The sequence below is a fragment of the Benincasa hispida genome, chromosome 7 (assembly GCF_027475165.1).
Source record: "Benincasa hispida cultivar pf3 chromosome 7, pf3_genome.v1.1, whole genome shotgun sequence".
Classification (NCBI taxonomy): Eukaryota; Viridiplantae; Streptophyta; class Magnoliopsida; order Cucurbitales; family Cucurbitaceae; genus Benincasa; species Benincasa hispida.
Window position 1 is genome coordinate 55600990 of NC_143484.1, and position 72089 is coordinate 55673078.

The 72089-nt window shown below is 35.6% G+C and overlaps 4 protein-coding genes across 5 annotated transcripts; 3 read left to right on the top strand and 1 right to left on the bottom strand.

Annotated features, from left to right (window-relative positions):
• The first annotated feature begins 24087 nt into the window (after positions 1-24087).
• Positions 24088-32568, top strand: LOC120082167 (glycine-rich protein). 2 transcript variants are annotated; one of them, XM_039037421.2, is made up of 5 exons: positions 24088-25169; positions 25266-25438; positions 30177-30260; positions 31717-31791; positions 31899-32568. In XM_039037421.2, the coding sequence occupies exons 1-5, from the start codon at positions 24488-24490 to the stop codon at positions 32283-32285; spliced, it is 1401 nt and encodes a 466-aa protein (XP_038893349.1). In that variant the 5' UTR covers positions 24088-24487; the 3' UTR covers positions 32286-32568. The 2 variants fall into 2 exon arrangements, with proteins under 2 accessions (XP_038893349.1, XP_038893350.1); XM_039037422.2 differs by lacking the exon at positions 30177-30260.
• A 6563-nt stretch (positions 32569-39131) lies between these two features.
• On the top strand, positions 39132-40757 carry LOC150035262 (uncharacterized). Its single transcript, XM_090315291.1, is given in 3 exon segments — positions 39132-39143; positions 40108-40200; positions 40278-40757. Coding segments are annotated over 3 exon segments (585 nt in total).
• Positions 40758-42132: 1375 nt separating this feature from the next.
• LOC120081699 (uncharacterized) lies at positions 42133-45653 on the bottom strand. The gene is made up of 3 exons (XM_039036790.2): positions 44896-45653; positions 43598-44112; positions 42133-43011 (listed from the first exon to the last, which is right to left on the bottom strand). The coding sequence occupies exons 1-2, from the start codon at positions 45399-45401 to the stop codon at positions 43671-43673; spliced, it is 948 nt and encodes a 315-aa protein (XP_038892718.1). The 5' UTR covers positions 45402-45653; the 3' UTR covers positions 42133-43011; positions 43598-43670.
• On the top strand, positions 42459-43199 carry LOC120081700 (thioredoxin H4-like). Its single transcript, XM_039036791.2, has 3 exons — positions 42459-42596; positions 42708-42830; positions 42913-43199. The coding sequence occupies exons 1-3, from the start codon at positions 42459-42461 to the stop codon at positions 43045-43047; spliced, it is 396 nt and encodes a 131-aa protein (XP_038892719.1). The 3' UTR covers positions 43048-43199.
• Positions 45654-72089: the final 26436 nt, after the last annotated feature.

A 72089-nucleotide genomic window follows, 5' to 3' on the forward strand; every position in this document is an offset into this window, starting at 1 on the left:
TCTTTATAACGACCGTTTACTGTTAAAACTGACTATTTCAATTCGATGGCCTAAGGTAACTCAATCTCAATCCTGAGCTAACTATGAACTCTTGTTTATTTGAGATTATCCTTTAATCTGCATGGGTGAGAGTGACTCAACATTGCCGCTCAATAAGCCCCCCATTTTAGGGGTTAGACCGGATAGATAGTTGAGGACATAATCCTGTAAGACGGAATTCACTCCTACCCGTTTTAAGGTTAGTAGATAGGTTGTTCCCTTAAGTATTGATTCCTACTAGTCTTGAACAAATGGGCCTCACCCTCTCTATGACCGAGAGGGACTCGGTTTATTGGTGAGACTATAAACTAATTGTTCATTAGAGGATCAGTGGAGACTTAAGGAGTAAGATGTATTATAGAGGTAAAACAGTAATTTTGACCTAGCTGTAAATACGAATAACTTGCGAAGGATCGTCTTACTGATTATGGTTAAATCAAGAGGACAGAAATAATATTTACAGTGATGAGAGTGCAACTACTGAGCTATAGTGGAGTGTCTCGGTAGTTAACGAATATTGATTAATTCGGTTTAAAGAGTTTAGCCAATTAATCTCAAATTGTTGATGTTCATGATCTGTAGGTCAATTAGATCCCTCTACTAGCTCGTAAAAGGATTAAACCTTAGAATAGCGTGTTGAGAGAATTTAAAATGTTCAAATTCGATTTAGGGATTGGATTATTATATTCGATATAATAAACGTTTAATTAAATGATATTGGAAAGTTAAAAATATTTAAATGAGATTTAAATATTAAGAACATGAATAAGGATTAATGTTTTAGATTAGGTATTTAATTAATTTAATATTTGATATTAAATTAATTAATTAATTTTGTTTAATTATTTATTTATTTAAAATAAGGAAATATATTTCAAATGGTAAAACTAATGAAAATATTTACAAGATATAACAACATTATAAAACTATCAATGATAGATGTTGATAGACACTAATAGGCTTCTATCAATGTCTATCAATGTCACTGATAGAAGTCATCAGTGTCTTAGTGTCTATTAGCATATATCATTGATAGTTCTAAAATTTTGCTATATTTTTTGAATATTTTGATTCATTTTTCTATATTTAAAAACAACCCTTAAAATAAAGTATTTTAAATAAATTTGAAATTGAAATTATCAAATTATCAAATTATATTATTTTAAATTTTATTAGATAATTAAATTAATTAAAAAGAAATTTGATTAAAAAGTGGAAAGTGGGTTTTTCCCACATTTCCATTTTTACCTACACTTAATCCACTCAATTAGTGGAAGATTGAGTGTCAATCTCCCATATTAACTCATTTGCATGCCTAATTTACTTAAATATTAGCTTAATCAAAAGAAAATTCGTGCATGCAAAACAAAAAATGTTGAAGAAATTTTTCTGAACAATTTTCTCTCCATCTTTCCAAAACCCATCCCAAAACCTTACTCAATTTGGATCCCACACCAATCTAAGGCCTGAGAATAGTAGAGAAGACTCTTATGGTAGTCTATCAAGGATTGAAGAAGAAATTCGTGAAGAATTAGAGGAATTAAGTGGAATCAACAAATGTTTTATTCTTGAAACCCTATTTTTATTATTATCATGAACTTGCATGTTTCTTTATTAAAATTAAAGTAATTAGAGTGCTTAAGATCCTAACAACTTTTGTATGTTGAATATCAACTCCATCATACTATTCTCGTATGAAAGAGGGGACCTTTGTTACAGAACATGTCCTGGACATGATGGTCTACTTCAATATCGTGAAGGCAAACACGGTTGTTATAGATGAGAAGAGCCAAGTCAACTTCATCGTGGAATCTCTTTCGAACTCCTGCAATTTCGCACGAATGCTGTGATGAACAAAATAAAATATAATCTGACTACTCGTCTTAATGAGCTTCAGGCTTATCAATCCCTGATGAAAAATAAAATTCAAGAAGGGGAAGAAAATGTTGTGACCCCTAGAAAATTCCAGAATGGATCGTCATCTGGGACTAAACTCTCTGGCAAGAAGTTTGACTTTCTACTTCTAAAGATAAGAATATCTAGATGAGGAATAAAGGAAAAGGGAAAAAGACAACTCCTGCAAATAAAAGCAAGGCCAAAGTTGCTAAAGGTTCCATTGTAATAAGGACAGACACTGGAAAAGAAATTGCCCAAAGTACCTCGCACAGAGGAAATCTGAGAAAGAGAAACAAGGTAAATGTGATTTACTCGCTGTTGAAACATGTTTAGTGGAAAATTATCATTTGACCTCGATATTAGATTCAAACATCACTAACCATATTTGCACTTTCATTCAAGAAACTAGTTCCTGGAAACAGTTGACAGAGAATGAGATGGCTTTCAAGGTGAGAATAGATGAAGTCGTTTCAGCTCGGGTAGTGGGAGATTTGAAATTATTTTTCAGAGATGCCTACATTTTTTTTAGAAAATGTATATTATATACTTGATATGAAAAGGAACTTAATATTGATCTCTTGTTTATTAGAACATATGTATAAAGTTACTTTTGATATCAATGAAGTGTTCACTAGTTCAAAAGGTGTTCAAATATGTTATGCTAAACTTGAAAATAACTTATATCTATTAAAATCAACTGAGGTAAAAACTATTTTAAATATAGAGATGTTTAAAACAACTAAAACTCAAAATAATTCTACTAATGCCTATCTTTGATATTTGAGACTTGACAAATAAATCTCAATAAGATTGGGAGATTGGTAAAGAGTGGACTCCTAAATTAGTTAGAAAACTACTCTCTACCTTTGTGTGAATCATGTCTTGAAGGTAAAATGATTAAAACATCTTTTACAGGAAAAGGTCTTAAAGCCAAAGAACCTTTAGAGCTTATACATCTAGACCTCTGTAGTCCGATGAATGTTAAAGCACGAGGAAGATCTAAGTATTTCATAAGTTTTATTGATGATTATTCTAGATATGGTTATATTTGCCTAATTCATCATAAGTCTAAAACTCTTGAAAAGTTCAAGAAGAATAAGACAGAGGTTGAGAACCTATTAGGTAAAAAGATCAAAACACTTCGATTAGATCAAAGTGATGAATATATGGACTTGAATTCTAGGACTAATTGATAGAACATGGAATTCAGTCTCAATTCATAGTACCCAATACGCCACAACAAAATGGTGTAGCGGAGAGGAGAAATAGAACCCTGTTAGACATGGTTCGTTCAATGATGAGTTACGCTCATTTGCCTAATTCATTTTGAGGATATGCAGTATAGACAACAGTATATATTTTGAATATGGTTCCCTTGAAAAGTGTTTCAAAATACCGTACGAGTTATGGAGAGGATGAAAAGGTAGTTTGCGTCACTTCAAAATTTGGGGATGTCCAACACATGTATTGGTGAAAAACCCGAGAAAATTGGAACGATATTCAAAAGTATGTCTATTTGTAGGATACCCCAAAGAAACAAAAGGTGGCCTGTTTTATGATCCTCAAGATAATAAAGTGTTTTTATCGACAAATGCTACATTCTTAGAGGAATACCATATAAGAAATCATCAACCTCACAATAAACTAGTATTGAATGAAATGTCAAGAGAAACTACAGATAGATCAATAAAAGTTGTTGATTAGGTTGGTCCATCAACAAGAATTGTTGATGAAACTAGCACATCTGGTCCGACATAACTATCTGAAAAGTTGAAAGTGCCTCGATGTAATGAAGGGGTTGTTCAATGGCCTAACCGTTACATGGGTTTAGCAAAAACTTAGATCATCATACTTGATGATAGCTTGGAGGATCCATCGACCTTTAAATAGACAATGGAGGATGTGGATCGAGATTAGTGGATAAAAGCCATGGACCTTAAAATGGAGTTTATGTACTTCAATTCAGTCTGGGAGCTTGTAGATCAACCAGATGGGGTAAACCTATTGATTGCAAATGGATCTACAAGAGAAAACGAGACCGAAATGGTAAGCTACAGACTTACAAAACGAGACTCGTGGCAAAAAGGTTTACTCAAAAAGAGGGGATTGACTATGAAGAAACCTTCTCTCCGGTTGCCATGATCAAGTCTATTAGAATACTCTTATGCTTTCCTACCTTTTATGATTATGAAATATGGCAAATGGATGTCAAAACAACTTTTCTAAACGACTATCTTGAAAAGAGTATTTATATGTCTCAACCAAAAGGGTTTATTGAACAGGGTCAAGAGCAAAAGGTTTGCGGGCTTAAAAGATCCATTTATGGGTTGAAATATGCATCTCGATCCTGGAATATAAGATTTGACATTGCAATCAAATCTTATGGTTTTGAACAGAACGTTGACGAACCTTGCGTTTACAAGAAAATTGTCAACAAAATTATAGCTTTTTTGGTATTGTATGTTGATGATATCCTACTCATTGGGAATGAGATAGGAATTCTAGCTGATATTAAGGAATAACTAGCATAAAATTCAAATGAAAGATTTAGGAGATGCACAGTATGTTCTTGGAATCTAAATTGTTCGGAATCGCAAAAACACAATGCTAGCCTTATCCCAAGCATCATATATTGACAAGAAGTTGTTAAAATATAAGATGAAAAATTCAAAGAAAGGTTTGTTCCCTTTCATACATGGAATTAATCTGTTTAAGGAACAATGTCCTAAGACACCTCAAGACGTTGAGACTATGGAACGAATTCCATATGCATCAGTAGTTGGGAGTTTGATGTATGCCATGTTGTGTACACGCCCGAACATCTACTATACAATTGGAATAGTCAACAGGTTTCAGTCTAATCCTGGATATGATCATTGGACTGCCATTAAGAACATCTTCAAGTATCTTTGGAGAACGAGAGACTACAAGCTTGTGTTTGGTTCTAAGGATCTGATCCTTACAGGATACACTGGTTCTTATTTTCAAACTAATGTGGATTTTAGAAAATTTACTTCAGGATTAATATTTACTCTTAATGGAGGAGTTGTAGTATGGAGGAGTATAAAGCAAAGTTGTATTGCTGACTCCACAATGGAAGCGAAGTATGTAGCTAAATGTGAAGCAACAAAAGAAGCAGTATGGCAAAGAAAGTTATTGACCCATTTGAAAGTAGTTCCAAATATGCATATCCTTATCACCCTCTATTGTGATAGTAGTGAAACAGTTGCAAATTCCAAAGAACCAATGAGCCATAAGTGCGGGAAGCACATCGAGCACAAATACCATCTCATCAAGGAGATAGTACAACGAGGAGACGTGATCGTCACACAAATAGGCTCAGAAGGCAATCTAGCTGATCCATTTATAGAGGCCCTCATGGCTAAAGTGTTCGAAAGTCACCTAGTTGGACTAGGACTACGAAATTCATAGGGCAAGTGGGAGAATTCATGGGTATCTGATGCCCTTGTTTATTGTATTTGTATTATTCTCTCTTACTCAACATCATATATATGTAAACCCACTGGAGTTTTAGTCCAAGTGGGAGTTTGTTGGGTTGTATGTCATAAAATTCGCAGTTTGTAATCATTAAACTTATTCTATTTTATAATAAAGTTTTATTGAGGTTTATTCAATAAAATTGTTAATGAACATGTAAATTGCACTTGTAATAGCCTAAATCCAATAAACTAATAAACTTCTGGCTCTAACATGAATACTTGAACTTTATATAGAGAAATAAAAGTGGATCAAGTTCGAGTAAAATAGCCTAAACGGTTTATAGTACACGGATAAGGTTAGGTATCTTATTCTGGAAAAATGATAACTGGCAGAAATGCCAGTTATTATAAGACTTTTATTTAGAATTATGAGGGCTAACAAGTAGAAAATGCGGTGATAATACTTAGAATTTGTGAAAAATTGAGTTTTGCGTCGATCAGAACCTAAATCCTCACTAACCTCAATATTATGCGTTATTCCGTGTTAAAATGTCTATTTTTGTAGCTATCGCAGGAATCAAACGCATGTGCTGGAAATAAGCAATCGCAAAATCAAACACATGCACTGAAGCCAGACGATCGCAAAGACAATCGTATTTGGTGAAGCCGAGCTTTCGCATAGACGAACGCATGCGATGATCGCATACGTCTATCGCATGGAAGTTACAGCCATCAACTGCATGCGTTCATCGCATGGAAGTTGTGACTATCGATCGAATGCGTTGATCACTTGGAGATTGCAGCCACATAGTGATAACCTTAAATAGAAGGGTGATCACAAGATGGATGGAATGCGTTGATACTTCAGTTGAATCAAGCTCAAACGCATACTTTGGCAGTATCAACAAGATAAGATGACGTGACATTGCCCATACCGTGACAAAGGTAGCAGTGAGACATAATGCAATCATGATTGCTGCCGGCGTTTAAACTCTATAAATAGCCCTTTGGACCTTCATTTCAAGGCATCTGAACTTCTGCCTTAAGGCAGAGGTTTGCGATCACAGATGAAAGCATGGGCGAGATTTTCTTTGAGGATTATTCACCTCCACAACCCATTCCGAGTGACGACCAGAGCTTTCGCCGGAGTTAGAGGCCCGAGAGAGACGTCTTCACCATCCATCCATGGCATCACCAACAGCCTTGATGCATAGCCTTACATTTCCTTTCTAATCTCTGTACTGTATTACATTTTGGGCTTAAGATACTTACATTCTGTAATCAATGCAGTTCCAAATTCCTTCAACTCCATCTTCTTCATCTTCTTTATCTTTATCATCGTTTACCTTCATCGTTTATTTATCAAGGGCGATTGAATACTCAATCGTGTAGCCTAGAGATAGGACACATGTAGTTGACATGATAAATTTATATCATATATCTTACAGCATGTGAACAAATATGAATGTGAATGAACGTATCATGCAAGCTCATGTTGCCATAAACTTGATGACATAGAAATGGAATGTAGATGGAATGTTATGTTGTGTTATCGCTTATACACACTACGTCTAAATATACGCGTTGTTAATGATATGCTTGTAGTATGCGATGGAGGAATGCATGTCACAAGTTTCCTTGCGCTGAAACCAAGTATAATTCCAACGCAAGTTTCTCAGAATAATTCGAGGTTGAACACAGGGATTGTTTTCGTTAATGTGTTACCCATGTGGTATATGCAACTAGTTTTTATAATTAATAAAGAATAGTTGTTTATACAGTAATCTAAAGTGCGATGAAAATAAAATTGCGTTGATAAAATAAAGTTGCATAAATAAAATAAAATCCTAAACTAATATGATACAAGATACAAGATACATAATATATGATACTGAGGTCGAGACTGACTGTGAAGTTATACAAAGGATTGTGGTATGCGATGACAAGTATTTATGAATGAATCAGAAATAGAAAGATTAATTAGTAAAAACAAAGCAAGTTTGTTAATTGCGTTAAAGATGCAACTAAGATTCCGCTTTCCCTTGGGGTACACCTCTAGGTGATCAGCCGCGTTCCCATATCTCTATGGTGAAATAGAGATGAACGTGATGAACGCAAGGTTGCTTCCATCTCTGGAAGTACTTCTCGCTTTAGTTAACGCATTCTTCCAACCTTCTCTCGATAGGCAGAATAACATCTTCACTTCTGCTCCCACAGGTGAAGATGCCATCAAGCATGCTTTAGCTAAACTTAATTATTTCTTTAACACAAATTAATTTACTTGCTTAATTCTTGCTAATTACCTAGGGAATTGGGAAAACATCATGAAGAAAATGGATTATGGATGAACGGAAATAAACAGAGAGATGATAATGGTAATGATCATAACATTTAATACTAAGATTAAGCATTCGATACATGGTGTGAATGAAAGATTAAGAAGATGAATACAAGTGATGAAATAGAGATTAGAAACAAATACAGAAGGAGTGTCAACGTCTTGACACAGATCCTAAACGGAGGTCTTACTTGCCGGCGTGTGGTAGAAATGGAGAGGAGAGCTTCCCTCTCAGGCTTACTCTTCTGGTAGAAATGATCTTCGCACAGAGCTTCAACGGTGGGGATTGGAGGGATTCCTTGCTCAGAGACTCACCTCTCGGCCTTGTCTCTTGATTATCTCGAATCTACTCTGGACAATCGCATCAGACTAGTCTCTCTCTCAGAATCGATATATGCACGTCTCTATGTATTCAAGTATGTCTCTCAGTGAATTTGCAGAAGCTATTTATAGGTGAAGCTTAGCTCTTTCACTTTGTGGTCCCCACTTTATGGTTATGGTAGTTCCTGAAATGGCGGAGTGAATATTCCTTCTGTTACGCAATCAACCCATCAGAAATGCACAACTGAAAGTTATACATTTGTCAGAATCCTCCACAAATACATTGCTCTTTACATCTTCGATCGATTGCCGCATGCAGTGTTATTTTTTATTACCGCATGCGGTTGAACTTGTGTTGATCGCTAAGCTCTTGATCGATTGTCGCATGCATCGTCATTGCGTTGATCATCTCTTCATTCCTGAATGATGGGCGCAATGCGGCGTAGATGCGTTGTTTATTTTATCCTTGAGCCATTAATGCATGCGGTGACTGATTTCCTGCAAAACAGAAATTGACACATTCTATTCTATCATCACAATGGTGTTAGTGGGTGTATTGACGATATTTTATAATTTTCGCATTTCTTAGCCAATTTCTATACTATCGACGCAACTTTTCTTTCTTTTTGCAGCAATATCTAAATAAGACAACATAAATAACTTGTATTTCAACAAGTTATCAGTAGCAACCCATCGAGAGGTGTGCGTTGTGCGAATATAGTGAGTTAATCCTCTTTGCTTGGTGAGAGGCTGTAGCAACGCTTGTTGATGGGTTGTTGAAATGCTTGTCTATAAGTTAATTAGCGGCATCTAACTACCTGAGAAGGTAAGAGGTGGAATGCACTAAAGCAAAGTATGCATTGTTTCTAGAGATAGGCACGGTCTTACGCTCGACGCAACCATGCACTATAGAGATATAGTCATGCGGCTGACCACCGAGAGGTGTGCGATGCATTAATGTGACAAACTGGGATTACTCGAGCGATTTAAGATAATAAACATTAATATGCGTTAACAGTTGTCAAGTCTTCCATTGCTAAATTTGTTTAGTTAGGAGTAGGAGTAGTGTGTAATTCATTAACTTCTTCTTTTTACTTTTATTCATCGCATCAAACGCATTGCTTCACAAACGTTATTGAGTTACAAGTCCCTGTGTTCGACCTTGGATCACCCGAGAAACTTGCGTTCTCGTTATACTTGGCGAGAAGGCAAGAAAACTTGTGATAGGAACACATGGTCATTGCATACTAGATGAACGCATACTTTCCATTCCAATGCATGACCTCTGACGCATGGGTACAAACGCATAACATAAAGACATGCATCAAATAATAAACTGTGTTCCCCGTTCCCCCTAAAAGTAGTTTTATTTTATTATCACCAAGACACTATGGGATACGAGCCACTTTGTATTTAGTATAAACGATGTGATCCTGAATTGTTCATGTGGAGACATGCGGGTGGGGGCGTCCTACATAAAGAGTTTGTATAAAATCGGACCAAGAAATAAGTCACTCTTACTTTATAACACTGTATACTGTTTAAGACTAACTATTTCAAATATGATGACTTAGGTAACTCGACCTTAATCCTGAGTTAATTATGAACTTCTATTTATTCGGGATTATCCTTAGATCTACATAGGAGAGGGTGGCTCATCAATGCTAACTCAATATGCCCCCCCATTTCAAAGGTAAAATCGAGTAGATAGCTGGGGACGTAGGGTGCAAACGAAATTCACTCATACTCTCTTCTAGGGATAGTAGAGAGGTTGTTCCTTTAAGTGCTGACTTTAGGTCTTGGATGAGGGGCCCCACCCTTTCATTGGCCTAAGAGGGATTTAGTTTAGTGATTGGATCACAAACCAATTATTCACTAGAGAATCAGTATGACTTAAGGCATAAGAGGTAATTATGAGGGTAAAATAGATATTTGACCCAGCCATAATTATGAATGACTTGTGAAGGGTCAACTTATTAATGATGGTTATATCGAGTGGACAGAAATATATCTATAGTGAGGAGAGTGCAACTACTGGGCTATAGTGGAGTATCCCGATAGTTAACGAATGTTAGTTAACTAGGTTAAAGAGTTTAGTTGGTTAATCTTGGAGCTTATGATCTGTAGGTTCATTAGGTCCCTCACTAACTCATATCGGACAAAACCTTATAATGGTGTAAGAACGAGTTCGAATGTTTTGAGTAAATTGTGAAATATATCTGATATATAATCTAATGTTTAATTATGAATTAAACATATAAAGAGAGAAAAATATATTTAAATAAGATTTAATATCAGATTTTTCTTTAAAATAAGCATTCAAAACGGTCAATTAGGATTGATCAAAATTAGTGTGATATTATTTTTAAATTAATTAAATTATTTTAATTGTTTAAATTAATTTAATTTAAAGAGGTCAAAAATTGGATTGAAAGTCAAAATTGAGATAAAGTAAAAAAATTGGCCATAGACTTTGAGAGTCAAAGTTTGACTATTTGACCAACTTAGTGGAAAAATCCAAGATTGACTTAGTGGGAAAATCAATTTTTTGTGATTTGGATTAAAATATTCTTGCTAGGTGTTCATCCCACTTGAAGATAATAATCCCACTTAGAGTTAATAGAATTCTAAGTGTCAATTTTTCATTAACTTAACTTTGTATGATTTACATGTTTTTGCCTATAAATAGAATGATTTTGTGAAGTTTAATCTTCTTGGAAAAAGTGAAAATTTTTTAGATTTTGAAGAACCCTAACCTTAATTCTCTCTCAAACCCTTATTCAATCTCCTTCCAAATTTTGTCATTCACCAGATTCCACCATCCCGTTCAAAGACCAGAGAATAGTCGGGAAGACTCTCGTGGTGGTCTACGAACCGATCATGAGAAGAATAGATCATAACCAAGAAGGAATTCGGCCTACAAAGGTTGCATATTCTAACCCTAATTTGGTTTTATGAACATGCATGTTTATTAGTTAATCAAATTAGAGTGCTTTAGATCTAATTTGCTTCCAATGTGCATGTGTACATTCCTTCAATCAGTTCCCTGGTTTTCATGCTCCGTACTTAAGTGGAGTTAACCTGCCTATCTTTTATGACTTGCTTCGACACATGTCTTTAGTCCAACCTGAGGTGGTCCCCAAATTTTGGACTTTAAATTTGGTTAGTTAACTGTGGGTGGCCAACCCAGTTTTTCATCAAATATTTTTACTTAAAAATTTTTTTGAGTTCCAATTAAGTTCCTCACGCTAATCTTCTCTTTCCTGAGCAATTAAATCTTCTTTTGAGGTTCTTCAATTGGTTTCATTAAATTTTGCATCCAGGTAATTATAAATAGTTGTTTTACTTCCAGGATCCTTCATAATAGATATTCTTATTGCAAATTCTTCTTCAATAAATCAATAACTTGAGATATATTCAAAATGACATCAATTTTTCTTATATTTTACAATTCATAATGATATCCAAATTGGTCGAAGCTTTAAAATCTCGCTTTTAATTATAATTACTCAACCTCTTGTAGCTTCTTTCACTTGGGTTTTTGAAAATACTCCACCATCTCCAAATAATGTTGGTTCCATTTTCTTAAGATCTCCGATTGTTTAGATCTTGGAATTTAAGACTCCAGGATTCAACTCCAACCATGTTCTTTTTGAAAATTTGTAGCTTATTCTAAATTGTTATTGTGATTACAGACCACAATTTTTTTTAATGATTTTTCCCTAATTTGCTCAGTGATATAATTTTCAGAAATTTGAGAGTGATTGTGACATTTTTTATGCTTGAATGTAATGGTCGTCAATAGTTGAATATCATCAGTGAGTAATTATGTGTCGATTGTTCCTAGAATTTTGTTTGTTCATGTTTCACCACCATTGAGGATAAAGGTTCAAATTACAAGTGTTTCGCTGAAGTTTCTTATGGACCGCCAGAGAGCACGAAATTTTAAACACTTCTCATGTTGTTGTCATCATTTAATCCCATCAAATAAGCTATTGTTGCTTATTGAGGATGACAATGCTTGGGGAAGACACCATCACCAGCTTAATTAAGAAGAGAAACACCCACTACTGCTCATGAATATTGTGGTCAATGAACTTCTTGAAATGTTGATGGAATAGGCTGCTGCAAAAAATGGTGAATAATTGGAGAGAAGCCCTTGCCGTCGGAGATCTAAATGCCTCGTATATTTAGTATTTTGCCTGTGGAAAGTCGTCACCACTAGTTAAGGAATGCTCGTGTTGTACTGTTAATAAAAGAAGACATGACTTCAAGTCTGGAATTGCCAATGACACGAGTCTCAAATCCATCGCTCAGACCCATCTATGTTTCGTTATGTGCACAGATCTGTTGCCATGGTTCACCATGAACGCCACTTGACCAAATCTGTTTAGACCTTTCACGTGGAAGTCAGCGTCGATGGTGGATTTACAAAAATCGTGAGTTTCGTTGTTGTTGCTGTCGTTTGAAATAGTTCATTGCTCCTACCACCCCTACCCCCCCCCCCCCCCCCCCCCCGGTTGTCGCTTGGTGCTACCATTCACCTTTAACTTTTGTTGTCACTGCTGCTGCTCGCCATCGGTTCTTGTTGTCTGAAGTCATCGTTCATCGCTTGCCACCGTCATTATTCAAAGCCGCCATTTGTAGTTATCGTTTGGAACCACTTGCCATTGTAGGTTAGGGTTGTATGTAATCATTGTTGTCAGAAGGAAGTTCATGCTGCTACTGTTCCAGATCTATCCACTTGTCACTTTCGCTGCTGCCTCTCGCCTCCGTTATTCAAATTGCTCACCAACAATGTTCATAACTGCTCGCTATCACCACTCTTCATTGCTCACCACTTAAAGGCACCATTGTTGCCGCTCACATCTACTTGTAACTGCTATCGTTCAATGCAACCACTACCAGTGCTCGAAAAAATTTCACAAAATGACCCAAAAACCATTAACTTTTCTACCAATGATCTAAAAAATTTTCTACCACTGACCTTTTGTCCATGCGGAATTCCAAAATTACCCTTAATTTTAAAAAGCCTTCAAACTGTTTGGTATCCGCATGCCTCTATGAATACTTTACAACGATAGGTCCCTTCATTTCCTTCATTTCCTTCTCAACTTCGAAGGATTTTCTCTCAAATTTGCTCCCGTTTTCTCTCTGAACTTCAATTGAGCACTCCTCGCAAGTTTCTTATTGATCGTTTCTACGCACTTGCTACCGTCGTCGTGATCTGAAAGGTATGAGACTTTTCTCTTTGAAGAATACATGTTGATATTTGAGGTTTAACTATCTTGTAGGGTTTAATCATGTATTCATTCGTAATCGATCGTTGAAAGAATACTAAGCACCCGAATAGAGAATACTACGCGAGCGTTTAGAGAATATTAAGTGAGAGTTTAGATATTACTAAGCGATCGAATAGAAAATATTAACTGATCGTTTAGATATTTATTGTCTAATCGTTTAGGTTTATATCGTGCGACCGTTTAGCTATCTGTTATGCAATCGTTTAGCTATTTGTTATGCAATCGTTTAGCTAACTGTTACGTGATGATTTAGATATTTATTGTGTGATCGTTTAGATTTATATCATGCGATCGTTTAGCTATCTGTTATGCGATCGTTTAGCTAACTATTACGCGATCATTGAGATATCTGTTATGCGATCATTGAGATATCTGTTATGCAATTCTTTAATTTTTTTTATGTGATTGTTTACTAATTGTTGTAGTGTAAACGCTTGTTAGATTGGTAAGATGGACGTCCCTGCTGAGAAATATTTCCCTACTACAGTCTCTTGCCAAGTCCATAAAACTGCTTCTATGATTAAGAATAAGTTGACAGAAGAACAGATAAGATTGTATAGGAAAACTGCCCATGAATAACTAAACGATCGCCCATTTATAACAAATTGATCGCATACAGATTACATATCATTAAGCCTAGACGGGCCAATGTTAGGTGTTATTAATGTTTGTCTACATGTTTTCTTGTTATGTCCTCTTTCACCACATCGTGTACACATATGTATTTGGCTGGCTCCTCTCCAGTAGAAGGTATCCTAACGGTTTGACGTCGATCGACACTTGCTACCTTTCGTGTGAAGGATCTCATACCGAGAGTTCCATGAGCGGGCTTAGATCACTCCGATTTCACAGTGACCGAAACATAAAAGATATACATTCCATACTAACAGTTATGCATATTAAACTCATCAATGGCATGCTCAGAATACAATAAAATGTAGGGAAAAGAGGTTCGTACCAAAGGAAGACTATCTTCGTATGTGTGAACCCAAAGCAGCGGAAAAACTTCCCACCGATCTATCAGCACCCGATGAGTCTGTCGACTGTCACTGCACGATCCGAACATACACGAACAGGACCGCGGGGACAACACCACCACAAGGGAAACCCGAGCATCCTCGGCATCAAAAACCCAAAGAGTAGGCTCTAGTGAGTTTGGTAGAGGACGGAGGAGAAGACGTCGTGTAGACGATAAGCGCGCGCGAGAAAAACTCTACTATCATATAGCGGAGATGCTTATCGTATAGTAAAGCTACACGATCGTTTAGGAAAAACCGAACAATCGTTAGGAAAGAGGTGTACAATCGTTTGGAGAACGCGTGAACTAGACGACCATTTAGACGAATGAGCTTCTATCGTATAGGCTCTCGTGATCGCTCTTTCATGGATTCTTTTTGGGCGTGGGCGATTAGAATGCACGATTGAATTATCTCTTCAAATGAAAACGATTTTCAAAACTTTAACCCGTCGGTTACCATAACCTTCGCGGCCCCATCTTCCCACGTACGAACGTGGATTAATTGGTTAATTATTAAATAATTAATCAATTAATTTAATTAATAAATATAATCATATTATATTTATATCTTATAGTTTGATATCATATATCTACTATAGTATTTTTCCTCTACTTGATATAAATCATATTTATATCTAATTTTCTCCAAAATAATGTATCTCATACATTTAGCCAATTATATCATATATAATTAACTAGTCCAATTATATCATATATAATTGAACTTCCTCTTGTCAATTTGAACATTTCAAATTAACCCAAACACTGGTTCTCAACTTTATCCAAGCTACCCAGGTGATCTAATGGACCTATGGCTCGAAGCTCCAACGGTACGTGAATAGCTGACTAAACTCTTTAGCCACAAAATTCACCATCCGTTAACTGTCAGTGATTCCACTAAAGACCAACAACTGAACTCTTCTTACCATAGATTATTTCTATGTCCATTGGATATAACCAATCATGAGTACAATTACCCTTTACAGATGTTCGTAAGTATAGTTGGGCCAATTTACCGTTTTGCCCCTATAATTACATCTCACTTCTTAAGTACCACTGATCTCTCTAATGAACAATACAACATCATCTAACTATGTGTGAACACCTCTCGAGCCAAGAGAAGGTGTATGGCGCCATATCGTTCAAGCCCTGGAATCAGCCCTTAAGGGAGCCATCTATCTACTTACCCCTACCTCGGGGAAGGAGTGAATTTCATCTTGTATAGTTGAGTTCCCAACTCCCAAATCAGACGAATCCCCAAAATGGTAGGTTTGAATCGAAGACTTGGCCACTCGCACCCATACAAATCAAAGGACCGCCCTCAATGGCAGGAGTTCCCAACTCACTAAGGATTGAGGTCATGTTACCTATGGCCATCCTACTAAAGTGAAGTCTCTGTCATGAACGATGTTATATAACGAGACATTAACACTTCGTGGTCAGGTCTTATACAAACTCTTTGTATAGGACACCCCCGCTCGCATATCCCCAATACGAATGATCAGGATCAGATCATCTGTGGCAAGTCACAGTACTTGTGACCATTCCACAAAGCGGGTCGCGTCCGTAGCATTATCAGGATAAGGTTTCCTTCCTATATCCATATACTACAAACCATTTTGGTTATCACTTAAGACATGATCCACTTGTATGTCACCACATACATGCTTGGTTTGTGGTAAAGCAAATAAAACAGAAAACCGAGCAAAACAACAAGATGTGAAGTAAATATCATATATTAACTATCACAGGTGTTCGTATATACTGTTTACAAACTACAGGACACGAGACTTTAGGGCATAACCCCAACATCGTGGCAGTAGAATTTCAAATTCTTCAAAATCTAGTCTTCGACTCCATTATTGTCTATGTCCAACTGGGAAGATTGGTTCGGCGTAAGCAGCAAGCACACACTCAACTGTAAGCCATTTTGTACATAATGTTTGAACATTAATGTTTCTCAGAGTCGCTATAAATATTTCATGGGAGCACGGGTTCTCAATACAATTAAACTCCATACAAGTACATGTTCGTGAACGAAGATCCACCAACCCCCCAAATATCCATCGTCCACATTAATTATATGCATGTCCATCAGGGAAACACGATATGTTATAAACATCAATTCCGATTCCTTAAGAATACTCAATGCATAATCAATTACATGTTTTTGCATACCATTGCATGTGTACGTCGAACATAGAACCAACCTTGTAGCCACTCACAGATATGCTCCAATAGCTTCGTGATTAGTAGTTCTCGTGCATCTTTTGACACTCCATTGAGGCATTCTACTATATTTGTCATCATCTTGTCATACCTACAATGGACTTGATAAACCCTTGCCCACTATTGTAATCCAATCTCCTTAAGATAGGTCGTCACACCAGGATATTTATGGAGCTTAGCCTAATACATCTGAGACTCAGACATTCTATAAGTTTTTGCCGCTAGGTAGAAGTGTGAGATTATGCCTTTATTCTTAAATTTATCAATCAAATTATTCCGAATATGGTATATACATAGGGCATGAAATGCATCAGGGAATATACCTGAGACAATCTTTGCATGTGAGATATGACGATTTGATATAATCACTAAATTCGGAATGTTTCCTATTGAAGCCTTCAAATGAGTCATGAACCAAGTCCATGATGCATCGTTCTCACCATCCACAACATTGAAGGCGATAGGACATATGTTATTATTGTCATCAATACACGTTGCTATTAACAACACACCTTTGTATTTCTCGTGCAAATGGATCCCATCAACAATGATTACTGGGTGGATACAGTTAAAAAAATCCCTGATACATGAACCGAGTGCCATGAAGACATACTTAAAGTATTGCTTGTCCTATACTTATCTCAAATATCATACCTGGATTTGCAAGCTTAAGTGCCTCGCCATATGCCCTAACAATAGCATATGATCCTTTTGACGACCCTCGTGCGAACACCAATCCATATTCTCTAGTGCAATAAGCCCCCCCATAACTTATGTTTACTCCATAATCTCATCGGACGTCTTCAATTATATCCCTCAGGCGGTATGTTTGACCAACTTGTTCATATTTGAACTTGATTAAGTGTCCAATAATCCAACTTTTTGCTTGTTGATGATTACCCATTCTCATTTCAATAGAACATGTATGATCGCTTGGATATTTCATCACTTTGAAGGAAATCACTTTCTTTCTTTCTTTCTTTCTTTCTTTCTTTCTTTCTTTTTTGCGCAGACTCTCCACTTACACTCCTCAACCAAACATCATAGTTAGCAAGCTCTTTGTTGACTTTTTTACATGGTAGTCAAAGTTCTTTCTTATTGCAAACATTGATAATTTAACTGATAGATCATATTTCGAAAAGAAAATTTGACCGACCTTTATATCCTCGTCATTCAGTCAGTCATGAGGTATTATGATCGTCATACGAAGGGCCCCTCTAATGGTCTGGGTATATCTACAATTGGTTAGGTTGGAATAGTAAAATGCATTTGAATCGAAGGCATCACAACTGGTGGGATGAGAACAGGTGGGTTGGAACATAGATGTAAGGTGTTGGAGAAGTTTGTGTTCCTGAAGATTGTCCATATCCATGTTCAGTATCAAATTGTGAAGTACATTTAGGTTCACTGTTGTGACCAAACCAAGCTTCAATTCGATCATCCCCCAAGTTACATGGCTCAATATGATCGTCCAGTGAAGACATGGTGTGAACATTATGTGTTAGAATGGTTGCGAACCCAAAGTTTGAGTGGTTGTTATGGGTTGATCGGTTGGATTGTAATGTTGGTACATATCGCTGGTGTGCATTTCATGATTTTCGCAAGGTGTAACTGATACAAATAACGGCATCCGGGATGCATCACTTTCTTCTAAAAAAAAGCTAAGGTCTTTATCATCGATTATGTCAATCGAGGAAGCTGAGACCAGTAAATTGTAACAATATTTGATGTGTGAATCAAACATATCCAGATTGATATTCAGTCATTGATGCATAATACTCACTAATTCACTGACTGTTATATCATTTCTGACTTACAGACCTTTCAAACGACCTCCAACATAATTTCTTCTGGACTCGTTCTAATTTCCACCATATCGTACAAAGAGTGATTTGCAATGAGATAAGCAAATGTTAAGCAATGTCCCATAAAAGTTTTAGAAAGTGTCCAGTAATTGATAAGTGATCGCTCAACTATTTATAAGCGTTCGCTTAGTATTATATATGCGATCATATAAATTTCTGAACGATCATTTATACAATACTACACGATTGCTTATACAGTACTACACGATCGCTTATACAATACTACACGATCGTTTATAAATTACTACATGATCATTTATAACTTTCTACACGATCGTTTATAACTTACTACACGATCGTCTAGTAATTGATGACCGCTTATATTGTAATGAATTATTGTGTATATATTATGTTGGGATTGGTGTCCTAATTCTCTCGGAGTCTCGTTGTTTTGTAAAGATACACATTGTTCACGTGGAAACGTGGAGCGGGAGTATTCTATACAAAGAGTTTGTATAAGACCTGGACCATGAGATGACTAGACTCTATATATAACGCCGTTGATACTAGAGACTTGCATCTCACCTAAACGACCATAGGTGACACGACCTCAATCCTGAGTGTTTTGTGAACTCTTGCCTTTAAGGGCGATCCTTTAATTAGTGTGGGTGAGAGTGGCCAGATTGTCAATTCAACATGCCTACCTTTTTGGGGAATTGTCTGATCTGGGAGCTGGAAACTCAACCCACAAGATGGAATTCACTCATTTCCCGAAGCAGGAATAAGTAGAGAGATTGGTCCCTTAAGAGCTGATTCCGGAGCTTGAACATAGTGGCCCCATCTTCTCTTTAGAAGAGAACACTCAGTCATAGTAGGACTATGATTTATGTTCATTAGAGGGATCAATGGTACTTAAGGAGACAAATGTAACTACAGGGGCATAACGGTTATTGGCTAGCTGTACTTACGAGCGACCTGTGAAGGGTTGTCGCACTGCTGATTGGTTAAGATGGACACATAATATATCTGTAGTGAGAAGAGTTCGTTGTCAGTTTTAGTGGAGTGCCTGGCAGTTAACAAATGGTGGATCCTGTGACTAAAGAGTTTGGTCAGTTATTCACGTACCGTTGGAGCTTCGGATCTACAGGTCCATGAGGTCCCCTTGGTAGCTTGGATTCTGTTGAGGATCAAGTTCTTGGTGTTGATTTGAAATGTTCAAATTGACAAGAGGTATTTTGATTATATATGATATAATCGGTATGATGTATAAGATACATCTACTGGAGGATTGATGTAAATGAGATTTACATTAAGTACCATAGAATAGAAAAGGAACTATGGTTTATATGTTTCATGAGATGAAATATTAAAACTATAGGTTATAAATATAGTATGATAAGTTGGTTATCATTTATGTTCATAATAATATTAATTATTAGATAATTAATACTTTTTCTTTTAAATAACCAAAATAATGGGTGGTTATTGGATCATGGTAACCGTGAGTATAAAGGAAAGTGGTTTCCTATTTTGAAAAAGGACTTTTACAAAAGTTTGAAAAAGTTTTTTGAGTTTTCTCTCCGACAAAAAAAACTCACGGAAGTCGTCAAGTAAATACAGATTTACTAAACGACGGCTGGGCAAGCTAAACGATTGTGCAGGTGCGAGCTAAGCAATCGTGTAGTGTTTACTAAACGATCACATAGCTTTGCTAGACGATCGCTGGCCCAAGGTAAATGATCGTGTAGAGTCTGTAGGCAAAAGACCGAGCTAAACGATCGCATAGCTTTTGCTAGACGATCACATAGTTTTATCTAAACGATTGGGCATCGACCTATATGATAGGTCTCCGACTTTTCCCACTTGCCCAGTCGTGTACGCGATCATTGTTTCCTCCCTTCGTCTGCCTCACGCCAAGTTTGAACAGAGCCCACCCTCTAGATTCTCAAACCAAAAATACCAAGGTCACCTTGTTGGTGATGTCAGACTCAACTCGACACCGTCGAGGTTTTCTGGAGGCTATTCGTGCAATAGAGGTTGTTCGTTGTTGTAGAAGAGTTCGTGTTGCGAAGGAGATCGTTGAGGATGAGCACGAAGTGTTCGTGCGGTGTTTGTGTTGTGTTGCGGTCGTATAGATCGAGCGCTCGTGGTTGCTTTTGTTCGTTCAGAGTGCGCAACGGAGCGTGGAGACGTTTTTGCCAATGTGCGTAGAGTTTGTCTTTCTATGCATTTGGTTTTATTCATGCTGTAATTTCTGGAATTAATTATATAACTGTTTGTTTTGAAGTCGACTGTAAATGTATTGTTGATTCATGATTGTAATTTGGAATAGTCTTGTTCTGCTACTCATGGAAATCTCGTTTTCGATTTTCTTCATATTACTATATGATCGTTCATTTAAGGCTAAACGACACTTATTATGAAAGCGATATGAGATAAGAAATATTGAATATCACTTACATTCTCTCTGTTTCTAAATCTGACGATGAAAATGATCGACGAGGATGTTGGATTGAAACTTTGAGATAACACTCCGAGAGAACAATGAGAGAATTTCGTGGAGAGTTCGACAGAAAGTGAATACTGAGAGTGACCTTCCATTGGTAGAATATTAGCTGGGAATAAATGATACTGGTAGAATATTAGTTGAGAATAAATACTTTGGTGGAATGTTGGTGTTGCGATACATATTGAATGCTTGAGAAATGGTTGAAGCAAGAAGATGGATGACTTTGGTCTGAAGACTTTTTAAAATTGGGGGTAATTTTGGAATTTCGCATGCACAAAAAGTCAGTGATAGAAAAGTTTTTAGGAATAGGTCATTGGTAGAAATTTTTTTGGTTTTTGGGTCATTTTATGAAAATTTCCTCAAAATCACTCGCCGTTGGGTACCACTGCTTATCGCCGCTTGAAGTCGTTTGAGATTTCTTGCCACCATTGTACAATTACCATTGCCACTTGAAGCCATCACCACGGTTCTCTGTAGTTGCTCGCCTTCGTTGTTAGAGAGTTGTCACTGCCACTGCCCTAAAGGTTTTGTTGGAGAAGAAATCCTATCGTATTCCACACGTGAGAAAATAGGGGAAGCGTGAGATAAATCATACAACAAGGGTTTCCTTTTTTTTACCCATATTTTGTCTTTTTCCTAGATTTCTCCTTTTTTTCTTTTTGTTTTTTTTCTTCTCTCTTTTAGAGGCTGTTTGGGGCGCTGAGTTGAGATATGATGTCTGGAGTTCATATGTCTGTGGAATTCATATATTTCCAGAGTTTATATGTCTATGTTTGGGGTGCAGAGTTATTTAGTCTGAGTCCATATGTCTGTGTTTAGGGTGCAGAATTGAGTTTATATGTTTATTATCTGATATAGTTTTTTGAACTCTAAATAATATGCTTTTATGATTACTATTTTTGTTTTGAATTTTTTTATTTAATATTCTACCCATCTTTGTTTGAATAAAATATGGATTGCAATTTTCTTTCTATTAATTTTTAGAACTTTTCTTTTTTTTTTTTTCCTTTCTTTTTCTTTTTGGGCAATGAACAACAATTAACCTATACATTTCTTGTAGAAATATGGTTAAATAAAATGAAAAACTAAAGTGAAATTAAAACTTTCTAGCCAAATTTTCTCTATGAATTTCATTATCATCTTCTTCTTCCTATTGTTATTCTATATTTTTACTATGTCATGTATTTTTTTTAATTAATTCTCCCCCATCATTGTAACAGCCAATGGAACGTCACCACATTTTTTTAGCAATTTCACTTTCATTTCCTCTAATTTAGAGGATCTTCAGAGAACAAATCTCTATTTTCACTAATTCTTGCTAAAAAATGTTCCAGGAAAAAAAATTTCATTTTATGATTTTTTTGTTATATGTTACATACTTTTCATCTAAATACTCTTAACACTCATTTGATATGTGAATTCATTACGTATTGCACTAAATGTAGACAAAATAATATATTTTTTTATATAATAAGAACCCTACAACATACTTTAACAGTCATCAATCTTATAGTAATCGGAAGTGGTTGTCGAAATTGATTATCGAAGATGGATTATGCTGGAGTTTGTAGCTGGAGGTGGTTGTCGGAGCCTGAAGTTGGTCACATGAAGGTGTATTGGAGTTGGTTGTCAAAGTTTGTCATCGGAGGTGGTTTTCGAATCAAAGTCGATTAGGCGAAAATGGTCGTCGAAGTTGATCATCGAATATGATTTTTATTGGAAATTGTAGTCGGAGGTGACTGTCAAAGCCCAAGTTAGTTGTATGAAGGTGGTATTAGAGTTGGTTGTCAGAGTTTGTCGTCGAAAGTGGTTGTTGAAACCTTGAGTTGGTCGTCGGAGTTTCTCGCTCAAAGGTGATTTTCATCGAAATTTATAGTCGGAGGGTGGTTGTCAAAGGCTGCAAAGGTGGTTGTCGAAGTTGGTCATCGAAGTTTGTTATCGAAGCCAATTGGTCATCGGAGTTGGGTCACTAGAGGTGGTTATCGGAGGCCAAAATTGATTGTTGGAGTTGGTCGCATGAAGTTTGTAAGAGCTCGGAATTGGTCGCCGGAGCTGGTTGTCGGAGTCTGGATTTCATCGTCGAAATTATCATCAGAGGTAGTTGTTAGAGCTTGGAGTTGGTCATCGGAGTTGCCATCTGAGGTGGTTGTCGAAGTCTAGAGTTGGTCGCTGTAGTTGTCACCAGAGGTGGTTATTGGAGCCCGGAGTTAGTTCTCAAAGTGTGAAAGTGGCCGATGAGTGGAGCCATTGAAAACATGGGAAGAAGAGAGAGTTGGGGTGAGTTAGTAAAATATACCAATTCAACTCCACCAACATTTAAAGTTGGTGAGCCAAACAATGAGTTGGTATATTATACCAACTCAACTTAACTCATGTTGGTGAGCCAAACACCCTCTTAGTTTAAACTAAACTCCAAAATACCTTCATACAATATTTTTCCTTTTTTTTAAATTTTTTTTTGAATGATCTGAATTTATTCATTTGGTATTAGAGACATGAGAATCTGTTGGTTATGGGGATCTAATTCACCCTAGCTTTCTTTGATTTTTGTTATGAGGATCTTATTCACCCATAACTTCCTCCATAACTTCTTCCTGGTTAAGATTAAGTCACAGAGGCCTTGATTTTTCTTAATTTGACAAGGATTCTCGACTTTGCATTGGTAGATAATTATCATTCCCCATAGATGGTGCCAAACTATTGATGTAAAATTTGGGACAAGGGGGATGCACTTAACCCTCACGTGATACCAACAGTTGAATTTATAATTCAAGGAAGAGATGACCTACAAAATAAAGAAAAAAGACTCTGGTGCCTAAGTTAGTAAGAGAAATTGAAGAATAGAAAAGAAGTCGAAGTTTTAGTTATCTCACGTGGAGCCATAAGGGGTGTATTTATTGGAGATTTGAGCTAGGATTTATCTTAATCATATTAGGGTTATGATATGAATTTCCTAATCCTTAGAAAGCTAGCATCAAATTTCATATTATTTTATCTTGAATTTTGGTTTTATTCTGCTAAATTAAAATCTACTCTTTAACAGGGTCTATGAAGAGTCTATGATGTATCATAGGTCACACATGCTAATGGTCGACAGATCTTTTATGTCAATTATGTTCTAGGATCCAAAATCACCTCTACATTTTATAGAGGAAAGCAGTAGAATAATTAACATGTATTAAATAAAAAGGAAAAAAATTAGATACTTAGTTCGATTGACGTTAAAAAGCTTAGAAATTACATATAGATGAGATATGAAGGGTTTTTTTTTTAATAATATAAAAAATCGGTTTATTCAATTGTTCATTGAATAAATCTCGATAAAAAGAATAAAGAAAGAAAAAGAAAAAGAAAAAGCCCAGTTGAAATGGATTTTAAAGAGCCCAGCGATAGGCCTTAACCCTCTTTCCTTAATCGCTCTCTTAAATTGAGTCTCCATTCTCAGCTCCTCTCTCTTCCCCCAATCGCGTCCTCTTTCCCCTGACAGAAACCTTTCAAAACCCTCGCTCAACTGCCCCCCCTTCACCACCGATTCTTGGTGGTGCTCCGACGATCACCTTCTTTTCCACCACCTTCGCCGGACTTAACAATGGCGGCTGCCGCTCCCTCTGATGTCTCCGATGGACCAGTCCTCAGCCTCATCAACAAGCGTCTCCGCGCCCTTCGCAAGAAACACAATCGTATCATTCAGATGGAAGAAGCTATTTCTCAGGGAAAGCCCATCAACAAGGAGCAAGAAGAAGTCCTCCGCTCTAAGCCTTCTGTCACCGCCCTCATCGATGAACTTGAAAAGCTTCGCCAACCGCTATCATCGGCTGTCTCTGAGGAAATCAACTTGGCTGTACAACGCCAACAGGCGAGTGTCTCCTCTCAACCTGTTTCAACCGATGATTCGCCTACGGAGGTTAGGGATGAAAAGACGAATGATGAGAAAGACCAGTCCGAACACGCTATGGTTGAGGACCTTCTAAACCTCCTCTATTTTGGCTCTTTGTTTGACGTTAAGTCTCAAAGCGATTTCACTTCGACGATGCTTACGAGAACGCACGAAAGAAGTTGCTGCATCACCTACGATTATGTCACAGACGATGCTACCGATCTTCTTGCCGAGAGGGATTTGGATTTGATATCGACGATGAGCGGCCTATTGGTCTCTCGTCCCGTAGATTCGAATTTGCCGCATAAGAATGCGTTGGAGCGTTGCATCGAACACGCTAAACTCTGGCTCACGAAGGCTGACCAACCTATTGAGCCCAACACGGATGTTACTTGTATTGTTCTTTTTCCTAATTTCCACTCTGTTTCTTTTCGGTTAATTTCGTTCTTTCGTTTTTGGTGTTCTGTTGACTTGTAATACAATTTTGCAGATGCGAACTTGAGGGAGAGACTGCACAAGATCATGGCGTCGGATTACTTCACTACCACGCCTGAGATTAAAGGTCCTGTTGAAGTAGCTGCGGTTGCTGCAGGAAGCTATGCCAATTTTCAGGTTCCGGTGGCTGTCCATGAAGAAGATTCAGATGAAAAATTCCAACAGACGGTATTATGGGATCCTCATACCATATGATATTATTCATTTGTCATATTATCTCTTTAAAATGAATGTCGAGTAATACTTCTATGTATTTTGTTCTATCTGTCGTTCAGCATCTTTCCTCAACTAAATCCTTTCACCAAACTATCTAAAAATTGTAGTTAGAATAGTGGAATGAAAATTCTATTAAAAAAAAGAAAATGGTCATTTCCTGTTGATTTGTGGAGGTTGGAAACTTTTAGATACATTGGCAGCTGTCGTGGGAGTTTCTTGGAAAAAAGAACTTCTAGTAGTTTGACTTGATGGAAATGTGTCTGAAGTTCAAATAGAACTGTACAACCTTCATTCTAGTTAAGGCCACCTTACCTTCCTCCATGTGCCATTCCAGCATTTTTTTTAAAATTTGTCCTCTTTTTCCAATGCTTTATAGTTTATACCACTTAGGCAGGTTAACTGATGTTCATGGTACCTTTCCTTAAAAGGTGGCTAAAGGTAACAAGCTTGAAGAAGTAAAGGCTTCCTTTGACACAGAGGTGAAAGAGTAGGGATCAGTCAAACTTAATTTCTTGCCTGTTTCTTCCTGCCCCCATGGGCCCATTTGATCCTGTCTTGTCCAAAATCTTGTTAGAAGGAGTTCCCATTTTCTTAACTGAACATTTCTATACAAAGAAACTCGAGGGAAGATGACTTATCTTTGAAGACTTCTTTCCAGCCAAATATGCCACAATAAAGCCGTAGCTCACAATTCCACAAATTTCGACCTGTTTGGACCAATTACAAAAGGAGAAGACCTCCACTTGCCAATCAGCAATATATTTTGGCAAGTAACAGCTAACAATGAGGATATTCATAACACAAAAGAAACCAACCAATATCGGTGAATGGATGGGCAAGAAGAAGCTAGTGGTCAGGTCTCATATGTGTTGAGACAAAGGCTGCTAGCAGAGGGGAAGAGGGACCAATTTTTTAATTTTTTTTGGATCATTTCTTGAGTATTTAAACCTTTGTGGGCCATTGTCTACTGGAAAATTTTAGCCTTCTTAGGGCACTTGAATTTCCATATGGTAGTGATCAATGGGGACTTGATTTTTGGGGTTGTCTTAGTTAGCTTCACGAAAGCGGATTTGGTAAAAAACCTTCCACTTGCCTCAAGAGGCCATTGAACAGGGTCTCTCTTCTCCCAACGTCATCACAACAATCATATTAATCATCATAATCTAACATTCCTCTTCCCAGTGGAAAAGGCCTCCTCTAAGGCCAATTGGATCACCTTCTTTATAGTGGTTAGTTGCGAGGTTTATGTGGAATTGTGATAGGAATGGTATTAGGGGGGTTATTAGAGTGTTAAGGGCATATTTGCAATGAGTTAAGTAGTTTGTTTGGGCAGTTGGTTATAAATAGAGGGGGAGGGGAATGGAGGAGGATAGGCAATATGGTAGTGAGTGAATAAGAGCTCGAGTGTTATCTCACGATTGAGAGGGTGCAAGTACCTCAAATACTTGATTTATCTTGTATTTTGGTTACAGTTCATATTACAATATAATCGGGTTCTATCAATTGCTATCAGAGCAGTTCGATTCTGGCCATGGAATCACATAAGAGCTTATGTGAAGAAATAAGAAAGAGTATTCATGAAGGGTTTGATGATTTGATGGATCGATGGAAGGAGGAAAGGAAGGACATGAAGACAATATTCCAATCTTTTCAGGATAAAACTCCTTGAAGTTGCAGAGATTAAAGAAGAAAATGTAGATGTTGTGCAAAATGCTGGGGCAGAAGCCAACGGTAGAAGAGGAGAAACAATGGAGAATAATGTTGGGAAACAAAGAAAGAAATCAAGAATGTCGAGAAGATTGATGATCAGGAGAGTGAGACAACCATAACAAAAGAAGAATCAATAGAATCCTCAAAAGAAGAATGAGGATAGGGGAAAAATGAAGCGGTGAAGAAACAAATTAAGAAAAAGAGGAAGAATGAGGCTGTACGGAAGCAAAGGAGAAGGGAGATGTACAACAAACCATAAAACAGCCTTCTGGAACAACAGTAGAAAAAAAGAACAAAAAAGATGGGAAAGTTGTTGGAAAACACAAAGACAAAGGGTTGAGAGAGTCGATCGATAACTTGCCAGTACTTGAAAACTTACCAAAGGGCATGAAATGCCTTAAAGATGAAGGAGGTGAAGTGTTCGAAGATGATCCGTGGGCAAGTAGAGATCATCGACAATAGAAATTTGAAGGGAGATCCTCGACAAGTGATGTTTCGAAGGTTGGAGATGAAAACTTGGAAGAAGTGCTGACGCAAGGTTCATGTAGAGGCTGCGGAGGGATTGGTGTGGTATCAGAGAAATCCGAAGAGAGGACGTCGTTGATTCTTGGAGGCAAAAGTTGAGGGGAGGCATCAACGGATGTACCATGAAGAAATTATTAAGGGAGGTCGCCGAAGAATGTGTGTGGTCAGGGAAATGGACCTGGAGATGGTGGCGTTGCGAGTTTCGTAAAAAAATAGCGAGAAAAAGGTCTATCAAAAACCAACAACGATGGAAGAGTTTGGAAGAGGCCTTAGCTGAAAAGGAGTAAAACAACCATGAAAAGAACAAAATGAAAAATTGAGACAAAAGGCTACTAGGATCTGTTGTCGGTGAAGCATACAGAGAAAAATGGGGAAGATAACTTGGGGAAAGGTGCTGCAAATTTAGTGGAGTGGAAAAAAGTCCCTAGCCACTCGATGTGATGTATTAGATAATGGGCCATGGACTAAAAGAGTGCAACATTAATTTTGGGTTGGAATGGGCTTTGAAAATTATTTTTGGAGTGGGTTGAAGAAATTGAATGGGGCCCATTGTTCCAACACAATACAAGGCTGATTTTCAAATCTTTAGGCATTTTTTTTTAAAAATTGTCTTTCCTTTTTGTTAACCACACCTTGAGGACAAGGTGTGTTTTAGGGCCAGTAATGATAGGAATGGTATTAGAGGGTTTATTAGGGTTGAATATATTTGTAATTAGTTAAGTAGTTTGTTAGGGATGTTGGTTATAAATAGAGGGGGAGGGGAATGGAGTAGGATAGGCAATATGGTAGTGATTGAATTAGGGTTTGAGTGTTATCTCGAATACTTGGTTTATCCTGTATTTTGGTTAGAGTTCATATTACAATATATGTGGGTTCTATCAAATTGATTCTTTCAAATGTTTGTTATTATGATAGCTCGATAGAGGGATATTAGAGGAACGATTGGGGTTTTCATCTTCCATCTACCTTTTGGAGATAAAGATCATGTCTTGTGGTTTGTAGGGGTGTATGTTTTGTTTCGGGTCCTTTGGGGGGAGAGGAACAATAGAGTGTTTAATGGTCCAATGTAGTTAAGGCATTATTATCCGAGACTTGGTTCGAACGTAATCATAGAGTATCCCATGACAAATCCCTTGATTGGTTTGATTGATTGGGCTTAGCATGTCTTCTTGCCTCCTCTTGGTGTTCTCAATCTAAAGTTTATGCTAATTATTCCATTTAGGACATTTGTTTGAATTGCTTTTATTTCTCTGGTTTAAATCATGTATTTATAGTACTAGTTTTGTTTTGATTTTATTGCATCGTTCTTGGTATCTTGTATTTTGAGCAATAGACTTTTTTCATTATATTAATGCAAAACTTTGTTTTTTTTTTCTTTTTAAAAAAAAAAAATGGTGTGGAGAGGAACCCTAGTGACAGATTGGTCTTTTTGGTAAGTTTCATGGAAATAGCCAAAAGATCTGGAGAAGTCTTCCGTAGAGGAATAACATCCAGCCATCTATTATTCTGGAAATTAATATTGTTGCCTTTATTGGCTTTTAAAAGTAAAAAGCAAATAAGGAAGCGGCTACTTTTTGAAATATCAAACCAAGGTTTTCCGTTGGCAGTATTCTTAAGCTTCAAAGTTCTCCAACCCCTGGTGTCTTCTCCATAAATACTCGAAATGACCATTCTCCACAATGCATTTTCCTCTTAAGAGGCGTGCACATCTATCATTCCAGAAACTGATACTGATGCCTTTATTGGTGTCTTCCCCTTAATGGCCAAGCTATGCACATGTTGGGAAACCTTCGAAATGGTAGGGATTTGGGCTATGTTCATGAATTTGAAGAAACTAATTGAGGAGAAAGCTTGATGGATAATCGATATTGAGACTTAATTTTCCACTTCTCATTTTGGTTCATTCTCAAACTTCCACTTCTCTCAAATTAAAAGGCCCTTGGAAATGAATTCTCAAACACAAAGGCCTCATTCATTGTAAAGTCAAATCAGTGGTGATCAAAAAGATCTAATTACTTTTGGGACGATATATGATTGGGCAAGGGCAATGCACTACTATGGTCTTCCCAATTTTTTCTTGATATTCAATCAAAGAGCCTCTTCTATCTAAGATATTTGTATTCCACTAACCAACTCTTAGGGATCTAGGCATAAGAATAAACTTTGTGGAAGATGAGTAGCCTTCCTATCACGCTCTTCTAAATTTCCAGCCAAACAACCACATTTGTTCGCACTACTTAGCATTCACATCCCCATGGCAGCTTTGCAGTGGACTCCCTCCTCACAGATTTACTTACCACAGCTCCATGACTAGATCCAATGACTCGTCTTTGTGTTCTTTCGTGGGGTGGGGCTGTCTTTGCAAGGAAGAATCTGAAAACTCATAGCTGGCTCTTACTTGGTTGCTCATTTTCTGGTGATTTTTATAACTTTATACTCTGCCTTTAATTGGCAGGTGACCCTCCCTAAAGACAAGAATAGCCTTACACATGATTTTTGCAGATTTGGATCCTTTGATTTGAAAGATATTGTTGAAGAGGTACAATAGAATCTTCAACCACAAGAATAAATTATTTAGTTGGGTATGGGTTATAGAATTATCATTTGTGGCTCTTTTTTGGCTTAAACTCTCTGCTGCTTCAATTTCAAACTTTGTAGCTTAAGTACTACTTTGGCCAATTGGAAGAGCTTTTTACATTTGTCGTTGATCTTGGTTTTTCTCCCATCCTTCAAAATTTCAAATTGTTCCTTTCATTAAATATGTGTTTTAGTCCCTGGTGTTTGATTTTTGTTTTATTGGTTTTTTTAATCTAGTTCCTATTGTATTGTTTAGAAAGTTTAAATTTAGTCACATGTTTTAATGCTTCTCAATCATTACCCTCTCCTTGGTGGATGTTAAAATTTGTCGACAATAAGCTGACATGATACTTAATGAGTTGGTAGCAATTTGATTGTAACATTAGGCCATGCAAGAGAGAATTGATTTTGCTAACATAGAAATTTGGAGAAGAAATTAGGTGGTCTATTTCTTTAAATTTATGCTAACTCACCAAGTATCATACTGTGTGAAGTTATCATTAACCAAATTTTTGTATTCATCAATGTGAAGGGTTTAATTGAAAACTAAATTGAAAAAACATTCAAACATCAAGGATGAAACTAAACATAGTTTACACACTTGACGTCCACAATATCAAATTTCATGGGTAATGGATTTTCAGCCAAACAGAACATAATACGATTAGTCAGTGGCCAAAGTTCGAAGAAAAATATGAAATTCTATGACTGAATGCAGTTGGCGCTTGGGGTCTATGTTTTGAAATGAATATCTGGATCTTTACTAAAAAGGAAAAATAATGGGAGGATCTGATGTAGTGTTATTGTCGAGGTTATTCATTAGACGGATGGTAGTTTGTTGTCTTTTGGAGTTTAGTAACTTGTTTTACGTTTTCTTTTAACCATTTAAGGTTCTTTTGAAATTTCCTAATACTAAGGTTTCTCTCAGGATTTCCATATTGTCTTGATATGAAAAGGTCAATGTTTCTCACAAAAAAGAAAAGAAGGCTCCAAGTGTAGGGGGATATTACTTTTTATATCTAATGCGTATTTAAAAGTATATAAAAATATATTTCTTGTTGTTGATGGCCTTGGAAAGAAAATTGTCGTAATCCTATGTGTATTCAAAAGTATATTGTTATTTTGTTGGTTGTCTTTGCAAAGAAATTTGTCACTATTTCTCCTCGCAGGATGTTCATTCTTTCCTGTTAGCTTTCCTCATCTGAATACTAAAGTTGCTTAAGCCATGGAGTAATCTGATTTGTTAGTGGTTGAGTTTGCTGCTTGCAATGAGCAATTGAGTAAACACCTCAACCCAAGGATGTGGTTGCTGGGAAATTATTATAAGAATAGTTTTTTCTACCATAACTGCAAAAATATTCTTATGTCTTGCTGCTACAAAATTTAATAATAATCTTATATAACTCCTTAATTTCTAGGATGTTGACGTGGGAGACTTGCAAGGAGATGATATCAGTGATGGTCAACCTGGTTCTGCTGACGAGATGCCTGGGGTATGCCCCATTTTTTTCTATCTTTCTGCAGTATTTCATTCTCCATAGCTGACCCCTGGGTATCTCGGGTATCTCTTTATTTGAACATTGAGACTTGTGCTTTGCAGGATGTGCAAGAGACCGGAAACTCTTCTGAATTCGTCCCACAGCAAGAAGTGAGACCAGAAGAAGAATTCGAACAGAAACATGCGGATGGAGATGCAAAAGAACAGCAGTATGTTCCTCGAAGGGGGGGATATATGAACCAAAGAGGTGGCCGCAGTGTTGGTGGCCGAAGAGGATATTCTAATGGCCGTGGAGGTCGAGGTGATGGAAGAGGAGGAGGATCCTACCAGAATGGACGCACTCGATATTATGATCAGTCAGGAAACTATTACCAGAGGAACTACTACAATGGTCGAGGAAGAGGTGGTAGGGGTGGGGGTGGCCACTCTTACAACAGTCATGGTTCCTCCCAAGGTGCTCCTAACTCGAGTATTGGCGTGGCTTCCTGACGGTCTCGATGTCCTCGGGGTGTTTCTCAGAAGTGGGTGGGTGATGCGAATGTTTGTTGCTTTTCATTTTTTCTCTGGATGTTGGTCCTCGTTGATTTCACCATCCAAGATCTTGGCCTTTTTTTTTTGTAGTCCCTAGTTTTGATGGATCCAATGGAACCTGTATAAAAAAGACAGATATCGCAAAAACCATTTGATCCTAAGTTATTTTGTGGACATGAGGTGCTTTTGTTTTAGACGTATATGCTAAGGTATGATATGCTTATCTTTTCTTTTCTGGTTATCAAGTGTTCTTGCTCTTCATATAACATATGATTTTAGAATCGTTTGATGATTTCATTGAATTTTCTACTTCTCTCTGATGTAATGGAACTTTGTGTTATCTTTCTAATGACTAGTCGGTAGAGAAATGTAACAACGATCCGATTATTGTCATTCCCCCCCCCCCCCCCCCCCCCCCCCCCTGTTTTTCACTTATTCGATATTCTTTACCATGGATAAAAAAACCTCTGGAAGTTTATTTTCTAGCAATGCCCAAATATATATACACACACCATTAGAAATTATAAACTAATGTCATGAACTACATCTTGTGCAAAAAAATACTCCTGAATTGTTCCAACAATTCTAACTTTTCACCGTTAGTGGATCAATTTTGAAGTGATGGGACCATAAAAAGTTCAAAAAGGTCCAATAACATTGAATTCTAATGTTATGTTCATGTTTAAATGAAGCTGAAGAGTTAACCATTAGATAAGTAATGGAATATTATTTAAGATTCAATGACATTGAATTCTAATGATACCATGGAAGGAAAGATCGAAGGATGAAGGAGAGTAAAAAAAAGTGAGTAGCATTTAAAATAGGGAGCAAAAATGGTAAAATTCATATGTGAAAAAGGTAAATATGAATAAAATTTTTAGAAAGAGATTATCCATAAAAAAAATTTTGGTTTTTGGATTATTTTGTGAAAATTTCCACAAGGATGTTAGTTGGAATTCAAACGTGGCTAATTTAGCTAAGGGCATTGAAATTTAAAATATATCATTGTTAAAACAACTAACATCCTTCAGATTTGGAGATGATGCAACGTTCCTTAGTGAAGTTAAAGCAATCTAGGCAACGATGTCTATTCTAAAAAAATAAAGATCTCCCAAAACTTTATTCTCATTAAAAATATCAATAAACACAACCAATAGCTTTTATGCTTGTTTCGATGTCAAATTTGTTCCATCGTCTCCAAATCCGAAGGCTCAAAAAAATATTCTAACTTCCATTATTAATTGTAGTGCAAGTAGGAAGTATAATGACTTTTTCTGGAAGAATTCGAGTACAAATTGTTTAATTTGATGTAACAGTGTCATAATGAGAAAACTCGAAAGAAAAGGCTGCGCGCATAAATGCAAAACAGATCGAATTCCATCTCAAAAGATAATTTGGCATCTTAAACCTTAGGGCTGGGCCTCCCATTTCAATAACACAATGTAGTAAAATATATCAAAATTTATTTTCATTTACATACTTTTTTTTTTTTTTTTTTTTAATTTTTTTTATTAACATGGTTTAAAATAAAAATACATGTGCTTGATAACTATTTCTCAAAAGTGGGTTTATATACAAATTTATTTTGTTTGTTATATACTAAAAATGTTTTTATTTATATCAATTGAGTAGAAAAGACGAGTATAAAATACTATGAACTAATAATTTAACATAATGGTTGTCGGAGTTGTTCGTCGGTGGTCGTAGTTGGCCCGTGGCAGTGGCAGATATAGTCGTTGGAGTTGGGCAATGGGCGATAGTTGCCAGAGGTGGTGTGTGGTGGTAGCGACGATAACATAGTAGAAGTGAGGTAAATGTTTAAAAGCATTTTGGTAATTTTTAGAATCATACAAATTAGGGAGAGATTAACCATTAAACACTCAAAAGTCATTTCTCAAAAGGTTGATTTCAAATGTTTCTTCTAAACTAAGTTATTTCATGAACTCTTTTTTTAAAAGCTATTTTGAGCAGATACCGAACACTTCAATTTTTTTTTTTCAAAATGACTTATTTTTAAAATTAAATAATTGAAAATTAAACCAATTACATCCATAATCTACTGAATTGAAGTCTGCGCCTAAGATGAAATTTGACAAAAGAGGGAATGATAAGAGAAAGATGGAGATAATTCAGATATAGGAAGTAGAAGAGTAGAGGGAACAAAATCAATGACTAGTTATATGTCTCCAATAAAAAAGTTAGAGGTTTGAATTCATCGTTTAATTGGGTTGAACTGAAAAAAAAAAGAAGTATATTTTGGTAGATCATCAATTGCACTCACTAGTATAACTACCACTATTTATACCTTTAGTCAATAATTATTGGAGGGTAATTATAATTGGTAGTATTTTTAGGAATAATAACCAAGTATATAACATCATTTTTAAAAAATTGCAAATATAGACAAGTCTAGACTTCTATTGTTGATACTAATAATATAGTCTATCACTAATATACTATTTAAATTTGGTCATATTTATAATTTTTTTTACATTATGTTATATCTGCTAAAACTTTGTGTCTAATGTCTATATTTGTAACTGTCCCATTATTGAAAGGAGCTCAACAATTTGTGTAAAAAGAAAAAAGAAAAAAGAAAAAAAGCTCAATAATTATTTAAAATTAGGGCAAATATCAATTTATACCCGAAATTCTGGGTTGTATCAATTTAAATCCTAAACTAATAATTATATCAATTTAAACCTTAAACTTTGAAGATTGTATCAATTTAAACCCTAAACTAATGATTGCATCAATTTAAACCCTGAATTTTTACAAGTGTATCAATCCTAATCCTGAATTTTCATAATTATATCAATTTAAACATTCTATTATGTTTTATTTGGATACACTTATGAGAGTTAGGGTTTAAATTGATATACTTATGAAAGTTCGAGATTTAAATTAATACACTTGTGAAAGTTCAGAGTTTAAATTGATATAACTCTCAAAGTTTAGAATTTAAATAAATTGATACAACTCTTAAAGTTCAAGGATATAAATCGATATGTTCTTAAAATTATTTCTCAAAATTTGGAATAAACGTGTGTGTTGTCCTAATGTTTAAAAATAAAAATAGAATACCAGAATGGAATAAGTGTGAAAGTTTCGGGCCCGTTTGGATTCTTCTTCAAGGAAAATATGTGCTTCCACCTTTGCTTTGCTTCCTTTTTATATATATAATTCTTTGTATTGTTTTCCAAAACTACTAATAGAGTTCAGGAAAAAAAAAATAGTAAATCCATTTGAACTCAAAATATATGCGTATGTTCTCGACTAAGGGTATATGGTTGGGTTGAATTGAGGATATTTTTTAGATCCATCCGAAAATTTGGGTTGGTTGGATTGGAAATCCAAGTGACCCAAATAAAGTTTACAACCCAACCCAACCCAACTCTTAGAATTTGAGTTGTTAGGTTGGATTAGGTTGTCGTGTTATAACTTTTTTTTTAATAAAAAATAGGTAAATTTATTATACAACACATGACTAATAACTAAAATCTCATAAAATTCAAATGCCAAATATCAAATATCTATGATATTTATTGTAAACTTTAAACAAAGACACAAATATCATAACAATTTTAAAAGAAAATTATTAAAATTCACAAATTAATCAATACAAAGTAATCAAACTTTAAACAAAGATGAATATAATATATGCATGTATGCATACATACATATATAAAATTTGGATTGGGTTAGGTTAACCCAAATTTTTTTTTAGCCAACTCACAACCCAACCTAACCCAAGTACAAAACTAACCCAATTCAACATTTACATTTTAGGTTGGATAGTCTGAATTGTTAGGATTATCGAGTTACTTGAATAACCCTATTATCGATCACGAAGTCGATAGTTTGAATTTCTCAATCCAAATTATTTGAACTAAAAAAAAGTGAGATAATCGAGTCTTTATCATTGGCCAACGAGATAATGCATCTACAACTGTAATTTGTGTCCGAGTGATGTGATGAAAATATTGCACTCCAATTGGAGAAGCTAACTACAAGATGGTTGATTTTGTATTGGTGAGATTTTGATCAAGCAAGTTAAGGAGTCCAACAGTGTTTAGAGAATTAGATTTAATAAGAATTGGGAACTTAATGGAGAAGTCAAATTCCCTCCCCAATCACCTTGGTTTCTAGAAGGAGAATATCAAAATGCTCATTCACTTACACCTAGCACTTAGCACTGATGATGTTACCATGATGGTCTCTCAGTACCCAATGTAAATTAGGCCTTTACTAGTGTCATTGTCCTATAAAGTAGCATTATTAGACAAAGTCATCACTCAAATCCAAGGAACAACTTATTTGTCATCATCTGATATTGAGGTGATCAAAACAGTTTGCACTTATAATTCACTCGATATTATATATGAATGTCAACTAAGTATTTTAAATAATTAAATTTCTCTAGATTGTTCAATCATTTGACAACTAGAATCATTCTTTGATAAATGATCATTATGAATCACATTCTAGAATTTGATCTATCACTTTTGTTGTTGTTAAGGTGGGAAGTGAATAAAAAATTCTCTTTTTTCATAATTAGTCAAATCATTGTTTGAAACCTATAAAGTATATCAATGATGTATCAGTATTTAAGTGTATCAATAGTGTATATCAACCATCGTTTAAAATGCAAGTATATCTCTAAATAAGATTACTAAACTAGAAATAACATAATGTATCAATGATAAACTATCGTTAAGATATATAAGTAAGTGAATATACTTGGTCTTTTATTAATGAAATATATCAAATATACTTTAGAAAGCTTGCATATTTTTCCTTTTCCTTTTCGTCGAATGTCTATAAGTATATAAGAACATTTTTAGACTTTTACCAATTTTATTTAGGATGGGTTGAAGTTTTTTGCCATATTTGCATTAGAGAAAAACATATAGACACGCACGTAATATTTGATTTTTTTTTTTTGTTAAATTTGCAGTTGTCCCTTATTAAAACCTACCAAAATGATATTTCTATTTTCTAGGTAAACTACAATTTTGGACTTTGAGTTTGAGATTTTTGACAAAATGATAAATTAGTCTCTAAATTTTAAAATTGAACAATCAAATTTATAACATTAAGAGAATGCTCAACTTTTTGTCATGTTTACACCAAGGTAAAAGTAATAAATCAATAAATGAAAAGTGTGTCTCAACGAATGGACCTTTAATATTAATATTGTTGTTTTCAAAACTTAGAGAAATATTATTGTTTTGAAACTTATTAGAGAAATATTGTTGTTTTGGGAGTTCGAGGCTAGAGGTCGAATGTTGAGAACTCGACTAATGTGGAGGTCGAACGTTGAGAACTCGACGAACAAAGAAAAACTTGGAAACAATACATAAGCCAAAACTTCAATCCTCAACAAGGGAAATCTCGCGAATCTCGCTTAGGTTGTCAAAGGTTGAAGTTTTGACACACATCCACCCTCGAGATTGCAGGTTTATTACTTTTCTTTTTCCCTCATAGAGAAAATAAAGTAATGAGATGGTATACTATATGTATTTGTGTACTTGAGCTGCTTCTAACAACTTATGCATTTTGTTATCATTTCGAATTAGACAGAGGCTTATGGGATTAATGTGAGGGGGTGGGGATGGCTATATTTATGGGAGCGAACTCCAGGTAAATATGAAGCGCATCGATACAAGTTATGCCTTGGAATGAAAGAAAATTTCGAATTAGCTTTGTCTACGAACAAAATTTTGTATATTAGGTTGTCGAAGGTTACACACATGTCGAAACTTCAAAGTGATTAAGGAGATAAGTGGGCTGAAGCAGATTAAGGAGAGAGCGAGATGATGAACGAGATTTTAAGAGAGAGCGAGATTCAAAGCGAGATTTTAGGAGAGAGCAAGATTCAAAGCGAGAATGTTGGAGAGAGCGAGATTTAGTTTATATTGACTAATCTGACTAACATTGAACATGGTAAAATGAAATAGTTGAATAATTGAAAAATGAGATTATTCAGGAATACACATTGAATGCTAAGATTACGCATTGAGTTTCTGGTAGTAGATCCATAATAAAAAAAGTGTTTGTGATTGTTCTAGAAGAAATGAAAGCTAGTAATCATTAATGGAAAAATAACAACAATAATAGAGAGAGCGAGCTATTGAGAGCGAGAGCTTAGGAGAGAGCGAGAGTGAGAGTGAGAGAGCGAGATCTTAGGAGAGAGCGAGAGTGAGAGAGCAAGATCTTAGGAGAGAGCGTGAGTCTTCACTTTATTTGAACTTTTCATAGAAATATATATAAAAAAAAGAGAAAAAAGAGCTAATAATCATACTATAATTGAATAATCATTAGACTATAATTGAATATATTAAATTATTATACTATAATTGAATAATCATTAGACAACAAATTGAATATATTAGATTATTATACTATAATTGAATAATCATTAGACAATAAATTGAATAAATTGAATATATTAGATTATTATACTATAAATTAAATATATTAGATTATTATAATGTAAAACTTTATTGATTACAAAAAAAAAAAAAATTGAATATACAGTAGATTATTATAAAAAAAATTGAATATACAATAAATTATAATAAAAAAATTGAATATACAATAAAATGAATATATAATAAAAAAAAATTTATTTATTATTCAATCCCTAACTATCTGGAACCCGTCTAAGTAACGAAGGACACTTCCTTCGATTATGTCCTAACTGGTTACAAAATCCACATTGTTATCGAGTGGTTAATTCTGTCCAATCCATCTCGTTGTGATAACGTGGACTTTTCGGTCTACCAGGTCTTCTTAACAACGATGAATCAGGATGTAAGATAGGCATATTAGGGTGTGTGATCCAGTAATCTTCATGCTGTACAGGTTGAAATTGAGGAGAGTAACATTCAACATACGTTGACAATTTGTAGTAGTCCTCAATAAAATCTCCGTAGTTCATGTTAAAATGTGAGCAAACGGCCATAAAATGCGAGCATGGAATGCCGAATGCTTGCCACTTGTTAATGAACAATACCGCTCGGTATGATGACTTGTTCGAGATCACTAAGTATGAAACACCTGAGAGAAATTGTAACACACGAAGAGGTGTGTTTAATTTCAGATCGACATGCTAGTATAATTGTAGCAGTGAACAACCCAGCTACATCATGTTAATGACGCTTTACAGCTACATCATATTAATGATGCTAAGTTAGTTGGACGAGCATACGGTTCTCGGTATGTTGTTTTAATTCAATTTGATTTTTATATCACTGATCTAGTTAATTTAAATTCTAAATTATCAATTTAAAAATTTAGGTGGAGAGACAAATTTTGTGTGACTAAGACATCCACACATGTAGTCAACCAATATAGATACATGTTTGATCTGCTTCAACCTGAACAGGTATATTACAGTAAACCTAATTGATTATTTTATTCACATTTTTATTGTATTTGTCTTTAATATTCTCTAATATAATATTTTGTGTTTCAGGTTATTTAGGAGCTGTACAAAATTATCGTGCATACTTTGCCTAATTTTTATACGAATGGTCAAAACATATGGCGGACGATGAGTCCTCTCATATGTTTTCACATTGGTGAGTGGCATCTTCCTGATAGGGTGATGAGACAATTCGGTTTTCAGCAGGATGTCCCATCGCCTTGTAATACTAAACACGTACTGCATGATATTGACCTAAGGACTGGAGATTGGTCCGAAAAAGTTGCACATTTGGTAGTGCGATGGCACTATCGTGCAAGGTTTATTGCAGTGGGGGTTTCTCTTGAACAGTTTGACACAGATGTCACTCTAGAATATATTCATTGGTATAATAATATCACAAAGCGCTACGTCACTCGTCCGGGAGCAGCTGTGGGTCATCTGGTAAATGAATGAATATTATCTAATTTTTTTAATTTAAATTTATTTTAAATATTGTCTAATTGTTATATAATTCACAGAGATCGAACAACAGTAGACTCCATAAGGTTGCGAATGATCTGAACCAGTTTCTTGCTATATGTAGTGACAACCAAAGCTATATGGAGGAAATTCATTATATGTACGATATACCTATTGTTCCTCCACCAGCTCCTAGACGTAGAGGACCTGTTCGAAAAGAGGATGAGTTTGATGAGGTTGCACATATTGTGGAAGAGTTGTCCCCTATGACGCAGACGCGGAGTCAAACTAATTATGTTAGACCGATGATGATGATGCCAGCATTTGGTTCAGGACATTATGACTTAGAGGCCGGTTCTTCGTCTTCATACGTGCATGGACATGGTCGGGGTCGTGGAGAGCATAATGAATATTTATATTATGAAGCGCCTGCAGAGGTACCAGAGCAACATCAAGAAGAATCCGAGCAACCTCAAGTTCGAAATCGACGATGACAACCAGCTCGAAATCGACGACGTTAGCCTTGTGGGACACATTGACTTTTGATATTTTTACATAAATGAGATATTTAATTTACATTTTTTTATGAGTTATTATTATTTTTTAATTTATTCTTTTTAGAGTTTAAATAAAATAATAAAATATTTTTAGAAATTGCTTTTATAAAATGGAAAATTAAAAAAAAAGATTAAAAAGAAGAAGGTAGAATGTGTAATAATTAAAAAGGAAAAAAAGAAAAATTTGTACGGTATTCTCACTCTCTATCAAAATCTCACTCTCGCTCACGCTCAAAATCTCGCTCTCGCTCTCTCTCATAATCTCACTCTCGAATTTGATTGGGAAGTTCAGTGGCAAAAAGAAGGAGATTTATTAGCTCGTTATTTAGTCAGACTTGCTGAGATGACAAAATCCGTAAAAATTGTTCAACAAAGCTTTGGAAGGAATTCCAGGGGATCTTATGAAAATTTAGAAATACAATCTTTTGATAGAGGAAGGTCTCCGGAATGATAATTAAACAGACTCAATAATAATGTTAGGAAGGGCAAGGTCGAGAATGTCGAATTTTCAACCCTCGACTTATTTAAAAAAAAAAAAATAATATTTTTACAAATAGTTTGAAAATAACAATATTTTCTAAAAGGACAATATCCTTTTAATTTTCCCCTCAACGAATTATGTTTGTTGTTGCTTAGCATATTTTTGGTATTTGTACTGACATGTGGGGTCCACTACCCAATCTATAATAAAAAAAATGTAAATTGATTGACGAGCGGAGGTGATCTATTTGCATTTCAAAATTACGTTACTGTTACTGTACTGTTACAATATGAGAAGAATGAAACAATCATGTTTACTGTTATCGTTATCGTTATTGTTAATAAATTTAACATATTTTTTAGATTCTAAGTAAACATGATAAAAAATAATCCAATTACATTTTTGATTTTCGATCATTACCGTTGATCTATCAATTAGATTTCTTATGAATTAGTAAACATAGCCCTAAGTGTCTCTGTTAACAAAATCTATTAAAAGTGTAATTTATCTTTTTCTTTTTTTAGCCGAAAAGATGCATGGATTTGACATCATGGGAAAAGTATATAGATCTACGTCGTTCAAACGGTGAATTATTTATTCCCCACCTCTGATTGTCCATATAAAAGGCAAAAAAGAAATCTTCATTAATATTAATTAAATAGCGCCATTAGCAACATCAAAACATTGATTAATTTATGCAACATTATTAATATTATGTGCTCCTAACAAATTTTCTGGACATTAAATCTTAGGTAATTAATCAATATTAATTCAACTCATAATTTATTAGTTCTTTATCAAAGTTATGTCCCCTAAATCAATTTAGGATAGTTCAAGCATTAATCATATTTTAAGTTCGTATCTATACTTTTCTCATAAAGGGAAAAAAAGTTAATTTTAATATTTAACAATTTTGTCAACTCTTGATGTGCAGCTAATTAACTGTGTTCATCTCCACAAGAGAGCATAAAGAACGGTGTTCATTTGATTTTCCGTTGACAACGCAATATAATTGGAATAGAACATAAAACTTCGGCCAAGATGGGAATCATATTCCAAACACTATGTGACTTAATTACCTTTTTACTCTTTCTACTATATAAATAAAGCTTCTCTTCGGCTATATCTTGAAATCTGTGCACTCAAAAACAAGACATCAAACAGAGATCTGAGTTCAAAGCTTGCAGCTTCAATTTCAAAACATGGGAGCAAGCTTTACGGTCCCACGTTCGAAATCTTCAAATGCAACATTACAACCAAAGACTCCAATCATTGTGGAGTGTCGCAACAAAGCTCAATGGACAGCTCGTTTTGAAGCCACAAAGGAAACCAACAAGCTTGTAAGTTTCATACGAACTTTCTATCCCAACATACAATAATGTATGTTCTGGTTTTGTTGTGGACAAGCAAGCAGCTGGGCTGATTTAACTTTGTGTTGTGGTTTGGTATAGATGGTGATTGACTTCACTGCAGCATGGTGTGGACCTTGTCGACACATGGAGCCGATCATCAAGGAGTTTGCTGCAAGGTTCAAGGATGTTGAGTTCGTCAAAATCGATGTCGATGAATTGATGGTATGAGCTTTCAATCTTGTCTTGTCTTTGGTTTTGTTTTGGTTCAGTACATGACCTGTTGAAAAAATGGATGACAACGCAGGATGTTGCACAGGAATATGGAGTGGAGGCAATGCCAACATTCATACTGATTAAGAACGGGAAAGTAGTCGATAAGGTGGTAGGAGCCAGGAGGGAGGACCTGCAGAAGAAGATTGAGAAATATAGTAAATATTGATTGAGGCTTATGAAGCTTCTTAATAAGGAAGGAAGAAAAAGTAATAAAGAACCAGGAATCTAGTTATCTAGAACAAACTAAAATGGTGTTTATTTTATTATTCCAGTCCTTCTTTCTTATGATTTATAAATATTCTACCTATTGCTCTTCTATTTGTCCAGTCTCTTTCTTCCTCTGCACATTCACACACAACAAATACATAGCAGAACATGCATTTGGTTGGTTTGATTGCAATTAACACTAGAAATTTGAGAAGATAAGAAAAAGGACATTATATAGATTATTCAACAACAGTGGATGCAAAAGTATACACGAAATTCCAAGCTAATAAAATACATATAATCTTACATTGACTTCCCGTAAAAATATGTATGATCACATGATGCAACATTATTATAATCAAGTCAAAGTTAACTTTTGGCTACAAGGGCAGTGGATGAAGAACGCTAGATTTCCCTTCCTAAATCTTATTTCCAGGAATCAATCAAGCAGTTCTTCAAAATCCTAATATGCACAATGTTCCTTTTCGGAGAGTAAGACAAGTATTTACATGTTTTCGAGCTTGCATTATTGATTCTCTGCATCGAAGGTTCGTCCTTGTGGCTGCTCCTGAGCTTAACTTCTTAATCAGAACCACCCAAAGCTCTTCTTAGATCAGATTTCTGTTCAAAAGTAAGCTTTGATGGGAAAATGATATCAAACTTGATTCTAAGATTCCCCTTCTTGTTTGGTTCTTTAGAGATGGGCATTCCTTCATTTTGGATCACTACCTCGTAACCCGGTTTGACAATATCAGTTACAGTAGTGAGATCTCTTCCATCCAAAGTTGTAATGTTCAATGCCTTTCCAGTGAGTGCTTCTAATAGAGATATTTTCTGATTGACAACCAAATCATTACCATCCCTCTCAAAAACAGAATGGGGTTTCTCATCGATGATAAATATGAGATCAGCAGGAGCAACACCAGGTTCTTGATTGCCTTTCTCAGGGAAAGTGATTTTTGTCCCCTTCTTCCAACCAGGCTTAATATCTATTTTTAACACTTCATCAACAGTTTTTGGTTTCCTACAAAACAAGTTCCTTGAATAAGCCTAAATCGTGTAGGAAAAAGAGGAGAAAACTCAAGCCAGAAATATGCAAGAACATTGAAGATGTAATGAGATCAAGGAAATAAGGTGGTCAAATGCGAGCTTGATTGCAAGGAGATGGCAAAAAGAAAGACAAAACTTATGTTCGATCAGTTCAAATCAACGATGTTCTTTTCCAATTTTCAGCAAAAAAAGCGTGTTTATTATTCCTAAATACAATAAAATATCATTATAGATGCTTCAGTTAGCTGGAGGTTATTGAAAATTCACGATGCAATCAAGTGGTCATTGAACAAAGTGGAAGCACCAATTCCTTTCCCGATCATAATCCACAAACTTAATGTCAGGGCATCATATTCATAAGATTATAAAATCTACCCAATGTCTTTCTGTATTACACACTCAACCAACCTATTAGCTACACGAGTAGGCTTTTCAAGTTAGGGAAACAAGAATTTGACATACCACTGGTTCATAATTGTTTATCATATAGCCTTTCTATCAATGGTAAAAATAGAATAGAAGGAATCATTTGCCATGTAAAGAGGTATCAATATCCTCACAATCCTAAGCAGCTCAGCCAGAAAAAAGGAATAATATATTCCATGCAATATTTCCTTCACAGTTCCATCCATTAAGAGTATTAATACAGACCCACGATAATTCGAAGATACCATTATATGCAATCAAAACAAATAAGAATTATAAGCATTTAATATTTTTGTTTCAACAAAAAACAGAAATCAGGAATTTCACATACCCAAATTCATCAGGGACAGTGCGGGAAATCCTCATCTTCCTTCTGGAACCTTTGTAAAGCTCCTCCAAACTACACAGTAACTTGCTCTCAACTGGCGGAGCTTTTCTATTCGTTTGTTTCCCAGTCTCCACCTTCCCATTCTTAAACAAACTCTCTCCTCTAAACCCTCGGCTCTTACCACTCCCAGCTCCACCGAAAAACTCGGCAAAAATGTCGTCGGCATCGCGAGGAACATAGGAAAAAGAAGGATTAGAATTAGGCGGAGGAACAAAATCAGCAGACTTAAGAGCCTCCTCGCCGTAGAGATCGTAGATCTGACGCTTCTTAGCGTCGCTTAAAACATCATAAGCTTCAGAGATCTGCTTGAACTTGGCCTCCGCTTCTTTCTTGTTGTAAGGATTCTTATCAGGATGCCATTTCATAGCTAACCTCTTGTAAGACCTCTTCAAGTCATCTTCATTCGCATTTCTGTTCACCTTCAACACATTGTAGTAATCCACCCCCATCACACAGCTACCTCGATCGCTTAAAGCTTTCAAAATGTGGATGATAGTTGCAAGAAATTGAAGAAACTTGCCCGGAGAGTTCAAAATTTCTTCGAATTTGACTTCAGTTTTGGGAGTAAAGTAGAAGGAGGTGGTGGAAAATTTGGAAAAACAGAGGAATCCGGCGAAACGGCCGTCGTGTGATCACAAAATTGAGTGGCTGATTGATTGTTGTAATCGCGCTTTTTTTTATTAATATATATAAACTTATAGTCAAAATGTCTTCGCCTGCTATCGTAACAGCTCGGTGACGGAATCTTGCGTGAATGACAAAAGTGAATGGACGACGACGATTTTCCTTATCCACGTGAGTGTCATCCCTCACCACTCACCCCCTCTCCTTTTGAATTGTCGGGCAACAAAATGTTTAATGCAATTATTGTTTTTTAAAATAAATATTATCTCTTTTAATGGACGCCTTCTATTATTTGAAAGGTAGGTTTTTTTAAAATTAATTTAATTTAATTAAATCATCAATTATTAGTTGGTTCTGATCAATATATATTTTGAGATTAAACCAAATTAATCGTACTTAATTCAAGAGTTTAATATAAACATTTTTTTTTCTATTTTAATACTCGTAAAATCATCAAATAGTGCAAAAGGCTCACTTTAAAATGAAATAAAATATTAAGGTGAGTTTGTCGGCATATTTTACTATATTAGTTTATAAAGACAAAAATATATTATTCATGAAAAAAGCCAAAAATATATATTCATAATAAAGACAAGAAGGAAATTATATAAGTTTGATTTGTTGTTAAGATTTGATTTTCCATTTCCCTTTTAAGAAAGACATTTTTTTTTCTACACAAGAAAGGTAGAAGATTTAAGCTCTTGGTAATGTTTTACGTCAACTATTACTAAAAAATTTTGACAAGCTAAAATTATCTTTTAAGTTAAGTTCAAATTCAAACTCATTAGAATTGGACTACAACTTTTATATAGTTTGATGTATAAATGAAACATAAAAAAATATTTTTTTTTCTTTTTAGCTCATCAAAATATAAAAAATATCCATTGAAACGTATGGTTAAAGCTATTAGCATTTTAAGGGTCGATTGTTACATCTCCTGTCATTATAATTGTTGGATTAAAAAAAAATATTCATTTTAATCATGAATGAACATTTAACACTTATAGAGTAATGCCACAGCATGACTCAACTGATATAAAGTATGAACTATCGACCAAGAGATTATATTTTAGAATCCCTCGCTCCACATGTTATTAAACTAAAAAAAATATTTATGTTGTAGTCATACCATATTAAATAATTGATTTAAATACTAGTTTGGTCCTATATATGACTTTGGTTTGTTTCGATCTTTGTACTTTTAAAATGTTTTATTTTAATTTTTGTACTTTCAGTTTTTGTTCATTTTAGTTCAGTTTAGTTTCTTTTGAAAAGAACGAAATGGACACTTTTAAAAAGTACAAAAACGAGAATAAACATTTTGAAAATATATGAACCAATCTGAATTAAAGTAAAAAACTAGTTTGATCCGTATTTTATTTTTACTATTTTTTGTTTAATTAACTCAACAATTTTTTTTCAAAAAGAAAAAGAAAAAGAAAAGATGTGATTAAATAGTAAGGTGAGGGGCATGTGAGTGTATCACATTTACAATCACAAAGCACTACGAAAATATCGAACGTGCAGTCAAGTAGCGAATGGGGTTGTTGTAGGAAAGAGAGAGGAGAGGGACATTTTTGTACTTTCTCCATATATTTTAATAATCTAATTATATAATAAATAAAATAAATTATTCATTTAAATTTGGAATTGGAATATTAGTCGGCAGTCGCGACCGTGCGAACCGCTGCACAATGAGCCAAAGACGTCATTTTTCACCAATCAACCCGCTGGCCCTCTAAATCAAATTCTCCTTATAAAATTTTAATTATCAATTTTTGGTTGTAAGTCAAATATTTTTATCATAATGTCTAATCAATACCAACTGAGTTTCACTAATATAATTAGAAAATCTCGACTCATATTAATCGTAATAAGTCATATTTAGATGTTATGATCTCGAACAGATCTGTCGTGTCGTGATAAACCGTTTATCTTAAAAGTAATTTTGACAAAAATCTAGTTCTGATATGAATTTGGTGTTGTGTTACTCTCAAAGTTAAAATAACACTATTATCAAACGTGGACCCGTTAGAAAACGATTGGAATAAAAAAAATGTTGCTCATATTAGGCACTGAAGAATACTAGAAAAATCAAATTAAACGCAACAAATTGAGACAAATAGTTTTAGATCCATAAACTTGAGATTTTACAGAATGCCTAAAGTCGACCTAAATTATTCTCAATACTATCTATAAAATATCAAGTAAAAAATGTTTATACGGTAATTTAATTAATATAGTTCAATTGACTTCATATTCTTATTTAGAATTTTAACAGTGGTATAGAAGAGAAAGCATAAAGAGCATGTCATTGTCATGTGGGACAATTTTAATTTAGCACCAAAAAGATCTTAATATACTTATGTTCTAAGGTCTAAAGGGGAAAAAGAATAGTCCTACTGGAAAAAAAAAGATATTTCCTTTTTCAAAATTATTTGGATTTATTTCTTATTCATTTCTCTGGTAGATTTTATTGGAAAATGGTTTTTAATAGGAATATATCTTTTTAATCTTTAGATTTTCTTAGAGGTCGTTTATTTTGCAGACATCCTAAATTCCTATGGAGTGGACATTTAAATTATATAAGATCGGTATAATAACTCTAGAGGGGTGAATAGGGTTTATTTAAACTAATGAAATCTTTTTCATTATCATGAGCCCAACGCTACAAGAATTTTGGGTTTTCTCGACAAAAAAAAGAGAAGTCCAAAAACCATCAGAAAAGATTCTCTCGATGGTTTTTCAACCATCGGCATGATCGTTCGGATAGTCTTGTTGGAAAAACCTTCTTCTGACTAAAAAAAACTAAGAAAAAATAGGGTGAATCCAACATATGATACAATGTCAAGCATGATGTTACAAATAATATATATGACAAGTGGACAACACGAAAGCAAACAGAAATATAAAGACATAGAGATTAATAACCTAGTTCGGTGCAAATTCACCATGTTTTGGGACTGTGTGCCAGATGAAACGAAACTTCACTATATAAAGTGTCGAAAGTACTTATCTGGTAGACTTTCTATTCAATGACTCATGTACAACTACCTTTTTAATTTCAACTTAGGCTCCTTCTAAGTTTGAGCTCCCCTCATTTCCACAAAGAAGCTTCTTTAAGCTTTGTATGAGATCCCTTCAATACAACATACTTAGGCTTCCCCTAAGAATGAGATCCCCTCACATTCATCGTATTTAGGCTCCCCCCAAATACAATATCAAATCAAGCTCCTCCCGAGTTCTACAATGACTGTCGAACCAAAATCTCAACGACAAATACAAGGATTTTCAATAACAATACATAGAGGTTAAGGCTTAGACAAAATCTAAGCTCAAAACCCTCAATACACATTTTTTTAATAATACAACTAACCTTAAAAAAGAATAAGAGTACCATATAAATAAGGTTTGCTTCGAGAGTATATTTTAGGAGTTAATAAAAATTATCTGCAGGAAAATAAGAAAAGCAGCCGCGGAAACATGTAAATCACATAGACAGATAAAGAAAAGATATTTTGTCGAATCTACTGTAAGACATGTAACAATGTTAATAACAATGTCTTTGACATGTTGCACAACATGTTGCTCGATTTTGCCTGTAATAAGATCAGCCAACCACATTGCATTTTTATGATAATATTAGCCAATCATACTGCAGTAATAATCTTCCCTTTTGACTATATTTTAAGGCAAAATAAACCAATCATCAAGATACGACAATAGAAGGAAACCAACCAGACTAGAGCAACATGCACATAAAAAACCATCAGACAGATCAAATCAACAATCACAACCACAAACTATCAAAATGGTGTTGAACTAAACTTCTTCTCCCCCTTTTGTTTGGCTTACAAAAACAGCCAAAAGTAACAAAAACTATGACAATAGAGACAAACAACCAACCAGTAACAAGTAAGAGTAATCTGAAAGCACAAAACCAATTACCCATCAGTAGAGCTTTCAATATAGCCATCAGAATATGTATCATCCAACACATGTTTAGAGTCTTCAGCAACTAGTCCTACTTAACACAATAGCCAACATAAGAAGAAATAGAGAGAGTTATATCCAAGACAATAATATCATTAGTAAAAAAAACTATCCCCATCAACTAGTAGAGGAATGCCCTGGATGATGACGCGCACAAGATGTCGTAAAGCATATTAACACTAACATAAGTAACACTGAGATCAACAATGCTTAAGGAAGCCTCTAGAGAGCCTGCCTTTTTCACATAAACTTTTGTAGAACAACTACCATAACAATATATGGCTTACCCTAATACTAAAAGCAATAATTGTTGGGAATTTCCTAAAACTCCCGGTTCGTAATTTTGAAAACATATTCTATTTATCAATAAAAGTATTATTAAAATTTCATTCTATTATAAAATCCAATAAACGAACCCATGACTATAGTATGAATACTTTAACTTTATGTAGAGACATAAAAGAGGATCAAGTTATAGTATATAGCTTAAAAGGTCTATAAGTATATGGATGAGATTGGGAACCTCATCCTGGGGACATTGTGGATGCGGTCCACTTTGTATACTGATACAAAGGATGTGATCCCAAAATCGTTCATGTGGTGACATGCGAATAGGGACATCCTATGCAAACTAGACCATGAAATAGTCATTTTTCTTTATAACGACCGTTTACTGTTAAAACTGACTATTTCAATTCGATGACCTAGGGTAACTCGATCTTAATCCTGAGCTAACTATGAACTCCTGTTTATTCGGGATTATCCTTTTATTTGCATAGGTGAGAGTAGTTCAACAGCCTGCTTAATAAGCCTCCCATTTTAGGATAAAATCGGATAGATAGCTGAGGACATAGTCTAGTAAGAAGGAATTCACTCCTACCTAATTTAGAGTTAGCAGATATGTTGTTCTCTTAAGTACTGATTCCTGGTTTTGAACAAAGGGGTCCTGCTCTCTCATGATAGTGGGACATGGTTTATTAGTTGGACTATAAACCAATTGTTCAATAGAGAATCGATAGTGACTTAAGGAGCAAGATGTATTTATAGGGGCAAAACAGTAATTTTGATCTAGCTGTAAATACGAACGACCTGTAAAGGATCAACTTATTGATTATGATTAAATAAAGTGACGAAAATATATTTATAGTAAGGAGAGTGTAACTATCGAGCTATAATAGTATGTCTCGATAGTTAACGAATATTGATTAATTCGGTTTAAAGAGTTTAGCCAATTAATCTCAAGTCGTTGGAGCTCATGATCTATAGGTCCATAAGGTTCCTCTACTAGCTCGTAAAAGATTACACATTGGATTAGAATATTGAGTGAATTTGAAACGTTCAAATTGGAAATTAGGGTTTAGAATTTGAAATATTCAAATTCATTTTAGAGTTTGGATAATTATATTTGATATAATTAACGTTTAAATTTATTCAAATTTAAGCTTAATCAGAGAGTTCAAAATATCTAAAAGATACTTTAAATATTGATTACATGAATATGATTTAAGCTTAATCAGAGAGTTCCACTTACTAAGGTGCTAATTGAAGTGTTAGTCAGTTGAAGTCAGTGGTTGCATGTTTGAACTTAATAAATACTTCAAATTTCAAAGTATTTTTTCATGCAATCTGAACTTTTATAAAAGTTTTGAAATTTACTTGCTCCCTAAAACCTCTTCAATCCCATCTCCAATGGCTTTCAATTCTGAGTTTCCACCACTAATCCAATGTTGAGAATAGTAGAGAAGATCCTCTTGGTGATCTACTGGAGATTTGGAGATCTAATTCGTGGAGATTGCAAGGATTTGAAATGATTCTACAAAGGTTGTACATTTCTGAAACCCTCTTTATTAAAACTGTTTTTCAGCATGCTTTATACTCAAAATAAGAGTAATTAGAGTGCTTAATGATTATGTTAGCTTCACTTTATGCATGTTTACTCTATCAATAATACCTCTAAATTTAGCACACGAAAGGAAGGAATACCACAAACATGACAAGAATAAAATTGGAAAGAATCATCTCAGCAGATCTGCAACCAAAGAAGAAAAGAAAACAAGAGCAAAAAAAAAAAAAAAAAAAATCTACCCACAAAGTCAAAAACAAAAAATTACGAGATAAATAAGAAAAATATTATCTACCAACCAAAACCACAACAACCCATACTAGACAAACTAAAACAGAAACATATCATGATCTCCTACTCACGATCGCAACCTACTCATTCTCCCATTTTGCCATGAAGAAAAACGGTTAGTAGAAGGGGGTTGAGATGACAACATATCATCACAGGATGTATCCATAATGACAGGCCTAACACTGAGAACAACATAATCAACTATATCTTTAGCATAACAAGATCAACAATAGGAATATTAGACATATTAGACATATTAGAGCCTAAATTTTCATTGCCTAAATCCGAAATAACTTTATTCATAACAAAATCAACACCAAGCTTTTCCATAATTGATTCATTATTGGCACAAACATTCAACTATGAAATATCTTCATACATATTCATATTAGAGAGTAATAGATTGGGAGTAATATGATCAGTATAGCAAGAATATCTTCTTTAGAGATAAAAACTTCAGATACATAATTATTCTTCTCAGAAGGATGAAAGTTATCTTTAAGACTTAAGTCATCAACGTCCTGAATTTTTTCATCATCTTCTTCTTACTAAAAGGCAATTAAAGGAATATCATCATCATAAATATTCTCCCCAATGCTCTCCACAATACTAAGACTAATTTCTTTAATGTCCTCAGACATGTGCTCAACATGAACAACATTTTCTTTTTTAAAAAATTTCTTCAAGATTATTTTGAATAACATCAAACTTAGGAGAACTAGCTTAAAAAACATCACAAGTAGAGCCAGGGTCAGATGAAATAACATTCACAGTAATCAAATTCTCAGGAACTACAATAAACAAATGAGGTAAATCTCTAACTAGGTCACAACCAACACCATCCTTTTCAGACAACTTTACTATTCACATTATCAACATCCACATAGACTAAGACTGAGGCAACAACATTTTCAAGAATATCTTCTGAAACATCATCAATCTTACAAGAAGAAACAATAAAAGCACGCTTAATCTCAACAGAATCACAAGCCATGTTAGCAAAAACAACATGAACACTACTTTCAAGAACCTTAGTTTCTTCTTAGATAACAATTGACTTATTTGTAGCAACATGCTTTCCAATATTTGAGACAAGTTTGTCAACATTTTCAACAACAATATTTTTACTGTAAGAGAGAATCCTCATGTAGCGGAAGCATCAAAGATCTATAAGCACTCCAATTCATTAATTTTGGCAGAAACTAAAGCATGATCATCAATCACAAGAGGGTTTGAAGTCATAATTTTGTAGAACTCTTCAAGATCTTGATTCTTAATTGTTATCTTCTCTAAAACTTGCTGTGAACCACCTCAAGATCTTCCCAACTATACTTTTGAAGCTTTAGAATGAGTTGTGGGACTCAAGAACAGCTTGAACGAAAGGAAACTTGGAGAGAAGCTCACTGCTACAACCCACTTGAAGAACAATTTCTTCAGCCTGAATTTTTCTATAAAAACTCTTTGAATGCACGCCTCAATTCCACTTCAATCTTCTTTATTTATTACAGGCTATCATGCAAAGAAGATGGTTGTATGAGATGCAGCTCATGCTTGGAGTTATTGAAGCCTAACTTAGTGGGTTTTGTGTGAGCAAGTTGAAGATGATAATGGAAAAAACCAAATTTCCATTTTGTGTCATTTTTCCAAAACCACATGCTTTCTAAAAATAAATTTGATTTGAAATATTGAAAATATTATTAATTTTGTAAATTAATTTCATAAATTAATTTTCTAATAAAATTAATAAATAATTATTTAAATAATTCAATTAATTTTAATTTGAATTATTATCAAAATAAAATATTATCAATTAATTTTAATTAATTTAATATCAAATATTAAATTAATTTTACACAAATCTACCTTCATATATTTAAATCATATTTAAATATAAGTTCTTCTATTCCGTTTAATTCTAATTTGAATGTTTCAAATTAACTTATCATGCTACTCTAAAGATAATCCATTTACGAGCTAATAGGGGGACCTTGCGGACCTATAGTTCATGGGCTCCAACGATCTGAGATTAGTTGGCTAAACTCATTACATCGAATTAACCCCCATTTGAACTAATGGGTCACTTCACTAAAGTCCGTAGTTGAACTCCTCTCACTGTAGATATATTATGTCCACTTGATATAACCATGATCAGTAAGTTGATCCTTCACAGGTCGTTCGTAATCACAACTGGGTCAAGATCACCATTTTACCCCTGTGAATACATTTTGTTCCTTAAGTTCCTACTGACCCTCTAATGAACAATTTTGATTCATAATACTTATGAATCAAGTCTTTTTTCTATCATGAGAAGGCGGGGCCCCGATTGTTCAAGACTTGGAATCAGTATTTAAGAGAACAACCTATCTGCTGAAGGAAATCGATCACGAGGATTTCCATGAGCAGTGGAAAGATTATTCCAAATTACAATCATATATGAACTTTACAATTACAGTCATAAACAGAAACATACGGTTATGCATTCAATACAGAAATTACAACATGATAACTACAAATGATCAAGAAGAAACTCTACACACATTTGTAGACTCATCGCCAAGCTCCTTGATCACAAAAACTCGAACGTAGCAACCTCGAACGCTCGTTCAACATGACCGCTACACAGTACGAACATCACACACTCGAACTCAACGATCACCTCGGTCACGAACACCTCTACAACACGAACAACCTTCACAGAATCTCGACGGCGTCGAGTTGAGTATGACACCACCAAGAAGGCTATCTTAGTATTCTCGGCGTGAGAATCCAGAGGGTGGGCTCTATGTTGACTTGGTTTGAGACAGAAGATGGAGGAAACAACAATCGTATAAAGATTGAGCAAGTGGGAGATGGCTGAACCTATCATCTAGTCGATGCCCAATCGTTTAGCAAAAGCTAAGTGATCGTTTAGCTCATCGCTTAGCTGCGTGTCTATCGCCTACAAACACTACACGATAGTTTACCTTAATCAAGTTGTCGCTTAGTTAATCCCATTTACTTGACAACTTTCGTGAGATTATTTTCAGGAGAGAGAATCTCAAAAACAATTTTCAACCTTGTAAAAAACTTACTAAAATTAGGAAAAAAAATTTCCTTTTATCTCACGGTTACCATGAAACCACCAATAACCTCCCATCAATTGGTTATTAGAGATAAGATTTAATTATCCAATAATTAATATTATTATAAATATAAATGATAACCAACTTAACATACTACATTTATAACCTATAGTTTTAATATTTCATCTCATGAAACATATAAACCGTAGTTCTTTTTCTATTCCATGGTACTGAATGTAAATTTCATTTACATTAATCCTCTACTAGATGTATCTCATACACCATACCGATCATATTGATAACTTGTAGAAATACAAGTTATTTATGCTGTTTTATTTAGATATTGTGGCAAAAAGAGAGGAAAGTTACGTCGATAGTATAAGAATTGGTTGAGAAATACGAAAATTATGAAATTTCGTAAACGCATTCACTAACACCATTGCGATGGAGAAATAGAATGTTTCAGTCTCTGTTTTGCAGGAAATAGGTCACCACATGCGTTAATGGCTCAAAGACAAAATGTACAACGCATCTATACCGCATGTGCCTATCAATCAAGAACGAAGAGATGATCAACGCAATGATGGCACACGCGACAATCGATCAAGAGCTTTAGCGATCAATGCATTTCAACTACACACGGTAATAAAAAACAACACCGCATGCGGTGATAGATCGAAGATGTGAAGAGCAATGCATTCACGGACGATTCTGACAAGTGTACAACTTTTTGTTGTGCAATTCTGACGGATTTATCGTGGAACAGAAAGGAATTTTCCATTACGCCATTGTAGGAATTACTATAATTATATAATGGGAACCACAAATTCAAAGAGCCAAGGTCTTGTCTATAAATAACTTCTTCAAATTCGCTGAAAGATATATTGATACTGGGAGAGAGGCTGGTCTGAAGTGACTTACAAAGTAAATCCAGGAGAACTACAAGACAAGGCTGAAAGGTGAGTCTTCGAGCAAAGAATTCTTTCGATTCCCAAAGCTGAAGCTCTGTGCATAAGGTCAATTCTACCGGGAAAGCAAGCCTGAGAGGGAAGCTTTTCTCTCCATCACATCTATACGCTGGCATGCACAAGTCTCCGATTGGGATTTGTGTCAAGACGTTGACACTCTTTGCGTATTTGTTTCTATTCTCTAATTCATCTTCTGTATTCATCTTCTTTAATCCCTCATTTACAAACATGTATCAAACGCTTAATTTTAGAATTAAATGTTATCAACGTCATCATTATCATCTTTCTGTCTCTTTCCATACATTTATCATCCATTTTCTCCATGATGTGTTCTTAATCCCCAGGGTAAAAAGCGAGAATGAAGTGAGTTAGTCAATCTGTGTCAATAAATCAATTAAGTTTATCTAAAGCATGCTCGACGGCATCTTCACCTATGAGAGCAGAAGTGAAGATGTCCGCCTATCGAGAGAAGGTTGGAAGAATGCGTTAACTAAAGCGAGAAATATTTCCAGAGATGAAAACAACCTTGCGTTCATCACGTTCATCTCTGTTTCACCATAGACGTATGGGAATGCGGCCGATCACTGAAAGGTGTACGTCAAGGGAAAGCGGAACATTAGTTGCGTCCTTAACGCGATTGACGAACTTGCGATGTTTTTACCTTTTACTCATTCTCATTCTGCTTCATTCATAAGACTTGCCATCGCATTCATATATTCTTTTGTACAACTTCACAGCCAATCCTCGACCCCTATATCCTGTATCATAGTAGTTTAGGAATTTACTTTATCAACACATTTTTACTTTCAACGCAATTTATATTTCTGTACAAACCAAAATTCTTTATTCATTATTATAACCGACTACATGTATCACATAAGTATCGCATTTAACGACAACAATCCCCGTGTTCGACCTCGGATCATTCTGAGAAACTTGTGTTAGAATTATACTTAGTTTCAGCGCAAGGAAACTTGTGACACACACTACTTCATCGCATACTACGAGCATATCACTATCAACGCATACACTTAGAACATAGTATCGCATAAAATACCATCAGTAGTGGGCAAGCGAGAAGTATTTCCAAAGATGAAAACAACCTTACGTTCATCACGTTCATCTCTGTTTCACCATAGACGTATGGAAACGCGGCATATTACTGAAAGGTGTACGCCAAGGGAAAGGGGAACCTAGTTGCGTCCTTAACGCGATTGACGAACTTGCGATGTTTTTACTTTTTACTCATTCTCTTTTGTCTTCATTCATAAGACTTGCCATCGCATTCATAGATTCTTTTATACAACTTCACGGCCAGTCCTCGACCACTGTATCCTGTATCATAGTAGTTTAGGAATTTACTTTATCAACGCATTTTAACTTTCAATGCAATTTATATTTCTGTACAAACCAAAATTCTTTATTCATTATTATAACCTGTCACATGTATCACATAAGTATCGCATTTAACAACAACAATCCCCGTGTTCGACCTCAGATTTCAGCGCAAGGAAACTTGTGACACGCACTACTTCATCGCATACTACGAGCATATCACTATCAACGCATACACTTAGAACGTAGTATCGCATAAAATATCATCAGTAGCGTGCATAAGCGAAACATAGCATAACACTTTATTTTTATTTTCATCACATATCATATATAATCGAATTACCTCTTGTCAATTTGAACATTTCAAATCAACACCAAGAACTGATCCTCAACTGAATCCATTTAGCTACCAAGGAGACCTTATGGATCTATAGCTCGAAGCTTCAACCGTGAATAACTGACTAAACTCTTTAGTCATGGGATCCACCATCCATTAACTACCAGACACTCCACTAAAGACCGACAGCTGAACTCTCCTTACCATAGATATATTATGTGTCCATCTTAACTAATCAACAGTGCGACAACCCTTCACAGATCGCTCGTAAGTACAACTCGGCCATAAGATATCAATCTCTCTACTTATCCCTGCTTCGGGAAAGAAGTAAATTCCATCTAGTGGATTGAGTTCCCAGCTCCTAAATTAGACAAGTCCTAAAAAAGGTAGGCATGTTGATTTGGCAATCTGGCCACTCTCACCTATACTAATCAAAGAACCGCCCTCAAAGGCAGAAGTTCCTAAAACACTCAGGATTGAGGTCGTGTCACCTATGGTCGTTTAGGTGAGATGTAAGTCTCTAGTATCAATGGCGTTATATACAGAGTCTAGTCATCTCGTGGTCCGGTCTTATACAAACTCTTTGTATAGGACACCCCCGCTTGCACGTTTCCACATGAATGGTCAGGATCTACCATCTGTAGTAGTTTACAATACTTGCAAACCTCTACAAAGTAGGTCATATCCGTAGTGTCACCAGGATCAGGTATTCTACTTTAATCCTTATACTACAGACCTATTCAGGTTATCACTTAAGGCATGATCTACTTGTATATCACATATACATGCTTAAGTTCACATAAGATAACTAAGGAGCTTTGTTTATTGGATATGAGTAAATGTCAGAATGAAATAACATCAAACAACGTGTATCATCACAAATAACGAGACTCCGGGAGAATTAAGACACCAATCCCAACATATGTAACCTTAAATCGAGTAGGAGTGAATTCTATCTTGTAGGGCTATGTCCCCAGCTATTCATCTGATCTTATCCCCAACATGGAAGGCTTATTGATCAATGTTGTTGGACTACGATCACCCATGCAGATCAAAGGATAATCCCGAAAAAACAAAAGTACATAGCTAGCTCAAGATTAAGATTGAGTTTAAAGGATCTCTTATTGAAGAGTTCCATGAGCGTGTTCGGATTGCTCTGATCTCACAGTGACCGAAATATAACAATATACATTCAAAACATACAGTCATGCAAACAAATCTTATTTATCAGCATGCTAAGAATAAGACGTTATTCAGACTTCAGAACTCTAACGTAGCAGAAACCTCCACGCGATCTACCAATGCCCAGCAACAGCGTCGACTGCAGCAGCACGAACAACCGCGAACTCACGACTGCAACGGGGACGACACCACCACTAAAGAGCCTCGGGTATTCTCGGAGTGAAAACCCAAAGGGTGTTCTTTGGTGAATTTGGTAGAGGAAGGAGGAATACCAGATTATGTAGGCGATAAGCAAGTGGGAGGGAAAAAGATGCTATCGCATAGCAAAATGCTTATCGTTTAGGAGGAGCTACACGATCGTGTAGGATTTACTGAACGATCATTTAGTAAAATCAGCACACTATATGATCGTTTAGAGAAGCTATCCAATCGTGTAGGAAATAGCGTGCGATTGTTTAGGCGCGAGGTAGACGATCGTTTAGGTGGAGAGGACTATGGTATAGGCTTTCATTTTATGTAAGCGATCGTTTACAATTCTCCAATGCACGCTTGCAAATTCTTTTGGGCGATCTTAACAAAAATGAAAACTCTTTTCATTTTAATTCATCGGTTATAATAACCGACGTTGCCCCACTAACTCACGTCCGAACGTGAATTTGGATTAATTATCATATAATTAATCAACTAATTAATTAATAAATATAATCATCTTATGTTTTCATCCTATAGTTTGATATCACATATCTACTATAGTATTTTCTCCTCTATTTGATATAAATCATATTTATATCTAATTTCCTCCAAAATAATGTATCTCATACATTTAGCCAATTATATCATATATAATTAACCAGTCCAATTATATCATATATAATCGAACTTTCTCTTGTCAATTTGAACATTTCAAATTAACCTAAATACTGGTTCTCGACTTTATCGAAGCTACCCAGGGGACCTAATGGACTTGTGGATCGAAGATCCAACGGTCCGTGAATAACTGACTAAACTCTTTAGCCACGAGATCCACCATCCGTTAATGTCAGGCATTCCACTAAAGACCAACAGCTGAACTCTTCTTACCACAAATATGTTTCCGTGTCCATTGGATATAACCAATCATGAGTACGATGACCCTTCACAGATGCTCGTAAGTACAGCTGGGCCAAATTACCGTTTTTCCCCTGTAGTTACATCTCACTCCTTAAGTACCACTGATTCCTCTAATGAATAATACAACATAGTCCAACTATGTGTGAACACCTCTCGGGCCAAGAGAAGGTGTGTGGCCTCACATCGTTCAAGCCCCGGAATCAGCCCTTAAGGGAGCTATCTATCTATTTACCCCTGCCTCAAGGAAGGGGTGAATTCCATCTTGTGTAGCTGAGTTCCCAGCTCCCAAAACAGACGAATCCCCAAAATGGTAGGTTTGAATCGGCGATCTGGCCACTCGCACCCATACAAATCAAAGGACTGTCCTCAATGATAGGAGTTCCCAACTCACTCAAGATTGAGGTCATGTTACCTATGGTCATCCTAGTGAAGTGAAGTCTCTGTCATGATGGTGTTATATAACGAGACGTTAACACTTCGTGGTCAGGTCTTATATAAACTCTTTGTATAAGACGCCCCCGCTCGCATGTCCCCAAGACGAATGATCAGGATCAGACCATCTGTGACAAGTTACAACACTTGTGACCATTCCATAAAGCGGGCCGCGTCCGTAGCGTTACCAGGATAAGGTTTCCTTCCTATATCCATATACTATAGACCATTTTGGTTATCACTCAAGACATGATCCACTTGTATGTCACTACATACATGCTTGAGTCACATACAGATAACCAGGGATTTTATGTTTATTGGTTTATGGTAAAGCAAATAAAACAAGTAACCGAGAAAAAATATAAGATGTGAAGTAAATATCATATATTAACAACACAAGCCTTCATACAAACTATTTACAAACTATAGGACATGAGACTTTAGGGCATCAACCCAACAAAATTAACCTTGGTTACTTAAAATGATATAGTCAGTTTTAACAGTAAACAGTCGTTATAAAGAAAAGTGACTATTTTGTGGTCTAGTCTATATGCAAACTCATTGCATAGAATGCCCCCACTCACATATTTCTACATGAATGATCTATGGATCACATCATTTGTATTACCTACAAAATGGGCGGCATCCAATAGTGTTACCAGGATGAGATACCCAATTTCATCCATATACTTATTAGACTATTTAGGCTATATACTATTAACTTGATCTTGTTTATGTCACCACATAAAGTTAAAGTAATCACACTATAGCCATGTATATGTTTATTGCATTTTCATAATAGAATGCAAAATCAACAACTTTATTGAATAAATTACTCAATAATATTTTATTGATAAATAAAATGTTTAACACAAACTACGATTTCTAAGACATTCTCAACATTTACTAGCATCTGAACTACAAGTACTCACAACCATTTTATCAACCAGACCATTATCAACAACCAAATTCTCAAGCATCCCAATAACGGAAGACCAATTTTCAGTAGGAACAATAGTAAATACATCAGTAGAAGCAATGTCATCCTTTAAGACATTCACATAAAAATCATCCAACCGACTAGTTGAAGCAAAAATAATAACTTTGTTTACTTCAGATACACAATTGATGTTAATAGAAATATTATAAAAAACCTAAAAAATATAACTAGATCAATAGTTTCTTGGGAATCAAACTCAGTATCAACGAAAGCATTGAATTCAACTTGATTGACAATCAGAGACTTAACGTTCTTTATATTTTTCAGATGAAATAACAGGCATATGACTTATATTTTCAACGCTTCTAATTGAAACAATAGATTCAACAGCAAATCAGGATACACGAAGACTTTATCCAAGGATTCAACAAGAATAGTATTTATAACGTTATCACACAGCACATAAGTCTCAATAAATATCTTAGCAGCCACAATATGATCAATCAAAGTTTTAATAGAAGCAGCAATTAAAACATCAAACAACTCAACATGAGTAACAACATGGTTAGCATCATCAATGGCCTTAATAGACACCATAAGATTAATATAATTCAAGACTCTATCAAAGTACTATCAGTATTATCAAAATTTTGGTCACCACTCAAAACCTTAGTTTCTTCAGTAATCACAATCATCATTTTCTTGCTTATAGAAGTTAACTTAGCCCACTTTGATTTTCCATGATCAAATATCTTTGGTTGCTATAAGACAATTTTGCACAGATCTAAAATTGCCCTAAGGGATTCAAATTAAACTACTACCACAACTTTCATCTGTTTATTATTATATCCCAGACAGTAAGTAAGTTCTCTGACCATACTCATTTTAGGTTCATACTACAGAATCTGAAGTTGCATCATATCAAGAGTCATCTCTTGAAAAATACTATTCATGTACTCGATTATTCTACTTTTCTGGGGAAAGAGTATAACTTCATTATGCATAGAAATGTTACAAACATGATGAACAACATTAGAAGTCCACAAGTAACAATTATTAGAAGATCGAGTGTCTGTCGTGATAAGAGAATTATCACTATCAGTCACTAGAAATTTGTCTTTTGAGAAATTAACATTGAAGCCCTAATCACATAACAGAGTTATACTGATGAGATTTACTGTTAAGCCTTCTACAAAGATAGAGTCATTAAGAGAGGGAAGTCCAAAATATTGAAGTTTTATTTTAGCAATAATTCTTCCTTTAGCATCATCATCATAAATAACAAGTTTAGGACCACATGACTTTAAATTAGTTAGAAAATTCTTCTCTCCGATAATATGCATAGAGCAGCCACTGTCAAAAGTGTCACACCCCTCCCTAGATTACCCTCTTAATCTGAGAAGTAATGTGAAGACAACAATTGTCAACCTTCTTATGATAACTACTATTCAACATACTCCTATAAACCAATTCCTTGAACACATGTTAACCTGATATATAGTTCATAACTTATACTAAAACTATGCATAACTTCCACACCAACTTATTAATTCAAGTGCTACTATGAAGAGAAATTCACATTTATTTACATAACAGACATAACGATACTAAAGTTATTGGGATTGGTATCCTAATTCTCCCGGAGTCTCATAGTTTATAATATGTACACATTGTTATGAATAAAATAAGAGTTATTTTATTTGGCCTTTATTCATATCCAATAAACAAAGCTCCATGGTTATTGTATGTAAACTTAAGCATGTATATGAGATATACAAGTGGATCATGCCTTAAGTGATAACCTAAATAGGTATGTAGTATAAGGATTAAGAAGAGATACCTAATCCTGGTGACACTACGGATACCAACCGCTTTGTAGAGGTTTGCAAGTGTTGTGAACTACTACAGATGGTAGATTCTGACTATTCGTGTGGAGACATGTGAGCGAAGGTGTCCTATATAAAGAGTTTGTATAAAATCGGACCACGAGATGATTAGTCTCTGTATATAACACCGTTGATACTGGAGCCTTACATCTTACCTAAACGACCATAGGTGACATGACATCAATCCTGAGTGTTTTGAGAACTCCTGCCTTTGAGGCGGTCCTTTGATTAGTATGGGTGAGTTGCCAACTCAACATGTCTACCTTTTTGGGGACTTTTCTAATTTGGGAGCTGGGAACTCAGTTACACAAGATGAAATTCACTTCTTCCCCGAAGCAGGGGTAAGTAGATAGATTACTCTCTTAAGGGCTAATTCTGGGTCTTGAACATAGTGGCCACAACTTCTCTTTGGAAGAGAGGACTCAGCCATAGTAGGACTATGACTTATGTTCATTAGAGGGATTAGTGGTACTTAAGGAGTTAAATGTAACTACAAGGGCTTAACGGTTATTGGCCCAGCTATACTTACTAGCGATCTGTGAAGGGTTATCGCACTGTTAATTCGTTGATATGGACACATAATATATCTGTAGTAAGGAGAGTTCAGCTGCCGATGTTTAATGAAGTGTCTGGCAATTAATGGATGGTGGATCCCGTGACTAAAGTGTTTAGTCAGTTATTCACGTACCGTTGAAGCTTCGAGCTACAGGTCCATAAGGTCCCCTTGATAGCTCAATAGATTCAAACTAAGGATCAGTTCTTGGTGTTTATTTGAAATGTTCAAATTGACAAGAGGTAATTCGATTATATATGATATGATTGATGTGATTTTTGAGATACATTAAGTGGAGAATTAATGTAAATGAGATTTACATTAAGTACCATGAAATAGAAAAAAAAGCTATGGTTTATATGTTTTATGAGATGAAATAATAAAACTATAGGTTATAAATATAGTATGGTAAGTTGATTATCATATATATTTATAATAATATTAATTATTGGATAATTATCTATTTTTCTCTAACAACCAATTGAGTGAGAGGTTATTAGTGGTTTCATGGTAATTGTGAGATAAAAGGAAAAATGTTTTCCTAAATTTAGTATGATTTGAGATTTTCCATTCTGAGAAAGAGTTTTCACGGAAAGGTTGGCAAGTGAATGAGATTTACTAAACGATAGCTGAAGTGAGACTATACGATCGTGGAATGACACTACACGACAGTCACTTAGCTGGCCGATAACTAAATGATCACGGAGCTTTTGCTAAACGATCGCGGAGCTTCTTTTAAACGATTGGGCATCATCTATATGATAGATTTTGTCATAATTGTTTATATGATTGTTCTTCCTTCAGTCTCGTCCTTTAACCAAGTCCACACAGAGCCCACACTTCTAAATTCTCACATCGAGAGTACCAAGGTAGCCATTGTGGTGGTGTCGTACTCAACTCGACATAGTTCGAGATTTTTGGAGGCCGTTCGTTGAGTTCACGGTGTTCGTGTGGTAGTTGTTGATTGATCATGATCTTAGAGATCGCTGAGTTCGAGCATTCGTGAGTTGCAGTCTTGGAGATTGAACAAGTGTTCGTGATCAAGGGAGATTGAAGATGAGTCTTCAAAGGTATGTTTATTCTTTCCCTTGATCTTGTTGAATGCATGGTGTAATTTCATTTTATGCATAGCCTATATGTTTATGTTTCTTGATTATAATTGTGTATGTTCATATTTGAATGAATTTTGGAACGATCATTCCACTACTCATGGAAATCCTCATGTTTGATTTCCTTCAAACATTTATATTTACAACCCTTAACTCAAAATCCTACCTTGAACCCCATGACATGTACAAACAAACTCAAGGTTTAACAGACATGGTGAACCACCTAAGCTTCAACTTCCTGAAGAATCCTATGTTGGGGTTGATGCCCTAAAATCTCGTATCTGTAGTTTGTAAAGAGTTTGTACGAACGTTTGTGTTGTATAATATATGATATTTACTTCACATCTTGATTTTGCTCAGTTGTATGTCTTATTTGCTTTACCACAAACCAATAAACATAAAATCCTTGGTTATATGTATGTAACTTAAGCATGTATGTGGTGACATACAAGTGGATCATTTCTTAAGTGATAACCAAAATGGTCTGTAGTATATGGATATAGGAGGGAAATCTGATCTTGGTAACGCTACAGATACGGCTCACTTTGTGGAATGGTCACAAGTGATGTGACTTGTCACAGTTGGTCTGATCCTGATCATTCATGTAGGGGACATGTGAGCGGGTGCATCCTATACAAAGAGTTTGTATAAGACCTAACCACGAAGTGTTAACGTCTCGTTATATAACACTGTTCATGACTGAGACTTCACTAGACCATAAGTAATATGGCCTCAATCCTAAGTGAGTTGGGAACTCCTGCCATTGAGGGCGGTCCTTTGATTTGTATGGGTGCGAGTGGCCAGGTCGCTGATTCAAACCTATCATTTTGGGGATTCGTCTGATTTGGGAGCTGGGAACTCAGCTATACAAGATGGAATTCACTCCTTTCCCGAGGCAGGGGCAAGTAGATAGATAGCTCCCTTAAGGGCTGATTCTAAGGCTTGAACGATATGGCGTCACACACCTTCTTTTGGCCCGAGAGGTGTTCACACATAGTTGGACTATGTTGTATTGTTCATTAGAGGAATCAGTGGTACTTAAGAAGTGAGATGTAACTACAGGGGCAAAACGGTAATTTGGCCCAACTGTACTTACGAGCATATGTGAAGGGTCATCGTACTCATGATTGGTTATATCCGATGGACACAGAAATATATTTGTGGTAAGAAGAATTCAGTTGTTGGTCTTTAGTGGAATGTCTGATAGTTAATGGATGGTGGATCTCGTGGCTAAAGAGTTTAGTTAGTTATTCATGGACCGTTGGAGCTTCGAGCCACAGGTCCATTAGGTCTCCTGGGTAGCTTAGATAAAGTCGAGAACCAGTATTTGAGTCAATTTAAAATGTTCAAATTAACAAGAGGGGGTTCGATTATATATAATATAATTGAACTGGTTAATTATATATGATATAATTAGCTAAATGTATGAGATACATTATTATGGAGGAAATTAGATATAAATATTATTTATATCAAGTGGAGGAGAAATTACTATAGTAGATATGTGATATCAAACTATAGGATAAGAATATAATATGATTATATTCATTTTTTAATTAAATTGGTTAATTATGTGATAATTGGACAATTTCTTCTCCTCAATCGTGCATTAGTGGGAAATTCCGTATTCGGTTATTGTAACTGAAGAATAAAATGAAAATTTGTTTCATTTTGCAAAGAGTTAAAAAAAATTCGCAATCGTTGTGAAAACGCCTTGATCCCTTAGCTGAGAGCCTATACGATAGAGCTTCATCGCTTAAACGATTGCATACTCGTGTCTAAACAATTGCATGCCTTTCTCTAAACAATCGCCTAGCATGTCGTGTTATCTAAATGATCGTTTACCTATTACTAGACGATCGCTTAGTAAAACCTACACGATCGTGTAGCTTTCTCTAAACGATAAGCATACCCACTATACGATAGCTTTCTCTCTCTCACTTGCTTATCGTCTACACGATCAACCCGTTCCTCTGACCTCTACTAAATTCAACAAAGACCACACTTTAGATTCTCACTTTGAGAATACCAAGGGCTCTAAGTGGTGGTGTCATTTTTGCTCCTGCTTGCTCATGCTTGTTCGTGTTGCTGCCATTCGTGTAGACAATCGTGCTGTCGTAGCCGATTATTTTACTGGGCGATAGAAAACGTAGAGGTTCTTTTGCTGTGTTGAGTTCGAAATTGAAGAGAGTCTTCAACTAGTATGTGAACTCAATCCCTTGTATTGTATTTATCAACGTATGCTGTTAATTAGTGTAAATTGCATAACTGTTTGTTAGAATGTGTGTGTGGTATTTCGGTCATAATGAAATCAAAAAGATCCAGACACTCTCATGGATTCTCTTCGTTAAGAGTTCCTTCATCCTAAATAGTGACTGACTAATAGATCTACTTGACTTTAGGGCGTTGACCGCTACCTGGAGAAAGTAAACATTCTAAAACATGAGCTTAAATAGGCCTAGTGAGTGACTATTTTAGATAAAAACATGTTTTTAATCATAAATAACGTAAACATGCTTTTCATAGAAACATTGACATGATCATGATCAAGGTTTAGTAAAACTGAAAACTTGGAATCATATCAAATGGAAACCCTGAAATAAAGCTCATCAATATCATACTGTAAAGTACCACTACTTCACTATTTGAACATGGAAGAGAGCCCTTTTGCTCAATCCCTGCTATAATAGCTTGGGCTGAAGTGAGAGCCCTTTTGTTCAATCACCTACTAATCTGAGTTGAGAGAGAGCCCTTTTGCTTGATCTCATCAATGTCGATAACTTGAGTCATAAGTGCACACAAAACTGAATTGGGTTCTGACCACCTTACCATATCTTCGGTGTCAAGGATCCCTAATATATCTAAAATCTAGGTACCTTACCATTCATTCGGTACCAACATTGAAGTAGGGCTTGTACAAGGCACAAAAATTTTAAACATTTAAAGAACATAAACAAAATACAAAGTTGGAATGATCATATTTCATGGTTTCATATCATTGCATAGTGCCTTGTAAAACATGGAGTATACTTATAAAATTTCCTTGATAAACCTTAATCATGCTATAAAGTATAGGCATTAACATACTGAAAACACATGTTAAATTCATAAATAACTTCATCATTTGAAAAACATGGATCATGTGATCAACATTCATTTAAAGGCATATGTCAAATAAATCATGATATATAAACTTCATATAAACTACTTATGTGTTGAAAATCATTCGTGAAAACTGTCATTGAAAGCATTTATTAAACTTGTCACTCACAAACTTAACCTTCTTATCCAGGGGGTCTATAAGTCTCAAGAAGAGGTCATTTGGTTAGTATAATTGTCTTCCTTTTGAGCTTAACATTAAACTTAACTTTTCATTATTGCACACATAAATCTTATTGCATCATGACTAAGTTTCACATATTCACTTATATTAGCCACTTTACCTTCCTCTTGGCTAAAGACTTGCTACCCTCTCTATTGGCTGCTCAATGGGCATGAAGACACACTTCTATGCCTATGCGTCAATCAACCTCCACGTGTCGTACTTCACGCTTATGCGTGTTGTCGCATACCTTGGCAAGCCAGCTACTTGGTTACTCTTCGTATGCAGTTGCTTGCTTATTTATCCATAACATCATTTCAGATTTCAATCTTTTAGATCTCATAACTCTATTTCTAGTCATCAATTGACTAAATTCCTTTCCATCAATTTGGTCAAAACTTTTTAGCTGTTTACCTTACAATTTGAGCGTCAAATTCACTTTGATTTAGCTGAAAGTCTTGAAGTCTCTTCAAACTAGCTCGACAATTCCTTCACAACTTCAGAGCTTCATAGGCACTCACACATCTTCTTAAGTGTAACCAAAATTTGGCAAAATTGATTTCTTCTTTGCAAGCCATATTTATACTGGAGTTTGCATGTGAGCCAATCTCAATTAAACGCCACCTGGCATGCTAATCCTTAACATCTCTAAAGTTGCTAGTTAGCCTACTAACTGATGTTTAAGCTGAATACTTAGCTTAATCTTCATCGCATAAAGCTTGCAATCACTTAGACCCCATCATTTATTATCGCATATTCCTTGTCATAATCGCACTACCTTGTCTTAGGTGTTCTTAGCACACCTTATGTTATCAATCTTTACTTCCTTAACACACCTCTTCATATAAACTGAGTGGCTAATAACGGGTAGAAATGCATGTTATTACAGCGCAAATAAGTAAAACAATGAGGGAATGCGACGATAAAAATATACAAAATCATGTCCAAAAGTGTTAAACTGAGAATATTGTGATCGCATGCGCCCATCGCATAAAAGTAGCTAATTTACTTATTTTGTGAAGGAAAAATGCCTTGGCGTTAGTAAAATTGCGATCCAAGGAATTAGGCGTCTGCGTACATTGAAAGATTGCGATCGTATGCGATCGCGAGAAGTTGCTCAAGAAGGTGGCCACATAAAGACGACGCATTAAGGTGAAAGCTTAATAAATCATAATAGGACGGAAAGCTGAGGACGGTCGAATCTGAATTTAGTTGACAAACCGTTAACGACACACTGTAGCAAGTACACTCAACTTTTCGTTGACCATTAATCGGCACATCAGAGCATAAGATTTAATGGCCACCCATCATTGCAATCATTAGAAAGAAAAGCTTCTTCACCTTGAGCTCTATAAATACCCGAGGCCACCATTGTAAAGGGTTAACAAGAAAGATTATATACAAAATATATAGCTTAGTCTGTAGTTATTCTTATACTTAGAAGGTGGAGGCGAGCGAAGAGGAGAAGACTACTGGGAAGCACTATAAAAGGAGAGAGGGCCGACACTTATGAAAGCAAGGATATTCTACTGGGCAGAGTTGGGGTGAAAAGACAGTGTAAAAAGCCACGGGAAGCAAGACATTGCTACCAGGCTTCTTATCCCTACTTTCCATTATTGTTTTGTATTCTGCACTTTATTTATAGAAAATGGAATTCTCATCTCAACATCTATTCAATCTCTCCACATTTCGCATGAGTAGCTAAATTTTCGAATGGGTTGAAAAGTACTTAGCTAGCATGACCTAAGATCTTCACTTTATATGATCATCTTGTATTATGTATGCGTCATTCACCCTTTAGAGATACTTGAGAGAGTAGTCTAAAGAAAGAATCTAGACTTGAGAAAGTCAGGTTAGAATCTAGGCTTGAGAGAGTCAAATTAAAACCGCATATTTCTGGGGATTACAACAGTACATATTGCGCTAACATTAACTTTTTTATTTTCTTTGCAGCTTTCGACCTCTATGCACTGTCATTCCTTTGGTAAGGGAAGAGGCAAGTGTTGTATGAACGAAGGACACGTTCCTGAGCCGAACTACGACCCAGAAATCGAAAGAACATTCCGAAGAAGACAGAGAGAAGAGAGAAATCCTAGAATGGCAGAACAACCGGAAGAAAGAGCAGTAAATGCGAACAATATCATGGCAAACCCCATTCTCCTGACGAATGACCGCAATAGACCCATCCGAGACTATGCGTCGCCCAACCTCTATGATTTCTCCCCAGAAATCATGAGGCCAGCTTTGGACGGATCGATGTTTGAGATGAAGTCGGTTATGTTATAGATAATTCAGACGGCCAGAAAGTTTGGTGGAAGGCGTAGAGAGGATCCGCACGCCAGTCTCCGAAGTTCCATCGAAATCTGCAATACTTTTGCGTTCCCAAACATCTTAGCTGAAGAAGTTTGACTAACATTGTTCCCAATTTTCACTATGCGATCAAGCAAGAAAATGGGCCTATTCTCTCGAACCAAGGGAGATAACGTCGTGGGAACAAGTAGTAGAAAAGTTCATGAAGAAATACTTCCCTCCTACCGAGAACGCAAGAAGGAGGAAGTTGATTATAAATTTTGAACCAGAAATTGACGAATCGCTCAGCGATGCCTGAACGAGGTTTAAGAGATTGGTGTGAGATTGTCCGTACAATGGCTTACCTGACTGTCTCTAGATGGAGATATTTTATCATGATTAGAACCCTGCATCGCAGATGGCTGCCAATGCGACAGCAGCTGGTGGTCTACTTAACAAAACGTATGAGGAGGGTAAAAATATCCTTGATCGCATTTCGAAGAATCACGAAGATTGGTGCGAAAGCGATCAACGATTAAAAATTCAAGAAGGTGACGTAAATAAGGGGGCCATCGCATCCCTGCAAAATCAAATGAATGTGATGATGAATCTGATATAGGCATCGCAATCAATAGCCGAGGAACACAAAGAAGGCAAGTCAACGCAATCGCTCAGACGAGCGCGAGTTGTGTCACTTGTGGAGAAGCGCATCCGATTGAAGAATGCCTAAGGAACCCGCAGTCAGTATACTTCATAAAGAATAACCCTTTCTCTGATACATACAACCTCGGGTGCAGAAATCACCCCAATTTCACGTGAAAAAATAATGAACAAAGTTATCAACCTGCGCAAAAAGAAGGACCGCCATGGTTTTTCCCGCGAACGAACGGTCAACCGCAACATCACGCCAACAGCTTGCAAGTACCGTCATCATCCTCCCTGGAGAACCTATTAAAGCAGTACTTTGAAAAGAACGAGACGGTCCTCTAGAATCAGGCGACTTCTATCTACAATCTTGAAATCCAAATAGTACAGATTGCGGGTGAGCTTAAAAATAGACCGCAAGGGATGTTGCCAAGCTCAACTGAGCTCCTTCGCAACCCAGGGAACAGGAAAGGAACAATGCCTAGCAGTCTCCTTGCTAACCAGAAAGACGACAACGGAAGAGGGAAAAGAGCCCACCAGGACCAATCCTTTTATTAATGCAATGGAACCCAAGAACTCGTTGACACATAAATCAGAAAAGCCTGAGAAAATGAACCCAGAAGTTGCGTCCACCTCCAAGCCTCTAAAACACGAAACAGAAGAAGTACTATTACCAACATTCCCGTAAAGATTGGAAAAGAAGCCGGATGATGAAGGAAAGATCGCTACCGTGGTAGTAACGCAAAGATAAAATACTGAAATCCCACCGAAGATGTACGACCCAGGAAGCTTCACGATACCCTGCTCTATTGGAGGGGTCTACATCAGTCAAGCACTATGTGATCTTGAGGCGAGTATAGGTTTAATGCCACTCTCAATTTTCAAACATTTGAATGTGGGAAAACTAACGCCTATGACGGAGACTCTCCAGCTTGCGGACAGGTCCCGAGTATAACCTGAGGAAGAGTTGAAGGATGTCTTGGTCTCAATTGATAAATTCATTTTACCAGCAGACTTCATCATTCTGGATCATGAAGCGGACGAAGATGCACCCATCATATTGGGATGACCATTTCTATCGACTGGTCGTGCTCGAATTGATGTGCATAAGGGAGAAATCGTGATATTAATGGGAAGAAGCTCCGGATTGAGGCGATCAAGATCCCAGAAGATCAAGAAAATGAGAGGAGACCTCCATGGACATGAAAAGTCTAGA

Coding starts and splice junctions, on each gene's coding strand:
- LOC120082167 (XM_039037421.2), top strand. CDS start 24,488: ATGGCGGCTGCCGCTCCCTCTGATGTCTCCGATGGACCAGTCCTCAGC. Junction 25,170..25,265: donor GCCCAACACGGATGTTACTT/GTATTGTTCTTT, acceptor ACAATTTTGCAG/ATGCGAACTTGAGGGAGAGA. Junction 31,792..31,898: donor CTGCTGACGAGATGCCTGGG/GTATGCCCCATT, acceptor TGTGCTTTGCAG/GATGTGCAAGAGACCGGAAA.
- LOC120081700 (XM_039036791.2), top strand. CDS start 42,459: ATGGGAGCAAGCTTTACGGTCCCACGTTCGAAATCTTCAAATGCAACA. Junction 42,597..42,707: donor CAAAGGAAACCAACAAGCTT/GTAAGTTTCATA, acceptor GGTTTGGTATAG/ATGGTGATTGACTTCACTGC. Junction 42,831..42,912: donor TCGATGTCGATGAATTGATG/GTATGAGCTTTC, acceptor ATGACAACGCAG/GATGTTGCACAGGAATATGG.
- LOC120081699 (XM_039036790.2), bottom strand. CDS start 45,401: ATGGGGGTGGATTACTACAATGTGTTGAAGGTGAACAGAAATGCGAAT. Junction 44,113..44,895: donor ACTGTCCCTGATGAATTTGG/GTATGTGAAATT, acceptor CTTGTTTTGTAG/GAAACCAAAAACTGTTGATG.